Below are 72,089 nucleotides of genomic sequence, written 5' to 3'. Positions count from 1 at the left end.
AGCCTCTTACCTCGCGGCAAACCTAGAGGCCGAGATTGCCATCTTCGAGTACGCGAGGCAAAACCTCAACTCGAAAGCGGATGCTAAGCGCCGCTTCTGTCTGGACACGACGCGCCGCAGCATGCTTTCGGCTTGGCATCCACTAGTGGCGACGATTCTGAAGACCTACGGCCGTGACGGCGAGGTTAGGCGCATGTACGGTGCGCTGCGTCGCGTATTCGCTAAGAGCGAGGGCGGTGGCTTATTCACCTGGCTGGATGCGAAAGTACGCATCGCGCTGATGAAGCGGCTCGAGGAAGTTGCGGTGACGGTGATAGGCAGTGAGGGGGAGTCCAAGCGCTCTGCCATGAACTACGCCGACTTCACTCCCGCCATGGCCGAGACGAAGGACTTCGTCGATGCATACTTGAGCACGCTGAGGCAGACACAGAGGTTGCAGTCCGCGGCACCTCCGTCTCGTTGGCAGGTGGTGTACGCGGACATGGGGCTCGTCGGTACCGTCGTTTATGATCGCAGACTGCGCGCCATCGTTGTGCCTCCCATCCTGATGACGGAGCCGTACTTCTATGACGGCGCGCTGCCGTTGCACTTTGACTACGGCACTGTTGGCGCCCTGATTGCTGTCAGGATTGCCCAGATATTCGGTGCGGGAGTTTCACAAGCTGGCAGCAAAACAACGAGAGCCCTGGGTTCGTCTTGTTTATTCATCCACATAGGATTTTATATAGACAACTAAGTTATTTATTCACTTATTTACTTTTCGCCCTAAAATTTGACGCACGTATACAATCTACGGAATGACAGCACGTATTCCGTTTTATGACGCCTTGTTTCCTTCTCAGCTGTATTGAAAAGTTCATCATTGTCGCTTCTGCCCCACCCACACCCTCCCTTCGCAGACGCCCTCTTCTTCTCTTTTGCTTAGAGTCGCGGAAAGCGTACGAAGCCTGTAAACACTAGCGCTGAGAAAATGCACTCTAGCATTAAGAAAAACATGTCCACTTGTCGAAACGTCGGCTGGGGCACACAACTCCTGCTTGCGAGTTTTTTTCAACCTGAGCCTCCATCTCACCCTTTCTGTCGCTTTTGGGCTTTTCGGCTGTTGTAATGACCTCAGAAGTTCTTATTTTATTTATCCTGTAGCACCATAGATCACGAAATTCTTCAAGCAGTACACACAAATCGTAATGTATTAACACAACTATAGACTGACAAAAAAGATAGTGCTCACTCAGACTCGGTCATAAAATATATTTGTCTTTTAGGAATCACCTATGCCCATTTTACACAGGCCACCTAAACCGTGGCAATGCAAACAGCGGTTACGTTAACCGCGGTTCACTGATGTTACATAGCACTCATTAGGCAGATAAAGAGAATGGCGGCACCCACCACAGATAAGCGCTCGCCGGCGAGCTTGCGTGAGAAACGGACGAACTGGACGGCACGAACCACGGAAAGCCTGATAAAGTCGTGGAAATATACATTTGCGTGATCTGTGGAGCACATCACGCAATAAAAATGTGTAGGCAGCAATTACAGCTGAGTTTAAAGTCTAATGTTATATGTGTGTTAGAGGCACATCCCGAATTGTTTTTTAACTAGTGGTATATCTTTCTCAAAGAGGGACTTATTGCGTTGTTGCAGGTCGTCAGGGCGACCTACCGGCCACGAAGGATTCCGACATCTTCAACCGCAGTATCCAGTGCATCCAGAAACTGCGTAGACAGCTAAACCCTGCTGCTGCCTCAGACTCTGTGCGAGAGGACGTGTTGCTCACCTGGATGCAGGCAAGTATACTGCGTTGTAATGTTTCGCAAGTGGCCTAGATAGTATTCACCCAAGTTAGCGAGGTAAGCGGGGATGAAGGGCGAAATACACTGAAAATGCGATTGCTCACTTTTCGTAACATGGTATTGCAGCCTTACTGACAAGTGCTTCTACGAAGTGACAAGTCTTAACGCGCAATAGAAGGCATTTGAGAACGGCCCTAAACGCACCTGATCCCGAGTCGCCCGAGTAACTACGGCAACTTGATATTTAAATAGAATTTTCTTCAGACACTACCTTTCGTCAGAAAACGAACATCTTGTCTGTGATGACTTCAGCTATCAAGTGCAAATTTTTGTTACTTTTTTTGAATAGCATGCACCTATTCGGAAGCAAAATAACCACAATAGTTCTGTCTTTACAAAAACATTTTGCCCGAGAAAGAAATTCATAAAATCTTAGTCATAAAACATCTATTTTTTAAACTAAAAATCGGTCATGCTTACACATATTATTTTAGTTCAGAAGGATACCCAAGGCACAAGTAATAATCAGAAAAGTTTTGATTATTTTACATGCAGAATGTTTTTCACAAATGTTCCTTCAAAATATAAAATTATTTAAAATATGTTTTTATACTATTTTTAGAATAGCTTGGAATTTTCTTCTCAAATTACATATAGCGAGATCTTCATTCAATCTACCTAAATATTTGTGGAGTTTGCTTTGAAAATAAACGAGTGCTGAGCAGTGAGAGTCGCACACCTGTATTTGCTGTAATTTTCCCTTAAAGGGGCCCTGTGACACTTCTGGGACAGCCTTATTTGGTACTGGAAGGCGTGTAGTGATGGTTACTGAGACGAATGCAACAGCAGGTATGGAAATTGGTGCACGGAAAGTGAAGTTATCAGTCCTCAAAGTTAAAACCTTGAGCAGACGATGACGAGAGAAGTTCTATCACATTTCACTCGCCTGCTGACGTCGAAGACCTCTTCCAATCACCGTGCGCGTCTCATAAGAAAATATTGGAAATATCACCTGATGATGGCCTTCTCACAATACCTCGCTACCACTATTTCTGAGGGCATCATTAGCATGGTTACTAGGAATCACGTGCGTCGGGTAGGAGACGCTCCCACAGTCCAACTGTACACATACGCTTCGGACGGGGTCACTTCTCGGCTTGCGTGCAAGACGCGTTCAACTACAGTAGACACTGTAGTTCAATGGCAACGCCGGCGCTCACCGCCTGTCACATTTTTGGCTCGCTAAAAACGTGGCACGCATTTCCACGTTTAGTTGCTGGCATACCATAGCCTCGTTCGCACGCTAAGTCTTCGTTGTTCTCTAAATACACCAGTTAGAAACAGGAATGATTTCTTTTCTAGAAAGGGCAAAAAATCTCACTGTTTTTAGGGGTCAAGATCCTCTTAGTATAACCTTGTCATGCGTCATGCGTAACTGAGAGAAGACACGAAAAGAAAAGAAGGCAGTATCTCCCGCACAGTATAAAATACGACGCTATCGTGTAGACAAATCCCACCGGACTTACGTCACGAAAATGCGGTGGCGCTTTCTTGGTAGGCAAAAGACGCTCTGCCTACCGCAGTTTCTGCTGCATTTTCAATGATGCATGTGGTGTTCTCAGTCAAGCAACGAGAAAAAAAAAACGGTATGCCGACGAGCTGCGTCACGGTTGGATGCGATTCGCGTCTCACAACTTAGTTCTGTTTGTTGGCGCTCATCGCAGCCCTCGGCGCTTATGGCGGCAGTTACGTGCGGACATCGCTATAATATTACCCATAATGTCAAAATCGGCCTACCTGTGTTAACAAACATGGAATGGGTCTATAAAAGAACATACAAACTGCAGTTCAGTGAGAATATTTTAGATTGCGCTATACCCTTACTCTCCGATTGGCTGCGGCGCGGGCTCTGCCTGGGTAGTGCATCTCTGTCTCCTGGATGATGTAAGGTCCCTAGATGAAACATTCATCTAGGGACCTTAGGATAGTCGCGTACGTGGCAGATTGTTGGTGGTGTGTGGACGAAGCAGATCGGCGGGCGCGTTGAAGACGCGCTCGGCTTCCATGGCTGGCGTCTCGTCGGTGTACCCGCGCGCCGTCTGCATTCTCGAATGCCATCGGACGCATGAACGCATGCACAGACGAATGGACACATCAACGGACGCTTCTCCTCACTCATCGTCATTCACTCCATGGCTATGCTTTGATTTTTCAGCATCCACTCGTACGGGCTAGCTACCACCATATGAATATTTCACGCTATTTGTCACGTCAAGCTCATTAAATTGAGCGTTATCTTCACGCCACAGAACATGACGTCACTTCCCATAACAGAAATAGGCGATGTGAGTCTGTAATCAAGGTTTTTTTGTCCTGTGAAATGAAATGATAACGGCGTGTATTTCGGCATTCCCATTTGCGTAACAATATCGGCATGTTCCACAGCATCAGAAGAACCGATGAAAAATGCATGCTGAAATAGCATCGCAGGGCCCCTTTAAGGGTACTTCTGCTAAGTAGCAATGTGAAAAAATGTGTTTAAATAAAAGCAAGCATACATAAATATACTTTAAACGTCGCTTAATTTTTTGTGATAGCAATTATAGAGACAACCTCGGCTGATTTTTGCTGTCACAAGAATAATGAAAAGAAAACATTGGCAGATCCCACTTACAGTAGGGATCGATGATATGCGAAGCACGACTGAGAAACGTTGATGTGTCACTTTAAAATTAGCGCCACATTACGAGGTGGAAGCAAATGATGCTCTACATGACTTCCTTGTCATGATTATCATGTTTGAATGTTTCGTTTACCTTCGTGATCTATTGACGTCACGTGATACCAAATTTAGTATATGTGCAGCTAGCAAAACGACCACGAGCGCGCTATGAGCGTGGTATGTTGCCATGTTCTTACATGACACGTGTGTCAGAATTATGTTTGCACCAGTAACATACTTTTGTCATACACTGACATTACGAAACACCAAATTTGGTACATGCTGAGCTAGCAAGACGGCTGCGAGCGCATCTTGAAGGGCCAATATAATGCAATGTAGCGTTGATGCGTGCGCTCGCTGGAGACAGCAACGCTATGTTAGCAAAACACGAGCACTCTATAGTCTGACGCCAGGCGCGACCGGTGCAACCAGCGTCCGTCGGCGCGGCCCGACGGCAACCGGCGCAAAACGCGACATGCTGCATTTCGCGCCGATGCGTTACCCAGACAACACTGCTTCTCCCTCTTTTCGAGACGGAGGGACGCAGGACGCGCTGAAACGCACAACGCGGCGCGCGCCATGGAGTATATGGCAGGACCGGTGCCTGGTGTGGCAATGCCGGCTTGACCCGATGAAATGAATGCCGGCGAGCACGCGCACCGCGTCGCTTCGAAATGTATTGGCGCCTTGACTGTGTCATTTAGTCATGTTCTCGCATGACACGCATAGCACGCACATGATTATCATTTTTTCACCAGTCACATACCTTCGTCATCTATTGAAGTCACGTAATGCCAAATTTGGCGCATGTAAAGCTAGCGAAACGGCCGCGAACTCATCATGTGTGTGGCATGTGGTCATGTTGTTACATGACACGCATGTCAAGATTATCATATTTGTATGTGTAATTTACCTATGTCGTGCGTTCGCTTCGCGTAATACTGAGTTTGGTACATGTGAACTTTTCGAAACGGCCGCGAGCGATTCATGAGTGTAGCATGTATTAATGTTGTTACACGACACGCATCTCATGTTTATCATGTTCGCATCAGTACCATACTTTCGTCATCCATTCACGTCCCATAATACCAAATTTGGTTTAAGTGAAGCTAACGAAACGGCCGCCAGCGCATCATGATCGCGGCATGTAGTCATGTTGTTACATGACAACACGCATCTTATCATTATCATGTTTGCAAAAGTCACACACCTTCGTCATCCATTCACGTATCGTAATACTAAATTTGGTATATGTGAAGCTAGCGACACGGCCGCGAGCGCATCATGAGTTCGGCATGTAGTCATGTTGTTACATGACACGCATATCATGATTTTCTAGTAAGGTTCTGTCGCTTGTGTTCACTCTGCAATCATGTCATACCATACCAGTTTTGCAGCATGCCATGTGACCGAAACCACCGCAAGAGCTGCAGGACTATGAAATTTAACTCATGACATTCATAAAATACAAATCATGATTTTCATGTTATGACAAGTAAAATATGTTTTTCATAGAGTCATGTTATGCCATACCAAGTTTGGTATCGATACCATTATTGAAACGGCCAGGAAAGCTAAAAGTCGTAGGCGGCTAGATAGATAGATAGATAGATAGATAGATAGATAGATAGATAGATAGATAGATAGATAGATAGATAGATAGATAGATAGATAGATAGATAGATTGATAGATTGATAGATAGATAGATAGATAGATAGATAGATAGATAGATAGATAGATAGATAGATAGATAGATAGATAGATAGATAGATAGATAGATAGATAGATAGATAGATAGATAGATAGATAGATAGATAGATAAAGCGCAAAGTCGCCGGAGTTCGCTAAGAAATGCTTCGCATTTAAAAATCAAAGGAACCTACCGAAGATTCCAACCAGTGAACCCTTGCTTCTCAGCGCACTGCATTAACGAACTGGGCCATTCTGCTCATTTTTTTTACTTTATTGCAGCGTGTAACATTCCAACAACAGCAAACACACTCTAACTAAGCTTCAAGCTCAATGTCATGGCTTCAAGGAAGATGGGTCATTTGCCGCACATACCTAAACTGGTTTCAAATGACATACTTCATCTATAACATTTTGCAGTTCGTCATTGTAGGAAATCCTTGCAAAAACTTCTCGCAACTCACACCTATGTTCAATAATTAAATACGTACTGGCCGCGAGTCTAAATCACAATGTCTGACTGCCATGCTGTTTCGCCATGTGCTGTGTAAGCCAAGGAGAAAGAACATATCCTATTTTAAAAGGCCAGCTTCTATTGCGGAAAATCGAATACCATGTGGAGTGAGAGGTAAATCTTCCTTAAGTGTTCTCTGTTGAATATCCCAAAACAAAATGCGTCCAAGCAATCGATTAAAACATGCTCGACTGACTCAGGCTTTCGGCACAGTAAGCAGTCGGATCCCCACGGGCAAACAGCGTCTTTTTGATCTAGCCACGTTTTAACCGGCAGCGTATTCGTGTGCAGCTTAAAAAAGAACGTTATAAGTTTAGTTCGTTCGACCATCTTTTAAAGTCCTTTCGAAACGTCTTATCGGTGGCTTCCACTTTACATAGAACAATAGAAAAGAACAGGAAAAACAGTTTTAATCAAATCTCTTGACAAAGGCTTCCGAGTGACATTAGATAGGTACTCTAAACTAAATCTAGCAATAAGAAATCGAAAAGCCGAAACATCTAGAAGAAAGCTACTGACACCATAACGAAATTCATCATTCGAAGTTACAACAAAGTTTGGCAATGCCGATGCCAGCCTGATGTGAAGAAACGTCCGTAAACACGGATCTTGTTGATCTCGTACAAAGAGAAACCTTTATACAAGCTGCCTCAAAAATAAGTGTGGCAAGGCTAAACCACCTCCTTTAGCCTTAAGAATATGTTGTGACTGTTCCGTTCATACTGGGATTGCCCCACGATAACAGCAAGAAGCCCATGAATCTTCTGGATATTGATCCTGGAACTCTACAGTATACTTACAAGTAAACCAGCCGTGGTACCAAGAAGACGCTACATATTGCCTTGCCAGCGAAGACGGACATATCAAGGGCTCCCCTTTTTTGTGTCAGAACAGATAGATTTTTGGTTCTTTCAGCCCACTGATCATTGTTGCTCCAATAATGGTCTAGTGGCACACCTTGGTATGTGTTAGACTTGTTTGGCCATTCAATTCTTTTATAGACCACTGGGAACTCTCTTCAATTTTCATGCCACAGCCCATCACACTTGTCTACGTTTGCAATGCTACTAGTGGCATCGGAAACCTTCATAGAATGCTCATGGAGGTGGGTGTGTGGGATTGGTACAAAATATTGCAACATCATCAGCATATGCCAATTTATTGACCTTACACGGTGTCACGAGTCCCGTTAATTAGGGAAGCGATCGCCGGGCTAATTCCAAGGGCCACAGTATCGGCCCCCCGAACGACACCACAAAAGCGTGGACAATTTAGAAGTGGTCCTTTTTGGCCTGCCAGCGGACGCCGGCTGTGGCCCAAAGAACAAGTCATAGCCGAGAGTTGATAAACAAAACAGAATTATATTCTCAATAATGGCAGATCAAAACAATACACAAGTATGCACACTCAACAATAGTTGAATACAATAGGTCACCCACCAAACAACGGACTGCACAGTACAATCAGCCACACTTGAAATAACGGACACAGACAACAATACGCACTACAATGCAGTCGCATGCAATGAACAACCAAGACACTTAAAGACTAAAGAGATAGAAAACCTATTCAGTCCAAAGTTCTTGGAACAAAAGTCTAGATGACACTCTTCCGAGAATCACTCACTCAGAGTCCAGCGTTGTTATTGTTCCGCTGCCCCCAAAGTTTCTCTTCCAGGAAACCTCGCGTCTTCAATTGGCCACTCTCCAAGCTTCAGCTTCTTCGCCGGAAACACGTCGGCTTCACACACGCAGCTGTTGCCACGCGTCTTCGCTCAATAGCGGTAAACACACACTCTTGCCTGTAGCTCGAGTCGTCACCCCTCAGGTAGAAATCATCTTCTTCTCTTGCCTTGTCTCTACGGACAAAACCTTCGCCGACTACACGGCGGAATCCCTACGCGCTTTGGCGCTAACTTCCGTCTTCTCCTGATCTCTCGTCTCGGTTGCTCGATTAAATACCTTCCGCGCGAGATTCCAGAAAGTTCTCATCATTTCGTCGGCGCGATGCGCAGCGAAGGCTGGGGAGAGGGCGAGAGGGTTCGAAGGCCGTCCGCGACGGATGACTCAACCCGGCGTCTCCCGCCCCTTTCCATCTAGAACATTCGAGTGCTTGCTCGGCCGCCGTTGTGGGGTGAGGAGGTTTGGCGGCGAGCCTACACTTCCGAGGGGAGAGGGAACGTGCCCGGGGAGCTTGTTTTCTTTTTTTTCTTTTTCTTTTGACCTCGCGGCGTCACTCCGGCGTTTCGTAGTGGGAATTTGGCGGCGCGCCCTTTTTGAGCGCTCGTTCTGTGACACACGGGTCTAAATAAAAACTTTGTATACTTGAATTTTTCGTAATGGCCACACACAAAGGTTAGAGGTACAAAGCAAATAATAAAGGTGAAGGTTGGCATCCTTGCTTTACACAAGAACGGCCATTAATTCTTTCACTTAACTCACAGTTCCCATTCAACTTGCTTGAGCAATTGTCGCAAGCCGTCTGGACACCCTGCTGTATCATAGAGCCCACGTCAACATGTTCTAGCAATTTAAACAAGATTCTATGACAAACTAGATCAACAGTTATCGCTAGATTGATTTGCAACTGCAACACTTCTGAAGTCAGCATCACAGCACTCCAATATGCTTCGTGCTACATGTATGTTTGTGAAAAACGGTCTTCCTCTTATTCCACACGTTTGGTACGGGCCAACCAATGTACATATTACTCCTTGCATCCGCATCGCCAGAACTTTCATTAGTACTTTGCAGTCTACATTCATCAATGTTATCGGCCTGTAGCGAGACACATTTCTGTTTTACAGAGTCTTTACTTATTATAATCGGAAAAACGAGTGCTTTCTTAAATGAAGGTGGTAGGCTACCCTTGAGTAAAGATTCAGAGAAAACCATTTGTAGAACAGCAGGCTATCTCTGCCTTAAAAGACTTGTAAAATACTGCCGTTATCCCGTCTGGGTCGTGAAATTTCCCGTTGTGAAATTGGTCTATAACTACTTCTATCTGCTACGCCACTCATAATGCCCAACTCGCTAACGGCGAACTATTTATATACACCATTTACCACTCGCTTACTGACAAAAGAAACACTCTTGAACAAAGCATGCACTTTGGACAAACCATGCCTGCTTTAACTAAACACTGACGAGTCTGATGGCATAATAAGTGGTAAGGTGGGTTCACTGAAGCATATAGAGTTGGATGAAAAGGGAATGTGAAAATGCCTTCGGCTTCACTTTCACTCGAAAGCGACAGGAAAAAATGCTCGCATCAAGTTCAGCACTATTCTGAAAGTTGCTGGTTCTCTCATGTTAGTGAACTCAGTTCCCATCAAAAATGCGCACTGCTACTATCACTTTAGATGAACAAGCTAAACTCGCTGCCCCAAAAGAGTTGTGCTGACGCTTGCTGGACGGTAACATCGCATAGCTTAGTCGTCATGACTGTGTATTGATTCTCACCGGAAGCCTCGCGGACTGACGTCATCAACTTTGTGTTCCACAAATTTCGTGTGGTGCGTTTAGAGGATGTGCCGGTAATATTCACTGGAGACTTCAACGTAAATTGATTTCGACGTCGAAAACCAGTGGCCTGTCGCGTTTCTCTATGCCGAACTTGCACTTCGCTTTCTGTTGGACGTCCCGCAGTCAACTATTAACAACACCCCCTGTTTAAATATTGTGGTTGCTGAATTATTGTCAACTCAAGCACAATACACCATGTTACACTACATTTCGTATGCTTCCTAAATCTCCTAGGATTACTTCACATAATAGCTTGACGTGTTCCTATCGAATTCGTTGGGTCGGCCTTGTGCCGAAACTGTGACGTTTAGCACAATTACCTGTCTGTATCCACACATTTGTAGTGTATGTTTACCAGTATTACTGCTAGTAAAAATGTCCTTTGACTACTATGTACGCATATGTAGAGAAAATCTATTTGAATACATCTTGTGCACGGGCAACCAGGCCCATTCAAGCTGCACTTTTACCGCTTTGCGCCTAGGGCGGCCCTGAACAACTTATGTTGGAAATAAACTGTCTTGGTTCTTCGCGCAAGAACGCATGACCACCAAAAATGAAAGTGCTGTTTCGAGTGGGTAAAGTATAGATGATGCTCACTGTCATGCACCAAACAACCCGACCACAGAGCAACATGCCTTGTTTTTCATGACTTCGTTTACATTGACGTGCATTTCAGGGCTTGCGTGCGGCATATGAAGCCCTCCTGGCCTGGTTCACCGAGGAGTCTGGTGACCCCGAAGTCTTTAATCGCTATTGGCCCACAGCGGAAGTGCTGTTCTTCGCGCGCTTCTGCCTGCTGTCCTGTGGTGGTACGCAGCGCCGCCACACGGGTGACTCGCACGTCCCACCTCGTGAACGCTGCCTCCTCCCACTGCACAACATGCCGCAGTTCACAGAGGTGTTCGAATGTGCTGGCAACAAAGATTTTGTGGCCGGCGAGTGTCAGCTCTGAGGGGGTTGTGCGTGTCTGGGCGTGTACAGAACTTTCTGCACCGCTGTGGGCACCTATGTGGTGAAACGTATGCAATGGCACCAAATGCTGCTTCGAAGCGTGAAGTGACGTGGCCGAGATTTAGTTCATGCACACTTCCTTCACGAGCGATGCCTTTGCTAGACTGCAGCTGCACACGGGGTGTTGCTTGGGTGCAATGTTGCTGTGCACTAAGACTGTTTTTTTACTTGCTTAGCCCAATTAGTGCGCGTATATATTGCCGGATGTTAAGCCATTGCATTATGCGTGAGTTTTTATACGTTTTATGCTGTGTTCGGAATATATTATATATGCTTGCATCTTTCGAACTTTTTTACTTCCTTTTTGCTACTTGATAGACTGTCTATTTTTTGTTGTGTATGTACTTGCTAGACACACTCGTATATACTACAGTGCTCTAACAACTCTATTCGGTCGTTTTCTTATTCACAAGGAGCAGTGATAAACTGTCGTCTGTTAGAGAGCCTACCTAGGCACATAAACTTATCAGTGGTTTTTGTTAGTTTTCTTGCATCATGTGACACACAAGAGCTAAGGATATAAAGATTTCGACCAATCATAGAGGGCCAGTGCAGAATACTGAATAGTGCTTTGTTATTACGACTCAGTTCTCGCTATTATTCTCCTGAGCGGAGTGAGATTCTTGGCATACAAAATGCTTTTACGTGTTCCTGCTGTACAGCCAGCCTTTGGAGTACCTTTGAATAAGAGTTGGCCCTCCTTTGAATAATGGACATATATTTATTCAGTCGTGCATGGTCAGCGTCCGGCTTTGTTGGGCACGCTCTATGCAGCTCAAGGTACTGTCAGTATTATACGAAAGCACAGGAGGATCACGAATTAATACACATATATGCAGTTCTCGGTAGAACAATGTGTTCCTATTTTGCGTGCATCATACTGATAGCCCTAACACACTGAATTTTGGCAGATTTCCACGCTGGTTTTGAGTGGCAATCTTTAGAAATGAAAGCTGGTTTGCAGCAAAATTGATAAGAGCGCGACAAAGCACGTTATTATAGGTCATCTGAACCGCGAAACTCAACCTCTGTCTTCAGATGCAACGAGGAAGCGCTAAAGTGTGGTGCGAGTTCAAATGTGTCTGTATATGGTGATATCTATTGTGAATGTTGTAGCAGCTTAAGCGATAAGAAAATCATTCCAGCAACCAGCTTGTCCCCACACCTGTTTCTTGTACACTGTAGTCAATCATGAAAGGGATCACGGAAGTGCGTGGCCGGCGCTCTGCGGCGGCCGCCTACAGCGCCGTCACCAACAGCTATAGAAAACATGTTCGATTTCGGCGTCACCTATCGGCGAACAAACACGGCCGGTCTTGAGGCTCGCGTTTGGCAGCTTGGGCTAGTTTGTATGGCATGACGATAGTTATAGCGCAAGAACAAAACGACTACAAAGAGACAAGAAGGATACGAAAGACACGAGCACTCGCAAGACTGACCGTGGCCAGCCGTGACTGGTTATCAGTCCCGCGTATCGTACGCACACCGTGGTTGATTTGTTCGTGGCAGATGACCGCCAGTTGCGCTATCGTAGCGAGAGCATAATTCAGCAGCGCTTGTCTTTCAGCCGTGACTGGTTATTCTGTTCGCCGATAGATGACGTTGAAATCGAGTGTGTTTTAATGTCCCTCTATCTACCTTAGTGTGTTTTCTTCCGGTGTCGGTTGATGGTGTTGTAGGCGACTGCCGCAGAACACCGGCGACGCGCTGCTGTGTTCGGTTTCATAAAGGACGACAGAAAACAGGTGCTGCTTTGTGATTTTTATGATGTCTAAGTTTCTCTGCTGCACATAATTCCGTACACTTATGTCAGTGCTCGTATTCCTATATGTTGACCCCTGCGTTGTCGGCTAGAACAGCTTCGCTCCAGCTACTCTTTTGTGAGAATGCCAAAAGCGTCATTATTGATGACTGCGCGCTCTCGGCATTTTCTTTCAAGTATAAGATGGAATATAAGATTTAAAATTAACTATTCACCGCGTTTCTTCAAACAATAAAAACAGGAGAATCCTAGACTGAGCATTTCACCCATTTATCCAGATTTCTTGAAAGCAATAACAACTTCGACTACTACAAGAGGTGAAATAGACAGGAAAGTAAAGAAAAAGGAAGGGAGCTACAAAACCATCACACTTTTCCGCCCCTTTTTTCTGACTCTTTATTACGTTCAGTGATTTCTGTGAATTAGCATTTAATGTGACTTTCCATATGGTTCTGTTCTAAGGTATAAAAAAAAAGCTCATTGGAGCTGTGTATGAAGCAAGTTTCAGACTAAAATGACGAGGCAGTGCTCTAATGCAGTTATTGCGTACATATGCATGAATTAACAACACAAATCTCGCTTGAACATTACAAATCATTTTCACAGTTTGACCATAACAAGAAAATGTTCTTCTTGTGCTCTTATGTAATGTTTTTTTTGTTTTATTGAACAACAAACCCCAAGGCTTGTACAGATATACTTAAAGAGAGGCGATTTTTATACTCGTAGCCGTTGGATAACAACAAGGGTGCGCCCTCGAAGACTGAAACACTAGGATGTAATCCAATAAATGGGAGTGTTCTAGCAAAGTGATTCCTTTAAAATATTCTGCATTCGCACACACGTGAATTATGACAGCCATGCCACAATTTTGATTGTTCTGCTGAATTTAGTATACCAATTCGCTCATCGCACGATAAGTGTGAAGGTGGCCAAAGAGAATTTGCACGTTCACTGACTGCTCCATCCGGCTATAATTTCTCGTGTACATTTATTATTTTGCAAGCTTATTACGCGGCAGATCCAGAACGATGGTCGACTATCATAGTTGTTGTGAGGTATTGAATGATGTGTTTTTTTTCGTCTCCCGAAGTGTAATAGAAGTAGGATATTACACTAGCAAGCCCTACTGCTACAATGCCAGATACGACTACTCGTACACATGGTTCAGCCATAAAAGTGAAGCTTAGCCTCTTTGAACAAACGTGTTTCCTGTGAATCACCTCACCTCAGACATTAAAAGGTGTCGATGCCAGGACGTCGGGAGGCAGAGCTATTTTTTTCTACTAGCGACTCTAAGAACGGGCGTGTTGACAGGACAACTTCAGGGAATGCCTGCCTGCCGAGCGCTTCAGCACTAAAGTGCAATTCCGTGTAGCTCCTTTGCAGGAACATTGTAGGGTAACATCAAGCCGTCACTCTTGAAAGCTCCCGCTTAGCCGTGAAAGTGGAAAAATCCTATGGGCCACACGGGATGATCGAGGCAAATTGAACTTCGACGTGAACCGTCACGTTGTCTCGTTCTGAAGCATACCGCGAAGCGTATATATTTTCAGTAAAATGAATTGGATATGATGTTTCATGACGTCATTCTACGATGAGAATAGACCGGAACGGTATCCGCAACACACACACACACACACACACACACACACGCACGCACGCACACGCACACGCACACGCACACACACACACACGCACACACACACACACACACACACACACACACAAAAAAACAACATTGAGAACTTTGCTTCTTCCAAAGTGTCTTTTCGGCCTCAAGACTCCGGAGCCTTTTTACAGCCTCTGTTTGTGGTGTTACACAGAAAGCAATAATTTATTGCAAACCAAACAAATACTACTTGACCTCAATGTGGGAACTCTCGCGGTGCGAGCAGCAAGTTGGGGACGTTGACGAATCGTACCACGCTCTTCCAGCTCTGCCAACTTGTGTACCTGTGGCACCCTTTTGTCATTATTCAGAACAACACAATGCCTGCATACTTTCTGCCGGCGAACGTGAAAAGACAGTGAGGTTCTCGCCTAATTTTCGCTACACACTACACGCATGAGTGAGCACTGCCAAACGTTTTGGGAAAAGAATTGGCTTCCATCCACCGTAATGGCTTCCGTGCCCTTGTCGAGGAGCCCGCCTAATTTGTGAACTGTTTATTTATAATTTGCTCATCGTCTCCCTTGGCTGAGCTACTGTCTTTTTTTTTTCTCGGGCAGTCTTTGTCAACGAGTTTCTTTTCTTCCTTTACTCTTGATTTCGAGGTAATTCTTTTTCTTATTGTTAGTTTGAACTGCAAAACAGAACTGATAGATGAGAGGCACATGTGCATTCCAAATTTCTAAGCAAAACGAGAAAACACTCAACGCATTGAGTACGACCTATAGAAGTTTCCGTGACCGCCATTGAAAAAAAATATTTCTCAAGCAGAAGTTTTCTTCAAGACAGTTGCTGCTTTGAAGTTGACAGACTGCTCGTCTAAGTGGTTGCTCCGTTGACAACTAAACTTTTGCCGAAAGCGCTATGGTTGTACAAGCCGTTCTTCCGTGACCGCGACAGCGGTGAATTGCATCTGCGAGATCACTTGCATGACGCTTGTGAAGTGTACTGTAAGAACGGGAAATACCGTAATGATACATATCAAGAGGCCACTATTGAAAGACAAGCAATATTTGATAATAATGGCCACCCCGTCTTTGTACGTTCCCATATCTGTTTATTTGCCGACGGCTGTGTAATCTATTGCACAATTACATTCCTGATCAAACTGTGTTCCAGAAGGACCTCAATCTTGTGCATGGTGCGAGCTTTGCTTATGAAAGCTGAAAGGGGCACTGCCACGCTTGTCAAAGTAGCCAGGGAATGGATTTAAGGAAAGGAAACCCATTCCCTGGCTACTTTGACAAGTGTGGCCCTATAGCCTCGCGAATAGACTGCTGCCTAAGTTTTTATAATACATCCGTGCGAGTGGAGTTAAAGATTTGTCGCATGCTGCAATCGCCTTCTCTCGTACCTACGAAAGTGCTGAAAGCTAGCGAGGAAGGGCCGGCATGAGGAAGAACGTACATCTCACGCACTTCATGAGCTTCTGAACTTTCTCTCTCGTTTTCTTCAAAAACGCAGTTTTCGGACGCGATTGCGTCAACACGCGCGGACACGCGTCGTGACCTCTAGAGGCGGTGCCAGTACCTCCCGAGCACATCACGCCTGAATAAGCAAATAGCTGATGCTTAGGCCCGCGAAGAAACATTTTTCGAGTATATAACATCATTTTGTCTAGAGAAGAGAAAGGATGTTTCAGCTGACTTCGAGAATTTATCGTAAATTTCAGGCCACGTGCTGCCCTGTGGCTCGCCCATTCTCGGGAGCCTCTGCTACCGATCAAAAGTGTTTTCAGATCACGCCCAAAAAGTGTTGCAGGACCCCTTTAATCCCGCTAAATTCAAACTCAATTCGTTTCCACACCAGCGTATCTCTTTATCATCTTCGAATTTCATATCTGATTTCAATGTTGATTGATTGATTGATTGATTGATTGCTTGATTGATATATAGAGTTTAACGACCCAAAATCACCATATGTTTATGAGAGACGCCGTAATGGAGGGCTCCGGAAATTTAGACCACCTGGGGTTCTTTATCATGCACCCAAATTTAGACACACGGGCCTACACCATTTTCTAATTTCAATGTTGAACAAGTTGAATCACATAAACATCTAGGCGTCACCTTATGATCTGACCTTTCCTGGAACGCACTCATCAATAACATGAGATCATTCTTGAACGAATCCCTCTATTTTATAAGGCGCTGTTTACGTCACGCCCCACTAGACATCTCGCTTAGCTTAGTAATCCCTCATCAGACCTCAACTAAAATGTGCAGCATCGACGTGGAGACCGCACCAGGTATACCTATTACACGAATTTGAATTTGTATAAAGTCTTGTCTCTACGCTCTTTCATTCTCCATATCTATCGACATAAGCATATCAACCCTATAACTTGAAAAATTTTTTGATAATATTTCTGCACGCTGCCTTGCTGCATTGCCAGCCTCAAGTTACTGCACAAATTTTTTCCACAGTTCCCACTATCAAGCATCTCACATCATCCCACCGACACACGTATCTTACCGGGCAACCCATCTTTTCTCAGTCACACCATAACGTGATCGCATTATTAGTTTGGCTGCCTCACATTTTTCTTTAAAAAGCAGTGGGCTGGAATGGCCTCCCCCATGACACTGCAGCCATTAAGTGCCCATCAACCTTTGTGGACGAAAGACTGCATTTTGTTCATCATGAAGAGTACTCTTTTTAACCCTCATTTGATAATACACCCGTCATTTAATATACCCTAACAGGGGGTTTGAGGTAATAAAGAGAAGGGAAGGGCAATAACAGCTCAATGTCAGGAAAAGCTGAACGCGGAGCCAATGAGCACAGGGGGGAAATGACGCTTAGATTAGTTAGACGGTGCGCTTTAAAGGGTTTCTAGAGTCGTTTCCGCTCCCAAGCCAAAACAAATTACACAATCACTGTAGAGTTCTGGCGGTCCGTACACATTACAGTTCCCGCTCGCTTCTACTTGAAGGTTTCTGCAGCCGGCCGATAAAAGTTTGTCCTCCTCGCTTCGCTGCATGTCCATCCCATTGACTATTCCTTCTGCTGACTGGTCGTAAACAGGGGCTTCGCCATAGCTAGAGCTTAAATAACAGGATTTAAAGGAGAAATTAAAGGGTACTCAACAGTGGTCTGAATAGCCGTTTTCGGGATCCGCGTACAACAGACTTTACAAAAGACGTCAGTCTAAAGTAAAGCAAGTGAAGCGTTCTGGCGTGTTTCACACAGAAAAAAGCCCTAACGTGCGCTTTACTTAATGCGATCCGCCTGGTAGGGCGCCGGAAATTCTGTACGCTAACGACCAGAAGGCACCATTGAAACAAATCATCAAATCTTGGTGACTTCGATTAGACCGGTTATTGCTAGTTCACCACAACTTTAACTTCCTTTCGAAGTCATACCAGAGCCCATCTCGAACTTCAATCAACATCAATAGATTAGGCAGGTGTAGTTAGGAAGCGAGCCAGTTAGGGAGATTACGTGATTTTTTTTTCTACACTATTTAAAAAAGGAACCGGATTTGATTCAAACCTGTGTGATTCACAAGGAACTTGTTTGAGCAGACTTCAGCAAAACAGACTGTCTGCTCTACATGATATAGACATTTTTCTCATTTATAGCAGCATAGGCGCTGCACATTTTCACTCACTCTCGCTTTTAGTCTCTTGTTCACCCTTCTTAATGTGTAGGGTAGGACGTAGTCTGGTTAACCTGCATTCCTTTAATATATTTCTTCTCTTTCTCCTATACCTTTGCTGAGCTCTCATGCAGCTGCCTTCTCACAACCGTGTCACGAACCGCCTGCAATTCTTGATATATAGAGATGGTTTCGGACATTTAAAGATTTACATTGATTTTTGAAAGTGGTTGCCCTTCACAGTCAGCTGATGTAGCACAAATTAAAAGACTACTGGGCAGAAGTGTCTTTTTCCTGGCATATTTAACATAGGTTTTTTAGTTCTAGGCATTTTTCAAGTTATGAGAAACTTTCATAAAACTCCTCTCGTAAGGTAATCCTTGATTCAATTATTTATGTTTCAACAACGTAAGGAGCCTTCGCAAAAGACTGTAAGATAATAGGAAGCGGAAGAACCGAAGTAAAAATACAATAAAAACTTTCAATTTTCATTAATTTTCACGCCAGTCTTTTTTGATGGAATGTAGTGATAGTGTAAATTGAAGACAATCCTATTTGACTCATGCGAAGAATTTTTAGACGACAAAAAAGCAAATATTACTCTCGGATGAGTTTCTTTGGAGATGTATGTCTAAAGGTGAAATATAAAAGCGTTGAAAGCTCTTGACGACTTTACGAGAGAAGCGGTACACTTAATTGTGAAGTAGCGTAGATGGAAACCTTTTTCGGGGGGTGGGTGGAGGGCGGGTTTGTTGATATTTGTTATATGTTTGTGCGTAGGTTTGTGTGGGAGCGCTGATATATGCGTATATGAAACTGAAAAAAATTGGCTCCGTATCTGCATTTTAATCGGCAAATGTTGTCGAAAGACAATAGTCATGCGTGTGGAGAGAGTGAACAAGACATTTATTTGATGTTGTGCGCAAGAATATCGGTGAATAGTATTCCGGAGGCGCTGCGTTAGAGTTACTCTAGCGTGAAGCGGAGGCGAAAGAGCGCATCAAGTCACGTCACACGTGAGACATGAGCGCCAGCTGGCAGTTAGAAAACAAAGCGCGTGGCTCTGAGGCGGGTGTGCGCGCCCATCTCAGAGGTTGTAAGGTGTAGAACGCAAGGCGATGGGTAGGTGCCTCCACCGTCTCGTCTTAGCGAAGCGTTAGAAACACTCGCCTTTCCGTGCAAGCATTGCTTGGTCAGCGCAGCGTGATAAGCGCTATGGTCCTTAAAATTACTCATATATGCCTTTTCTAGTAAAAGACGCACGTGCATAATATATACGTGTTGTTATGGTGCCCCAGGCATGCGCAATAATTGCTTTTAACTGACAATTGCACAAGCACGATCGCTCAACCTCGAGCAACATCGGTGGGCGCTGCGGATGGGGTCGGCCGTTTCAAGTACCCGATGCCATCAAAAGTGGACCAACAGACAGACAGACAGACAGACAGACAGACAGACAGACAGACAGACAGACTGACAGAGACAGACAGACAGACAGACAGACAGCCAGACAGACAGACAGACAAACTAAAATTTTTGCGTCGAAGGTCCCCAAGAAAGCCTATCGTCTAAAAATTACGGGGAGGGGGTGGGGTTGAATCGCCTGACTCCGACTTCTCCGATGATGCTTGTGTTGTCGACGTAGAAGGAGAAGCAGCTTACTTTTCGAAGTTTTGAGTGATTGGTGCTATTATAAGATCCACATAAAATTTGGCTGATAACGTTTTGTGCTTCGCTACAATGTGAAAACTTCATGATATCCTCTTTGCTTATATAGCTTTAAATACTTAATGCATATTTATTTTCAACAAACAGAAACAATTACAAAAGTGAGCGTTCTCCTCGCTTTGAGTTTCAGCATCACAGTTTTGAACGAAATGCTCGTGTTCAGTTTGTGAGCAGAGAGTGACAATACCGAGACGAACAATGTACCTTGTTATCTCCGCGAGAACAGCTGCACAAGTCTAATGGTTCATGATCCTTCCCTTTGATCTTTCCACCCAATCTGCGCCGATTGTTGAGTAAAACCGAAGCGCACACACGCTTATCGAAAGCGCTGTTGTTTTGTCTTACGTAAATGCGTAGTGTGTGCGCGTTGCCATGGTGACAATGCCATAGAATAACGAAACAAAGACAGTCACCTAGACGCGATGCGACTCAAGCTGAGGTAAATGTTAGGCGCTCCTCGTTACTGCCAGACTGCACCACCGCGAAAGAAGCGCCGGCAGATTCCTTTGGCTTAACTAAAGCATCTTTGCAAATAAGCTGCAACCTAACGAGCTTCATATGATCCTCAGTGAAATATATTCCTTTTGACTAGACGAAGTCTATACAACCTTCTGTCTGTCGTTCAATCCTTCTTTTCATCTCTCGACTGGTCACATGCATTGTTACCGCTGGTCCAGCAACAACCAATCAGAATGCCTGTTGGAAAATCTGCAGTGACAGTTCTCTTGTTTGCATGAGTCACGTTTCGAAACGTGGCTACGCCTCTTCTCTGTTTGCAACGACGCGCGAAGGCTTAGTCTGACACCTACATGTCACCTAAATGACACCTAAAAGCAGTTTGAGTAAGAGGCATCTTCTGCTCGTTTCTTCGTTACCTCAACCTGCCCAGCATCGCACCTACACATGCACATCAATACATGTTAGGCGCACATAACTGATGTACAACCACTACAAAACAATAATTGTCGTGGCGATTTGCTTCTTGTTTATGCCGTGTTTGTTAGCCAAGATGTGCTACTTAGGCCTAAGAAAAGTCAGGTGTGCCCTGCTAGAACAAAACGAACATAATCTTTTTGAATATTTTTTGACCAATTAAGAGCATTTTATTGCTTCTTTTTTTGTAAAGATCCCAGATGAATATATGACAACACCTGCTTCAGGAGGTTTAGTGAGGAAGTTACAGAAATCATCAAAGGTGGCAGCTTGGGCAAGTTGGTTATTGGTCGTAATTGGCTGTAGTGCGCCGCACAACAACGAAGTCGTATCAGGGTTGGTATTCTTACAGCGGTCTTTGCGCCACCCATCACGAACCCATTGAAAACTGACAAATATATTTTCTTTTTTGTTGGTTTTTCGTGAACCAGTAACTGGGTGCAGCTTTTATTTTCCCGGGCTGCGAAGAATGTACGCGACATTTTGTAAAGCACACCGTGACCTGGCACCTGCATTCGGCAACATTGGTGGTCTTGTGAGCTTGCTACGATAAAAAAAACAGCAAAAAAACATGTAACGCGAATGAGTTTAATGGGCAGTAAGACGTAATCATTATATGCAAAGAGAGTCTCATATTGCAAAAACCTAGTCGCTTAAATTGCAGTCTCAGGAGAGTAACATAGTTGTTACGCAGTCCATATTTCGGCAATTCAGTACACTCTATTTAGGCAAATGAAGGCAAAACCCAAGGACGGAAGACCTTTTCTGAGCGCCTCAAAATAAATGGTTTGAGTTTAAATACTGTAAGACAATTGAGCAATGATTACTAAGGATGCAAAATGATGTGCCGTAGTTGTGACCTGCACGACACGCGCCATTATTAGAGCTCGCAGTCTCTCTCACAACACATCACTCTTAAAAGCAGAGTCAGACTTGTCATCACTACATTTCATGGTGACGTTGCCACTCTTTCTTTAGTACATATTACTTTTCAGCTTATTGAACTACCTAGCTTACATCATACCGAGATCGTCACGCACGTCCCCGTGCACCAGCCATCAACTGCGAGTAACTCGTCCGCGAACACGAACCATAACATTTCAAGCCTAATTTTTTTACTCGAGCAGCCAAATATTAGAATGACCTGTCTCACCATTATGCTTCCATAAGAAGTCATACCGAATATCTGGTCATGTTACCAACATTCATTACGCCATAACACCTGCTTATATTGTACTATGATGTAAACAGCCCCTTATGTAACACCCTTAAAAACGGTCTTTATGGTAATAAAATCCAATTGAAAATGATCACTATGTGTTTAGCTAAAACGTCGGGAAAAGTAGCATATCTTGTGTGATTATCATAGATTGTCCATGGCCTATAGTAACTCGTTAGTGCACAAAAAATATAGGGAAGAAACACACGACACAGACACAACCTATCAGCTGAATATGACTACTTTCTCTCTGCTGAAACTTTTTGTGGTATTTTTGTCAAGCCCTTCTGTGGACTTCCCAGCGTCTCATGAGAAATAAATTTTACTCATTTGGTATTGTGTGAGCTCTGTTTCTACAAGACAGGGACACTAGAAAGTTTTTGTTGCGCCTGTGTTTACACTAAGGCATCAGTTCTAATCGATGCGCCCATCTTGAGACAGCGATTAGCTTGAAACGTGCGTTTCAAGCTAAATTCAAGTGCACATTGTTAACTGATTGATTGATATGTGGGGTTTAACGTCCAAATACAGCCAGATGATTACGAGAGAGGCTGCAGTGGAGAGCTCCGAAATTTTCGACCACCTGGGGTTCTTTACCGTGCACCCAAATCAGAGCACACGGGTTTACGAAGTGCACATGGTTAGAACACTGAAATATATAGGGAATTTCTCAATCAACAGTAACTCAGTGCATGATCCCGCATAAGTACGTGTTTTATAGTGACCCAATTGTTGTATTTAGAATTTTGAAGCTGGTTCTTTTCGCTAAGACTGACCCGACACTTCAAATCCCCTAAATAAACAAACAAATGTTTTGCTGTATTCTTAAAAAGCGGCGTTGAACCAGCCATTTAATTAGGGGCACATAGAGATGAGAGTTTTTTTTTTCAGCCAGGCACGACGTATCAGTGTTAGTGAGTGGACTTGATATGTTTCTTCCATTATCTAGCTGGACGCCAAGAGACTCAGACAGCAATGTTCAGACCTTCTTTGGAACAACATGGACTGCCAGCTTACTTGACTTCCCTTCCTTAAAGCGACTAGTATGCCTCGGCTTGCCTTCCCACTCAATTTACGTTTAAGCACTCTCTTCACAGATGTCCCAGCCATTGGCCCGTGTTAGATGGAGAGCCGAACGTTCAGACGAAAACAAGGGTAACACCGGACATGTCATTCGATAAATCTTTGCTTCAAACTAAAGCCAATGAAATGCGAGATGGAGGCTACCTAATCAAGCAACACTAACATGTCGCACAATCAACTATCTCGGGAGACGCTATAGAAAGAGTATCACGAAACCTCTTTAAAAAAATACACAGGCTTTTGTGATTAGCTCCCCTCAATGAGTGTTTTCATTTTATTTTCCTTTTTCTTCCTTACTTCATAATTACCAACTACTTGTTCGTGTTTTAGCCGAACAAGATGATATCCTTCAACATTATTTCCTCTATCTTTTTACTCACCTGACGTCCTTTGTTATGCATTTTTTGTTTTTTTGCGACTGTGGTTTTGTTCGTGCAGCTTACACTTGGTTACCTAAACGTTAAACTTGTCTTTGTGGATGTACTAACAAGCATACTAGACAAGTTGATTCCCAGGCGTAGTGAGTGCCTGTCCAGGCAGCCTTGTCTTTTCTGATGGGCCTGCATATACAAGCTCCACCGCGCAGCACAAATGCGTTTAGGGTTCGTTTCATACGCTTTGCGCGACGGTTGTGAGTGCTTAAGGTGACGCTATGTTGCTTCAGTATTTGCGTCTTTCATTCTTGCAGAGATTAGTGACTGCTATTGTAATCTTGCAAATGTTTTATTGAGACAATTATGTTTTTTTAGCAACAAAATTCTCTTAGAAGCGCGTTTGGTGTCAAAGCATCACCGAACTTCATGTGGACGGGAGCACATAACTTTGTGGTGAACCGGAAACAGGTTTTAGTGCATACTGTGGTGGGAGAAGAAAAGCAATATAGAAACTGTGGTTAATAAATGTATACATGTCTTTTTTAATACGAAACTGTTCTTGCGATACGACCATATGAAATTTAACTAATACAGCCTTGAGAACGCACCCGGACTTTGCATTATTAAATAAGCTTCCGTGATCATCTGCGGGACATGAGCTTTGTTTAACAGACAGTTTTCTGTTTATCTCCAGTATCCCGCTCGCCGGTGTTCAGGAGGTGTGCGACATGCAACTATTGGTTTGCTCAGGCACCTTTCTATTTACCAGATGAAATAAAGACAATCTCATATTCGATATATGATATCTCTGATAATTTGATTTTTTTCTATCATAATATTCAAATTTAGATGAAGTTCGGCTGTATGTCGGCTGTTAGTAACTACCATTAGCATCGCTCCTTCTGCTTTCTCATTTCCTCCACGATGAGCAGTTTTCTATCAGCCATAAAACGTGATCACGGGTCTTTGAAACAAATGATTCTGAGAGAGAAATATAGCTTATCAAGCTAAGCCACTCGAAGTGTGCGAGGGCAAATAGAGACCGAAAAGAGTGCAAAAAATAGAAGTAAATGTATCATTGTTAGCACAGAGAAGTACGTTTGAAGAATGTAGGAGGATTTTGAGAACTGAAGAAGCGGATCATGATCTATTGAATGAATAAAAATGCGCGCATAAATAAAAAAATACAATACGTCCAATAAATATGTGTCCTCGACTGTGGCCAGAGATATAGCGTTTTCCTTGAAATGTTTCGAGAGTGGTTTGAGATTTTAAAGGAGTATCCCATAAAGGCCTTGGGCCAATAGCCGTGGCTATAAGTGAAATGACCCACACAACCCGCCGAACTATGAATGAAGTGGCGGGCCACGAACGTCGTCAAATATAAATAAAGCTTCGCTTTCAGACGCACATTCTTGCTTCCATTCATCTACATTTCTGCAAAGAGAAGTGGATGCCAATAATGCTTGTTACCTCGATTTTTTTCGACGACAGTGCGTTCGGTGTGACCTTACGCTCGTAAAGTCCTGGGCAGGTATTTATGCGAGATTGTTTAAATAAGAATTGCTCGACGCTAATCAACAGTGCATTATGGTTGTTAGTATAATTTGTTCGAGGACGTTAAAATGAATAAGGGGTTTATTATGGGGCATAATTCAGCATGTAAAAATACTGATAGGGGGAAATACGTGAGTGTGTACTTCAATCACTGTTTACAAGGGGTTTCTCAGTTCGCTGTCGACGAGTAACGAAACGCACGCGTAACCGCGAATACCATTTTTGTTGACGTATTCATATAATACATATATATTTTTCGTTCATATTAGTGACGTAAAAAGGTGATAAATGCCCTTTTTGAGATAGATTAGACTCTCTGAGCATTTGGTAGCATTGGAAGCTGTGACTCACATGGTAGTGCACTATACTGCCCGTAAAGTTGTTTGTTGCGTATATCGCAAAAGCCCTCTAGCGTACACTGTCCAGCACAGAGTGCCTGTGTGTGGGTGAACTCATTTAAGAAGTACCTTCGCTGCGTTCGTGGAGAATAGTAGCACTTGCGATGTACCTACTGATTATAAGAACACCGCGTAATTGGGGCGCCAGTCTTCCCCTTCGGATAGCGTCACGTTCAACCGCGCTGGTGAGTGGCATCTGGTAAGAATTTCACTAACAAAACAGCACTAGAACAAGACGATGTCCAGTGGACACATACACAGCGCTGTTACTGGGTAGGCTGATTATGTTGCTTCCCGTATATGTTGAAGGTGAAAACACGACAAATTATGGTCGTTATTCAGTTCCCTCGTTGTGCCTTGCCTTTACCTTGCTATATCACTGCTTCGTCGTTTGAATTCCGAATGTACCAGCTATTTCTTTTCAGGATGGGAACTCTTTATGCGGTGAATGTGCTTGTGTTAACAGAAGATCTTAATTCGTCACCTTCTGGAGCAGGGAAGAACAATAGTTTTAGTTAATCAATTACGCGAGGACAACACACTTACACTGGTTTCATTTTGCGATATTATCTTTGTTTCCTTCAGGCCCTGCCACGTACTCAGAGCGAAAAACTATTCGGGTTTTCTTTGTCTTTGCTGCCATACTGAACATGCTGTTGTTCTGTAGGATGACAACTAGCGCCATAGGAAGAAAAACACTCGTCTATTTTTGAGAAGGAATATAGAAAAGAATGAACGTGGTGGTAGACCACAGAGAGGAAAGAATTCTCCGAGCAATCTGAGACAGCAAAACCCACCACAATTATCAGTCGATTCAGAACATTTAGGAAGACAGCCTCACATTTAAGGGCAAGAAGCCTGAAAGAAGTCGCAACTGGACATTGCTCTTCAATTTTATTTGTTTTTTGTTTTTTTTCTCCCTCACTTTCTTGTTTTTTTTTTGTTTTTTCCAGTACTTTCGTGTCTTTCGTCTTCCTTTTTATTTTTTTTATTTTTTCTCCTACATTTTATTTCTCTCTCTCTTTCAACTTGTCGCCTGCTTCCCCTAATTTTTAAAAATTTTCATACGTGCCTTCGTTCGCCTGCGCTCCTAAAATTATTCGCAATTATAGGGAGCTTTAGAATACCGTTTGCAAGCACTGCGTGCGTTGTGGGCGTAGCGAGTGCCATATAAGTTTTAGAATGGCGTTTGCCCTGCTGCAAACCACAAGGCACGATCGCAGCTGCACAGTAGCCTCGAAACCAGCTTTTGCGGGCTGCATGCGGGCCGCTATCGCCAGACGCTATTTCGGATTTACTGCGCGCGGGCCGCGAACGCGAACACCGATTCGCGTTACAACGCATGCGCAGTGGCAGCAACCGCACCGCAAGCGCTCGCGGTGCGCTATTCTAAAACTCCCTATTATTACCATCAAACCGCTCGCATAAAAAAAAAGGCAGCATATCCACGGGTTGAATGATGGAGAGTGGGGTGAAGCATCCGCCCGTTCGTGCGTTCTTGCTTCCGTCCGTTCATGCATCTGTCTGTGTGACCGTCCATGCGTCCATCCGCCCGTCCGTGCGTGCATCTGTTTGTGCGTCCACACCTCCACCCATGCGTCCATCCCTGCGTTCGTCCATGCATCCGCCCCTGCGTCCGTTCATGCGTCCATCCGTCCATGCAGCCAACCGTGCGTCCATCCATGCATCTGTCTGTGTGTCCGTTCATCCATCTAGTCAACACTCCAAGTACCACCATCTCGCATCTTTTCATCATATATTCCGCATATAGAAGCACCGCCATCCAGCGGACATTTCAAGGACTAAACGAGAGGTGGCACACGCACATTTTCTTACGGCTTGCTCTTTGTGACTACTTCCCACCATTAACCACCTCGAGTTCATACTAGTTCACTGTATTCTGTGTTCACTGTACTAGTTCACTGTATTCGTGGCATTGCGGCCCAACTCTCGCTAAACCTTTCTAAAACCAAGGAGGTTACGCCCAGCGAGTATAACGTAGCAACCCTTTCTTGTCAGATAGTGTTCAATGTAGATGCCAATGGCTGCTAATTACGAATGAGAGACAGGAGAATTCGGCTTTTAGTTAACGCGCACGCTGTGAATTTGTTATTGTTCAACGACGCACAGAAAAATCTCCCACTGGCACCACCTTGCAGGTCAAAGTGTAAAACATGTTACGCACTACTACGAGGGACAATTCGCCCCTAAAACCGTGACCCCCCCCCCCCCCTTTTTATTTCACGAGTGCTACAACAGATAGCTATGCTTCATGAGTTATCGCCAAAAAAACAAGAGCATACTTTCACAGTGTACGACAGCTTACGATCACCGGCCCTCTAAATTGATGTGCACTTCACACAAGTTTTATACCGCAAGTTGTAGAGATTTTTTCTCTTACCTGTATCTTTAGACGCAGTGTGCATATACTTTAAATGCGAAACATTTCTTAGCGAACTTCGGCGAATTTGGCCGTATCTATCAATCTATCTACCTAGCCGCCTACGTCTTCTAGCTCTTTTAGCCGTTTCGATAATGAGATTCAGACCGAAATTGGTATGGCAAAACATGACCGTATGCCGAGAACACATGACTAGTATTAACATGAAAAACATGACATGCATGCCATGAATCTCATGATTTATATGTCATGATCTTGCTGCTCTTGTGGTGGATTCGTTCACATGAAATATCGCAAAAATGGCATGGCATGACATGACTGCATGGCGAACTTTAGTGAGAGGCCTCATGTGGAAATCATGACATGTGTGTCATGTAAGAACATGAATGACCACATGCCACGCTCATGATGCGCTCGCGGCTGTTTCGCTAGCGTCACATATACCAAATTTGTTATTACGTGAAGTGAATGGATGATGAAGGTATATGACTGGTGCAAACATGATAGCTATCACATGCGTGTCATGCAAGAACATAACTACACGCCACGCTCACGATGCGTTCACGGTCATTTTGCTAGCGTTACATTTAACAAGTTCAAAATACGCGACGTGAATGGACGACGAGCACGAAAGTAATGCCATGGGCAAACCTAATAATCATGACATGAAAGTCATGTACGGCATAACAAATGCCCACCTCGTAACGTTGTGCTTATTTTATTGTGACGAATAAACCTTCATCATTCATGCTTTGCATATCATTGATTTCCTCTGTACGTGAAATCTACCAAATCTTTTTCCACTTTCGCGACTGAAATGTACGTTTTCAAGAGGAGTTTTTGATTTCGAAAAGCTTGTATGCACGAAAGTAGAAATAAATAAAAACATCCTTGTTCTAAACATTTCTTGATCGGTAGCAAATCCAAAAATGCATGTATATACAAAATCACGATAAAAAATTTTTTGTCGTATTTTCAAGTATATAAAACGCTCTTTCTTGTACTAAGGGCAGGAAAGAATTTAAACAGACGTGAGCTTTGCAAAATTCACGCATGCGTTCTCGTGTAAATAAAAAAAAACTTTGTATACATCTCTCTCTGTCTCAAAGCACCGCATTTTAGTTTTTGAGACGCAGGCGCGTACGTGACTAAGCAGAGTGTCCCGCCATATTTCTCCCGCCCTAGCCACCGTATCCAAGTGCAAGCGAGGGTGGAAACACAGGAACATCCTTTCTCCATACTACAAGACACGCAATATTTCCGGTATGATTTTAGAAAAGTCAGCTAAATCTGCTTCGAGAAACGCCGTTGACATATCATTTTTCAGGGGGGAGCTCCTTATAGCAACACCCGTTCGTCCCTTATAGCCGTTGTAGTGTGTAACAAGTATAAAATTTTGACTTCTAAGGTGGTGCCGGCGAGAGATTTATTCTGTGCGTTGTTGAACAATAAAAAATAGTGCTCAGTGTACATTCCAATGGCTGCTAATGGGGACTGGGAGACAGGAGCATTTGGCTTTTAGTGAACGTGTACGCTGCGATCCTCATTAGCAGCCATTGGCATGTACATTGAGCACTATCTGACAAGAAAGGGTTGCTACGTTATACTCGCTGGGTGTAACCTCCTTAGTTTTAGAAAGGTTTAGCGAGCGTTGAGCAGCAGTTCCATGAATACAATGGACTAGTATATACCATGAATGAACTCGAGGTGGTTAAAGGTGCAAAGTAGATACGAAGTGCAAGCCGTAAGAAAGTAAAAGCCGAATTCTCCTGTCTCTCATTTCCCATTTGGAGCCATTGGTATGTACATTGAGCACTATCTGACAGGAAAAGCTAGCTACGTTATACTCGCTGGGCGTAACCACCTTGGTTTTAGAAAGGCTTAGCGAGCGTTGGGCCGCAGTGCCATGAATACAGTGAACTAGTATATACCATGAACTCGAGGTGGTCAAAGGTGGGAAGTAGACCTGAAGCGCAAGCCGTAAAAAAGTGTGCGTGTGCCACCTCTCGTTTAGTCCTTGGAATGTCCGCCGGATGGCGGTGATTTTATATAGAGAATATATGATGAAAAGATGCGAGATGGTGGTACTTGGAGTGTTGAATAGATGGACGAACGGACACACAGACAGATGCATGTATGGACGCACGAACTGACGCAGGGGTGGATGCATGGACGAACGCAGGGACAGATGCACGAACAACTGCACGCATGGACGGGCGGATAGATGCATGGACGGTCACACAGACGGACGCATGAACGGACAGAACACAAGAACGAATGGACGGACGAATGCTTCGCCCCACTCTCCATCATCCACTCCGTGGATATGCTGCCAATTTTTTTTTTTTTGCGTTAGAAAGTGAAAGAACAAGGCGGATGAAGGAGTGTCCTCTTTGCTCTGTGAATACTCTATAGTCAAGTAGATTATTGGCAGATACTGTCCGCAATATACGAGTACGAGACCTGTACTACAACTATGTGATACTCAATTTAAACACTAGCTCAATTCACGACTGGCAAACGCTGACTAAAAAAAGTGACAGAAATATGAGAAAAATACAAAAAACACGAGCGATGCCACAAGGTGTCACAAAATATGATGAAACTCATACTTAAAATATAAATGCTCATTTTGTACGCTTGAAGTACTTAACGCGTGCAGAAACTGACAAATGCTTGTTACATTAACATGATCATGAAGTATTGTAGATTTACAGATGCCACTGTCAAAATGGTGCTTTTGCGCCCCTAGTAGAACGCAGGCACAAGAATATCTAGCGGCAAGGGAAATAAGATATAGGCAATTTTTTTCATGTTGTTGTGAAGCCTCAAAGATATGGCAGTTGGTGAGGACCAAGTCGCACAAAAAACTACAGTGAGGGAAAAAATTGGCGCAGCCGGCAATCGGTTCTGAAAGACGGGGCAAAGCAGAGCTAGTGGACAACTAAGTGGTTTCAGCTTAGCTAGACTTTTACCTTCTCACCCTTATCGTTCCCACTGCTTGTTATGTTAATGTACACAATGTTATGCTTGCTCCCCTTTTTTTCCTATCGTTCTTAGCATATGTTTGTTTTCATATTTTTCTCTATTTTTATGTTTTTGCCTATGTCTTTCTCTCTCTCCGTAGTCGTCCTCCAGCTTTCATTTTTTTCTTCAGCCTTCCCTTCCTATCTATTTCTTATTACCTTCTTTTCTGTCTATGTACTCGCCTTCTTTTTTGTCTCTTTTTCAACCGCTCTCACTCTTCCTTCCCTTTCTCATCGTCTTGTTATACTAACCTATGCTTTGCTATGCTCGGTAAGTCCGCCTGCAGACGAACGAGTGGTGACGGCACTCGTCTTCGAGTCGTGGGTACACGCGCGTTCGGATTTCGCCTCACAAAGAATTTCTCCCTTTCTATATTTCTGTACTCTCGTATCATTCTCTCTCTGTGTGCACTCTTCGTCTCACCAAAAAGAGTCATTGCACCCAACCCTGAATGAGTGGACACATGTGTCTTATAGGAGCGAAACAGAAGAGGGAGACGATGAAGAAGAGGACAAAGAGGGTGCGTGCCGGTTCATCATAATTATCATTTATTGTATTCTACACATAGCTAACGCCAAGCACATCATCTCTCCATTAAAGAACGATATTTTAAAATTATTCTCATTCACGACCTGAATACTCTATAAAACAAGTGCGGTGAAAAATTAGAGAGACTGAGTACCACCCAAAAAATGTTTAAACAAGCGTTAATAAAAAAAGCACTCATGTGATACAATGGCACAAAAAGCTGCCATTATGGTGGAGAAATAGAAAAAAAAAATTTCCGATTTTGCGTTGTTGGCGGCACTTTTTATTTGTATAGTGCTGCATATAACTGTCATGTTTTTATATAGTATATAATGAGATAGTTCTTACCCAAGAAAACTTCGCGAATATCGGCACAACATTTACTAATATTTTCTTTTTTTTCCCACACTAAACCCTGCACACCCGTTTCGGTGAGCATCCGCACTACCATTTTGTTTTCATGTTTGTGAAACTCTGGGATTGATGATTTTCATTGAAGCGTGTCATAAGAAAGTTATGTACGAAACATTACACCATTACGAAAAGAAGTTGCGTGTACCGCGTTAGCAGAGGCGTCAATCTCACTTACTGCTAACGACAGTACCCATTGAAGGCTCTAGCAACGGATCAGCATGCCTTAGTGACAAATAAAAAAAATGCAAAAAAGTAACCAGGGTCATTTTACAAAACCAGCACACATTCTCGCGTTTCCTGCAGCCACGTCAAAGGGCACGCTAGTTTTTAGAGATAAAACCCGTAGTGCTATGCTTGCGCATTCTGTGACTGCTTTATATATTTACTAGTTGTTAAGGCCTTTTCCTGAGCATCTCAGTATATCTCTTTCTTTTTTAGATATCTCTTTTTTATTTTTCTGCACAAAATATTGCTATAAATGACCTACTCGATCATCAGCTTGCGGGGGTGGTTGACGTATATCAGAGGAAAAAAGTGTTTCTCCGAAAATGCAGGGCTTGTTGCGAGAAATCTTTCCCGTCTAAATTGATGGATGAATATAAAGTGCCGCGTAAGATGTGGTGGAACCATAACACTAATATAAAGACTCGCAGGGATCCGTCGCTTGATTTCACGCCCACCGGATATCCTTGTTAGGGACTTTCCTAGAGTGACGGAACGGCGAAAATTCGCGAGATGACGGTGGCCGGGCGGAGTCACGAACAACGCCTACGAGATCTGACCTCAACCTAAACCCAAAAACTTGGTCGAATGCGCAATCTTAGAGAGCACGACTGGTCTTATATATATATATATATATATATATATATATATATATATATATATATATATATATATATATATATATATATATATATATATATATATATATATATATATATATATATATATATATATATATATATATATATATATATATATATATATATATATATATATATATATATATATATATATATATATATATATATATATATATATATATATATATATATATATATATATATATATATATATATTTCAGCCAATGAATGTCCGATTTTCCTTACTTGCCCACATGATTGATATGTTAGTTCATGTCTCTTTTTGGATGCACTTGCTCTTACATGATTGCATGCTGGTACAAAAATATACGCCTTTCAGTGCTGGATGTCAGCCCATTTTATCCAGCAGCGGAGAGACGACTGCCTTAACTAGACATGAACATTACGTTTTTCATAGGGTAGGGGTTTCAAAGATGCCCCTGCCCCCACCCCTCAAACTTGCGATGTTGCAGAAATTGACCGCAACAACTAATATATAAATACTATAAACTAATTTTAAATAAATCCCGACTGACGGTATTGCTTTCTCTAACGTGCCATACTTGTTCGCCGCGGTGTAGCAGTAGTTAAGATACTCAGCTGCTAGCTCGAAGGTCGTGGGATCGATCCCGGCGATGGAGGCCACATCTCGATGAAACCGAAATGCCAGAGGCCCGCGTGCTACGAGATGTCAGTGCACGTCAAAGAGAACCACATAGTAGAAATGTCCACATCCCTAAATTATGTCATCTCGCATAATCATATCTTGGTTTTGGAACGTAAAACCTCAAATAATATTGCTTTCCTTCATAACCCACTATACTTGAGGAAATGGCTTGAGAGAAAAAAACGGTTGAGGTAAAACTTATGTATGCAAAGTTACCTAGATACGACCGCATGTTTTTAGGAAGTGGTGAAGTAAAATTTATGTATGCAAAGTTACTCAGATGCATCATCATGTTTACATCTCAGTGGGCTTGCAAACGGGCAGTAAGAACAAATTGAGTGCTCACGGAGCGCAAGAAAAAAAAGCATACATAATAAAACAAACCTCCACCTCACCACGCTTATTTTTTCTGCGTACATAACATATATAAAGGGAAAATGAACGGAACTGACACGGCCACATATAGAAAAAAAGTCAACCAGCTCCACGTTCCTCGCACCTTTGTAAGGCCAGCGCATTTATATGTTATGCAAGGGTCCCAAATACGTTGTCGCACTACTCCTTAATATAAACACTCTTTGTTAAGCTTTGGGGTGGTCGAACCGGCACCATCTTTCATAACGACAGAGTATTCCTTGAAAGTGGTGTGAATATGATAACGCACATGCCACATATTGGAGAATAACTACCGGCTTCCTCATCTTCAGCGGGAGCTGTGCGTGTAGTGCGATTCACCTGATTTATGTGGCCCATACGCTTTAATGATCATGATAGTCCTCCGATAGGTCGTACATATTTCTGCGGCGCATGCAGCTTTGTTGGGCTACTCTCACTTATTTTGTTTTATTCAACAAGTGGCGAGTAGTGGGGCTTACCCAATGCGTGTGGTGCATACGCACTTACGATTACCACATGTGGTTGCCACGGATCCCGCGCATGAAAGGCTCGATCCAGAACAACTCCGCCGTAAAAACCCGGCAATATACCTGTAATTGTAGACTATTGATGAGGTTTACCAAAATGAGAGTTTACTTCCAGCAAGTACCGCTGATGCACCCACCAAACAACTCTTGGGAGAAAAAGAAAAACGAAGCAGGACCGAGAAGGCAAGAAAGCTATAAGGTTAGAAGGAACAATAGGCGCTGTTCCTGAAGTAAAATAGAATGCATTAGTCAGACGGGCGAAAAGTAAAGTAGTCGCTTAAGGTTCGTGGGCATTCAACTGGAAGAAAGAAATCGTAGAGACCTGTGCGCTTGAACAAAATCTCGCGAGCCTTGCTCCTCAGACTAGCCAAGTTAACAAATCAAGGCCCTATTCTGTAGCGTCGGTCCACTTGTGGATAGTTGAAGTTTGAGCATCTGCGTCTCAGCTCACATGTAAAGGTAAAAGCAGCTCCCCATGCTGGGAATCGTATGAACCATGCAAGCAACTACGAGAAAATGCCTGACTGAAAAAAATAAACAAAAGGTTATAACCCAAAGATAAGGCTGAAAAAAAAATGGCGGATCCCACGTACAGTGAGGATCGATGATATGCGAAGCATTAATTAGAATTGTTTATATGCGACTTTAAAATCAGCACAACGTTACGAGGTGGAGGTAAATGGTGCCATACACAACTTCCGTGCCATGATTATCATGCTTGAATGTGTCGTTTACCTTGGCCATCTATTCTCGTCACGTGACACCAAATTTAGTATAGTTGAAGCTAGCGAAACGGCCGTGAGCACGCTATGAGTGTGGTATGCTGTCATGTTCTTGCATGACACGCGTGTGAGGATTATCATGTTTGCACCAGTCATATAATTCGTCATCCATTGACGCCACGTAACACAAAATTTGGTATATGCGGAGCTAGCAATACGGCCGCGAGCGCATCATGAAGCGCCCAATATACCCCAATGTAGCTTGACGCGCGCGCACGCTGGACACAGCGACGCTACGTTAGCAAAAGGCGAGCACTCATAGTCTGACGCGAGGAGCGACCAGCGTCCGTCGGCGCAACCCGACGGCAGCCGTCGCAGAATGCGACATGCTGCATTTCGCGCTGATGACAATGGACAATTTTCAGTGACTCAAAGGCGGCACTGCAATCCCTTCTATCCCCTTTACGTCACGGCCCGTACGAACAGCTGGTATTTGAGATTGTAGAAAAGACTCACCAATTCATTGAGGAAGGACATGAAATAGCCTTTCAATGGCTGCCAAGTCATTGTGAAAAAATTGGCAATGAACGGGCCGCCCGAGCTGCCCGTTCTGCCCATACTGAAAGCGATGATATATCAATTCCGCTTTCCAGAACTGACGCTGCACGGAAACTCCGCATGTTTGCTTACAAGCGCACCACATCACAATGGAACGAGTAACATTTCTTCCATGCACGGTTAGGTACTTTAGACCCAACTCTCAGTCTTCGAATTCCTCCGGAATTACGCCGACAAGACGCTACTATGCTTTGCAGATTATGGTTGGGCGTCGCATTTACCAATGCGTACGCGTTCCGCATAGGAATGGCTGACACTGTTGCATGCGACCATTGCGGCAGTGACGATACAACTTGGCTCAATTGGTGTGAATGCCCACAATACTGCTCGCAGAGACAGTCACTCTGCAATGTGCTAGATGAACTGGACAACCAGACTCTTTCGGAAGAAAGACTCCTGCGCTGCCGACAGGACTTGTCGCAGAAGAAGGCTGTGAAGGCGCTCATGCGCTTCTTGCGTTCAACCGGCCTGTCCAAACGACTGTGATCGGAACTCCCTGAATGTGTGCGCATGTGTTTTTTCTAATTTATTTTATATCTCTCTATAGCTATCCTCTTTCCGACCCTTTTCCGCACCCCGTACAGGGTAGCAAACCAGTTCGTCTAGATTAACCTCCCTGTCTCTTCCTTTTAATTATTTCTCTCTCTCTCTCTCGCACTGATGCGTTACCAAGACAACACCGCGACTCTCTCATTTCGTGACGGAGGGACGCCGGACGCGCTGAAATGCGCATGCGTCCAATAGCTTCTGTCTATTTATCTATCGTCTATCTATCTTCGCCGAAGAAATGCTTCGCATTTAAAAAAGCGGATTGGGCGAGCAGCACAGCTTCTTTAGAACAGAACGTCGATTCACTATCTGATAGTTAATTGGTGAGCCCCTCTACACTCTCATGAAGCGCTAAGATATATAGACTAGCGAATACGGCAGCTGTCTCCCCACTAGAGTTTCGTGTATCGCAATAATAAAACAGAGATAATATGGAGAGAACGTCATGGAAACTTCTGACGTTATCTCAATCTTTTCTCTGCTGATGCCGAGCGGTTTTTGTTACTCATGTGACATTTCAATTTGCTACTACCGCATTCATTGTTTCACCCTTCTGGTAAAACTGTGACTATTTCTTGCAGTTTGCCGTCAGTAGCAGTAACGTAAATAGATCAATAACATTTTTTTAGTGATTATCCTTTTTATCGCCAAAAGAGGGAATGATCACCACACTTGCCACTTCATGTGTAGGGTGTTGTTAAAACTTGAATAGAAAATGAAGGATTGTACGTATTCCAATACAACCAGTGTGTTCAAAAGGCCACAAAATGACTCGAGTTATAGACCATTCATTTAACGTTGAAAGTCAAAAAAGTCGCTTGGAAGGTGGAAGTCGTGGAAGGCTCACGTCTTCGGATGACTTATGATGCTTTCAAGTCGTAACATCATTATACACAGTGTCAAACGCTGACAAATTGTAAGTCATTTCAGCCATGCACGATCGACTCCGAGGGCTCTCTCGTTTCAACAATTCAATATTGGGAAATTTGACATTGTGGAGGGTAGAACATCGCCTTGCTGTAGGCGAAGCAAAGTAGCATATAGTTAAATTTTCATTCGTTTCCTGAGCAGCCTGTTGTTTCTTGACATCGAAATTATTTTATGATCACATTATCCAGCCTACATACGCCACTAATTCCCCAAGGGCACGCGAGCACACACACACACACACACACACACACACACACACACACACACACACACACACACACACACACTAAGAAAGAAAGATAAAGCAAAAAGGAAGAAAGAAAATAGCTGGTAATCTTGTCGGGTTTCCCGCATTATTGAACATACAGCATTGCGAAGCACCAATAAAGAATGTTTGAAATAAACTAAAAAAAGCGCGTATTTAGTAGCGGGATAAGACTCGGAATATGCATTATTGCAAAGTGCACTTTGTGTTCCTTGAATGCAGTGCACGAAGAATATTAGTCCACTCCCTATACACAAAGAACTAACGGCTGGTTGCTTCAATTTCTTGCCTGGAATTCAATAAGTTCCATTCGTCGCGTAAACAACGTGTAGCATGCCATTATCGTAAAGCAAAGAATATAACGACGACGTGTTTCTTCTTGCCAGGCCCACGAAACAAAGTGAATAACTAAAAGCAAAACCATTTGCAAAGCTTTAGATATTCACGGCTGGGGCGTCCCTCCATTATTGGTTTTCGGCGAAAAATCTTTCTGCGCCTTTTTCTCTGAATCTGAAGCGGATTCGCCTATTCGCGCCAGCGCTTTTCGTTATTACCACAGGTCCGACCCACAACTTGCTCAGCTCTGGGCCCATGTGGGGCCTTCCGATGTAGATTTGCGAAATTGAAGGCTAACGTGTGCGCTCGTGTGAAGAGCCTGTACTTCGCTATTCGTTAGGTTTCTTTATATATGTTTATAAGCTTGATATGGCGCGCAAAATGTGTGTACAAGGAAGCAGGAAAACGAAATAAGCTTGTGATTTCTCTCGTTTTTAGCTTGCCATGAAAATGACATTGAATTTTTGAAGCATTAGAAAGAAACGCATTCTTTTACGCATCTGTAACACCTGGCACTGATCACCCGATGTTAGCTTTATCGAATTTGAATGAAAATAGATACACCGCCGTACGCTACAATGCCTCAAGAGACTTGAAAACCTGACGGACAGAATAAAATGCGTGAGAAGTCACGAATGAGAACAAAGTCACATGGACTAATCAAAGGTGTCCTGAAACTGTTTTTCAAGTAACCATGGAATGAATTCACTGGAAGAGCTTATTGCCTCATGAATTCCACGCCGCAAAACTCCGCAAAAATCCGCCCAGTACTAGCGGAGTTACAAAGATTGGTCACACGTTGCAATCGCATTCTCTCTTCTCTCGTCCCGACGAAAGCGCTGGAAGTTAAGCAGGGAGGGATGGCAGGGCCACAGAGAAACGTCACGCGCACCCCGTGATTGGGCACCTTTTTTTTTCTCCGAATGTGCGGCCTTTACAGTGCGATCACGCGCGCACGCGCGGACGAGTAGCGGCCTCCTGCGGCGATCTCTGTAACGAGGAAGCGTGCCATGCTCAAATCAGCGAACGGCTGTTAGATGGGCTAGCTACGAGTGATTTTTGGGCATATTGCGTGCTTTGTCGTGAGCAGAGAAAGGCGTGCTTGTCGTGACCAGAGAAAGCAATTTTCAGCTGAATGTGATAATTTATTGTGAACTCCGGGCTGCGTGCTGCGCTCTAATATTTCGCTCGCGTGTTGTCGGGAGCCTCTACTACCGATCGGCAGCGTTTTCTGACCATGCTCAAAAAGTGTTGCAGGGCCCCTTTAAAGACGCAAAGATGGACCTTGAAAATCTGAAAGTCGGCCTCGGTGGAACAGTAGCTACGGTGTTCAACCTCTTGCATAAAGGTCGCGGGTTCGGTCCCGGCTGATGTGGTCACACTTCAATGGAGGTGAAAACTGCTGCCAGTTCCGAACATGGTTTACAAAAGGCATAGCCAGTAATTTTGCTAGGGTGTAAGTGGGGGTGGATTTGCAGAAAACGCCCTTTGTCGAAATTCATATTGTTTATTTTCCATAAAACACCAGAGGTAGTAGTGCACTGTCCGATGTCGATGCGAACACAAGATAATCAAACTTTATGGAGCCTTGCGCAACGGCGTCTCTCATAATCATACCGTCGTTCTCGAACGTAAAACTCAGGAATACTTATCATTAGTAAAATTATTATTATCACAATTTGAAGGTGATGGAGTATAGAAGGCTACGGAGAGGCCTTGAAGTCCCATTCATGAAGCCCGCCTTACCAAACGTCCGCAGCGCATCCCCGCTTAGCACCAGCTGAACGTGCAGCTATTTCCGGCGTGTGATTTCCAAACCCGGCTGCGCATCAAGGCAAAGTCTAAATACTTCCACAGTCTTTTTCACCGTGAAAGTTCGCAAGGCTCATTCCGTTGGTTTTGTCGGAAAGCTATAGACAGTGAGCAGCTGTTGTTTACCCATATGCGAATCGCGATCGCTGTTGAAAAAAGACCGGGTGTCACTTTTGACATGTATACGTACACTCACTCCATTCTTGACGCACAATTGATGCATAGTATTTGCATACGAAGCTTTTTGCTGTGCTCTCTGTTTGAGCTTACAATGTACGCGTCAGCTTATAACGCGGGTAAACTTCAATTTTCGGCTGATAACGCTCTGAACATAACGTATATGCCAAAGGTGTATCATACCATGTTTTTCTAGGCAGTGTCATTTATGGAGTGAAGTGTAATTTTTGTTGTTTCTGTTCCATTTGACTGTGAAACAATATGGCGTACTGGGAGCGCACACTGCATGCTGGTTATCCTGTGCACATCGGGATAACGAACGTGCACAATTATACTGCAGCGAATAGACTACGTGCGGTTTCCTGTTTTTCAACGGAAAGTTTGGCGTAACATGCGCCACTTAGCATGGCCGAAAATATCTAAAATCAGCTATTGAAATCGTTCAGTGCCGCCCGCACTCCATAAGCATGCGCAGAGCATAGCTACTCGATTCCTTGATTGATCGGGAAACCAAGCTAGAAAAAAAAAGGTTATTTTCCCGCGTTACATCTCATTAACCTAATATTTGATTTCCTGATAAAATGAGATAAAGGATGCATAAGTCGCCGCCAGGCCAGTTCGGACACGACGCTGCAGGTTCCGATTGTTTTTGTTTACGGCACGTACATCAGACCTTTTTGGACTTGAAAACGCCACTCAAGGAATTCTGGCAAATATTGCCCACGCCTACCACCGACAAGCAACGCTTCCAATAATACTTCGTTATATACGGCGATATATTTACGGTGGGTCATCAAATGTGCAGAAAGCAGACGTAAGTCGTGTGGCAACGAACATATACGGCATATTTGTGTGAACGAGTACGTGTGCCACTGCTTCAGACTGGACTCGTAAGAGCCGCCGATTCGCGCTTATGTGTGAGGACGTGGTGCCGCGAATGTAACTAGGGCTTCGCGCAGGCAACAGAACCACGTGTATTTTAGTGCCAGCTATGTGCTCTCTAGCCTAAACTGGTATGTAAATAAATGGGATGCTCGCCCAACAGAATATAACGCCCGGAATACTTCCGGTACATGTATTTGGCAGTGGTATACAGTACTCGGATGACGAGGTAAAAATGGTGCTGGGGTTTTTCGAGTAGCTTTATGTAGAAGAGCGCAGCTGTACCAGATGTGCTGAAGAAAAAAAACTTTTGGGAAGTGAATGCCATAGATTTAATTTAGGCGTTGTGATTTGATAGCTTATTATCTTAATATCAAAGATATAGGGCGTTACCCATCGGAAGTCAAGTGGTCGTCGGTGAAGAGTGATGTGAATACTATCGCGGGTGTTACGGCACACAATCAAGATATGGTTGTTAGTCGAGTGTTCCAGTCGAGTGTTGCAGAAATTCTACCATCTGATGCTTTAACGTGCAGTGCAATCGCACATTACACGGGCCTGTAGCATTTTACCCGTAAGATTGTTTTGGAACTCCCGATCAGCTACATATGATACACATGACACTAAAGACGCCCCGCATCTTCACCCTGAGACAAAAACGTGGCTTATCGAAAAGGCTGGATAGTGCGCGCTTCTTTATTGAAAGTGTTCTGAAACACGGCAAATAAGAAGGCGAAGAAGCTTCAGCAAAGATATTCCAACTTACAGTCACCCTCGTCCCCCCCCCCCACCCTTTTTTTTTCTTTGCCTCAATGATCCTTAATGTGGCTGCTGCCTCTCGTTGTGCCCAGCTTCCGGGAAGGCCCTTGTTCTGTAATCTGCTTCTGGAAGCGCGCCACATCATAAGACGCAATGTCTTGCTTCGTGCTTTTTCCGTGTTTGGCAAAAAAAAAACAACAACTCAGTTTCAAGACGGGAAGGAAGTGTTCGTCTTTTCACGATGAACTTGACTTCAACTCCGCACAAGAGGCCTACCGATCATACTTCACGATCGTTGCCGAACGAAAAAAAGAAATGTTCTTACTTTGTAACCTCGATGGAAATGCCATTCGAAAAATATATATATATATATCTGCCGGATCTGATTTTTCACCACGTTAGAGGTAGTAGTATATACGGCTTAGTCCCTTTGTCTGTATCCGAATATAACATAAAGCAGGCTACAATGCCTGTTCTATTTATTCTGGTTGTCCAATGGTATTTAGGACATTACCTTGAGAACCCGCGCGTAATTATACCGCACCAGCAATAACCCGTGAATGGCTTTTTTTTTAACCAACAGGAACGATTGTTTTTTGGTGTCCAATAACGCCCTTTAACCGAGATATCAGACCACTTCAAGACATGCAGATGACCTAAACAGGAGTTCCCAGTAGTGCTAACGAAATGAAAAGTATCTTTTTTTTTTATCAGTATAACGACTGCTGTAATCAGTTTTTTTTACCATAACCGCGAGATATCACTGTAAATCTGGTCGATAAAAGTAATGTTGGCTTGAATCCAAGTATTGGAGTCAATATCGCACCAATATGGCAAACTGTAGACGCTGGAATGAAAAGTATATGCAGGACGAGCCCCATGTTTTTAACGTAAGGCGGCGCCTTTCTATATACATCACGGAGCGACAGAAGGACAAACCGCATGTTGTTGTTTTTTTTTAACGTGAGGTAGCGCCTTTCTAGATGCATTACGGAGCGATGCGTAGATGCAAGGGATGCCATGCACGCGCAGACCTTGGCTGTATTTTTCCACAGGCGCGCCACGCCGACGAGCGGCAACTGGTTCGGCACCCTGAATTCTTTTGTGGGCACCTGTACGTAGTCTTTCATGAGAGCCATTTCCACCTATGCTTGATATTACTCATGTAATGAAATACAAAACACTCTACAGAGACACATTTCATAGAGTAAAGCTTAGGTTCTAGTCATTGAATCTACAACGTATATATGAGTGCTGTTACATGTAGTGCAGAGAAACTTGTTCACGATGGGTAGCGACTGAGAAAAGATAGCGTGTCCGACTATACTTCTCTGCATTATTTATATTGTATCGCCTGTAGAATAACCCATAATATAAGACGTTTACGTCATTGAAAATAGTGTTGAAATGTGGCAAGTACTAAAAATTATTATGGCAATCATCATCATTCAGCTCGGAATCACTGGTACGCCAGAATGTCAGCTAGGCCTTATTTGGTTTTGACATATTTAGCTCACGTATGCTTAGCTAAGTGAGTATCACTTTGTTACGCTATGCATAATTAGTTCTGGCTTTCCTTAACTTGGCTTAACTAGGCATCATTATGCTTCGTTTGGCTTGACATGGCGGTGCCATCATGATGATGATATTTTTTTGCTTACATTGCAAACCGGACAAATGGCGGGCATAACAGCACTCCTGTAAAAAGTACCTCTACATGAGGCTTTCCACTCTTCAGTGCCAAACGGCGAATGTCTAGATTTTCTCTTGATGTCATGAGATAAGCTCTTTGTGTCATGCGTGTATATTTTTGCGATGGGTTTCTTTATGCATAATTTGCCGTATTACAGTGCAGCATAACAATTGGATTTATATAACAAAAGAGCTGGGGTGCGAAGAATTAGAGAACAGCTGAGGTAGTGGCGTTCTCCTCCTTCTTTCCTTGTTCCCCTCCCGCACTTCTCTCTACCATCACCTTGGTGTACCATACTATAGTCGAGTACAACTTTAGAAGACAGGAGAGGCTCCACCTAGACGACCAAAGCGCAGCAGCCAATTCACTTTACGACTAAAGAAATAGTCCTGGACTGCTTCTAAAACTCATGCTTGTCAGCATAAATACGACTTGTGTATCGTGTCGAGCGCTTAACTAAAACTGTAATGATTTAAACGCTACAGCACAAGCCGGATCGCACATGCCGATAATCAACGTTTCTCACACATCATGCTAGATTAGAGAAGTGGCATGGAAACACATTTTAATGCTGGCATATCTGAATTGAAACAATATTGTTCCTCGATGATCGTTGGCGAGCTCGAAATTGTCATTCGGGCAGCTAGACGCTCAGCTATCTTACCACACTGCTGCCAATGAGCAGTCGTTTGCGCGCTGAGCGGAAAACAACGAAGGCAGCATGTTCTTCGTTGGCAGGGTCACCGGCCGTCCGTCTCATGACACCACCTGAAGTACGCGTCTATTGGTAGAAGCTCGTGTGCATCCGCCTTTGAGGGGAAAATACCGCTGCCTTATAACGTTGTATCACACAATACACGTGCGTATGCAGTGTTTTACCATCTTATTCTGTCTGTCGTCCCACTTTCATGATGACACGTCTTCGTCACTTGCCTTTCCAATACGACACATTGTTGAGCGATGGTAGGAGGTGCTTGGCATACTTACGCTTTCCATGCCCCATATCCGCTGAGTTTTCTGTTTGCGCCACATGGACATATATCTAGAATATGGAATGACGCTATAAAAAAACAAAATTACGGGGCTCAGAAGAATGGAAATGTTGTTCTGCCTGTGAGCCGATGGGTAAGTCGGCATCAGCAGATTCAGAAGGAGAGTCGAAAGCAAGTTGAAGAGAGCACAAGTGAAAAACGCTTGGTTCGAAAGAAGAACCTGTTGGTGTTCTGGAGTAGGCAGCCACACTATTACATCGGCCTGCGACAATTGCATGACATTTTGTCGCTGCACCGAGAGCAACACACGCAAGGAAGACTTGAACACGGTGACATGGGCAGCCCGTGTCGTCGTTTTTGTATCTGTTTCGTGTGTTCTTTTGGCTAGCGGCAAACTGTCCTACAACAGGCGATACCAACAAAACCAAGAAGTACCCCCGCGACGACAGTTCAGCACTTTTAAATGAAACCTTAGAAACAGCACCTTTTAATTTATCGCCTAATTAAGCAGTATACACGGTTCAGTTCAAGACGTTTCGTTAACCATAAACACAAAGATGTTGCTCTTGACGAAATGGTTCACTCCCACTATGCGCTTCTTTCATTTCTTAGCGAAAAAGCCATACGTTTTAAAGCAAGAATATCAGAGAGAAATTAGTTAAACAAAAGTCAATCTATGAAGATTGAGTACATTTTTCAGCTCGCATTATTTGTCCATTTGGTCTACTTGGCGGTAAGATCAAGCTTCGAATCGAGGAGTGGAAACTTCGCAGTCGTTACCACAACTAGAATTCACTCCTGCACAAAAACAAAAGAATAAAAACAAGCATTGCTGTTTATAGAGACGTCAATGGTAGGTTCTTCCGGCATGAACCAACTTCCGGTGCGGTAGTCGAAGGGTAACGTATGTTTTCACGTTCATTTTCTTACGCGACCTTCCTTGCTGCTCGCACTTTTTTAATCAGTCGCCACTAGTTCTGCTCACCACCTTGCTTTTACTTCTTCTATCGCAATTTCTCAGCACCACGAGGTTGTAATATGTAGTAAGGATCGGAGAAAAAAAAACAGAACAAGTAGTGAAACATGCCAAGTAATGAATAAAAAAATACGCTGATATTCGGGATCATTTGTTACAGAAATGATCCCAAACTTTCTTTCAGCCAAAGCGGCGAGATAGCACCCGACTTCATTGTAAGGGCACATAAAAAATGTGTATGAACTTTGAACGGTAGCATCTTCAGTGAGAAAAAAGAAAGCAACGCGGAACAAACACTTGCACCCTGTCAAAATCAGAGAAAGATACAAAAAATAGACAGAAAATACAAGGACACGTACCTCTGCGCAACATTTGTATAAATTTCATCTTATATAGTTTACGAGCGTCAATTTTACCTGCTTATCGACAATGAAAGGAGATTCAAACGCCCTATAGTAACGTCGGTGCTTAACGGTTTTTCTGTTGAGGGAGCCGAGGTCATCACATATGAACTTCATAGGCAGCCTCAAGCATTCTAGTTTATAAAAGCGATGGTCCTATACGTCGAATATGCTACAAGGAGGAGGAGGAGAAGAAATGGAAGAAACGAAAAGAAGGGAGGTCCACCAGACTCATGTCCGGTTTGCTACCCTGTACTGGGGGAAAGAGTGATGGAGTTAAAGAAACAAAATGCTACAAGGTTGCTATTCTGTAAGCGCCATAAATGTTTTGTGTACGTTCATCAACCTTTTTTTATGCACATTCTGAGAAAAGTCCGCCAAAAAAGCTCCAAAAAAAATGTTGCACCAATGTTGGAATCAAATCGCAGTCTTCAGAGCAGCAACTTAACGATCCAACCAATAACTGACTGTTGCCGCGCATGCGTCACTTGACCCGCAAGTTCTCTTTGAAAATACCTGACCTTTCAGTCCTGGGCCTGTTCCTTAGAGTTTTCCTTTGTAATACCTCGAGTTTTACTTCTGAAAACTACAATATGAATATGGGGGATGCCAGGCTGGAGAGATCCGGAAATTTACATCATCTGGCTGTTTTTAAAGTTCAGTTACATCTCACAATACCCTGCCCTCTACCATTTTGCCTCCATCGATATGCAACCGCTGCGGCTGGAATTGAACCCATGATCATCGGGTCTGCAGCTGGGCACCTTAACGGCTGTGCCATCACTATGGTCCTTACAATCTTCGTTCGTGACGGATATGATTGGCCTGAGAGAGAGAGAGAGAGAGAAAGAGAAATAAACGTTTATTCCGAAACAGTGTTTCGAGCGATGCCGGGTATTACCCTAAGGTGGGAGGGTTCCCTAGTCCGGGAGCCATCTTTCTTCGACTGCCTTGGGCATGGCGACCAGTTGTCACCTGACATAATTTTTTTATAACTGTTTTATGAGCGTGGCTAGATATGATGGTTTCCATTTTGTTTTCATATAAAATACCTTATTTCGAACTTCAATGTAAATGCATATAAACACAATTCTTTGCTCTCTACTGACCACGAAGCCCTCCGTTATGTGCACCTGCCGACTCAGGCCTTGCCGGTGCGTCTTTCATACGAAGCTAAATACTAGGCTCAATCGGCTTGATTGAGGAGAGCCCTTTGAGTCGTCAGGTGAATTCCGGGGAGGACGGCCTCTCCAGGTTCTCCCAGGATGAGAAAGCCCAGAAAAGCCTCAGTTAAAATGTACGCCTGGGGTCTGAAGCGCCGAGACAGAAGCGTAAACTGGCACCCAAAGCCCTGCCTTAGTCGAAAGAGGCACCACCGATTTGCCATGTCGAAAGAGGCACCACCAATTTGCCATGTCGAAAAAGGCACCACCAATTTGCCATGTCGAAAAAGGCACCACCTATTTGCCATTTCGAAAGAGGCACAACCAATTCGCCATGGTGAAAGAGGCACCGCCAATTTCCAAAAATAGGGAAGAGCAAACTAGGTTCAAGACAACAGAAAAATTGTTCTCAGTAGAGGAAAAATATTTATATATGACGAATTATGATGATAAATCACGTGTTGTCAAAAAAACAAATGCCAGGCCTGCGCGGAAGGCGCAGCACAGTCAGAGCGGAAGCTAGAAGAGCGGTCTTTCAGAGCCTTTTCAAATCACTCATTGGGTAAATACTGCATGCCCACTTGCTCTATGCCCGCTAGAGCATTAATAATAAACTTTTGGGTGGTAGGCTGGCATTTGCTATGCCACTTTTTGCCATTCTTCTGAGAAGCGCGGTATCCGCTAAACATTCGCAAGAAATTTTGAGCCAATTGTTCATATAGTGGTTGACGACGATGAGGAATTATGGCTGAAGTGGGTATGCGCCAAAGTTTATAGGGGAACAAGAACAAGCTTTTGTAATGTGTTGGAGCATTGAACGGCCCACTCGTTACGCTATTCGCATTGTGCGATGACTGGTTGTTCTTTCGCTGTTTTGAAACGCTTTATAAGTCGTATTAACACGATTGCTTTCCCGACACTAAGCCTGCCTAAGGCAAGTTTGCCAACAAGTCACAAGCACATAGCAGTCCACCATGCCAACATCAATACACTGCCCATTCGTGAATATTTCCACCAAAAGATCACAAAGTTTATTGCAGAGTGTAAAACTAAAGACCCAATTCTAGAGTGGCTCGAACATCTTTAGCCACCCTTTCGTATAAAGCAAATCTAGCCATTACGTAAGCACTCCGTTTGTTACCGCTGTATGTATTGTTTATGCACTGTATTATTATTGTATGATGTGCGAAAGTAAATAATAAAGAAAAAAATTGGCACCATATCCACGGAGTGAATGATAGAGAGTGGGGCGAAGCATCCGTCCGTTCATTCGTTCTTGCTTCCGTCGGTCCATGCGTCCGCCTGTGTGACCGTCCATCCGCCCGTCCGTGCGTGAGTCTGTTCGTGCGTCCGTCCCTGCGTTCGTCCATGCATCCTCCCCTGCGTCCGGTCATGCGTTCATCCATGCATCTGTCTATGTGTCCGTTCGTCCATCTATTAAACACTCCAAGTACCACCATCTCGCATCTTTTCATCATATATTCACCATATAAAAGCACCGCCATCCAGTGGACATTCCAAGGACTAAACGAGAGGTGGCACACGTACACTTTCTTATGGCTTGCGCTTCGAGTCTACTTCCCACTTTTAACCGCCTCGAGTTCATGGTATATACTAGTTCAGTGTATTCATGGCACTGCGGCCCAACGCTTGATAAATCTTTCTAAAACCAAGGAGGTTACGCCCAGCGAGTATAACGTAGCAACCTTTTCCTGTCAGATAGTACTAAATGTAAATGCCAATGGCTGCTAATGGGAAATGAGAGACAGCAGAATTCGGCTTTTACTTTCTTACGGCTTGCGCTTCGTATCTACTTCCCACCTTTAACCACCTCAAGTTCATTCATGGTATATACTAGTTAATTGTATTCATGGCACTGCGGCTCAACGCTCGCTAAACCTTTCTAAAACTAAGGAGGTTACACCCAGCGAGTAAAACGTAGAAACCCTTTCTTGCGAGATAGTGCTCAATGTACATGTCGATGGCTGCTAATGGGAATCGCCGCGTGCACTTTAACTAAAAGCCGAATGCTCCTGTCTCTCCTTCCCCATTAGCAGCCGTTAGCATGTACATTGAGCACTATTTTTCATTGTTCAACAACGCACAGAAGAAATCTCTCACCGGCACCACCTTGGAGGTCAAAATGTTATACTTCTTACATATACAACGGCTACGAGGGCCGAGCGGGTGCCGTTATAAAGAATTTCGCCCCCCAAAAAACCCAACGTAGCTCAGATGTAGAATACTGGGCTGGCACCCAGTGGACCCAGGCTAGAGCCCCACTGTGCCTTTGGTGTTAGGTTTTTTTTTGTCTAAATTTTGCGCGATGTGGTAACGTACACCGGCGAAGGCGGACAACTGCGCGTGACTTTATTTGTGATCTCATAACAGCTTTCAATGTTAAAAACAAATGAACGAAACTGCATAAAAGAGCAAAGCATCGAAATGCAGTTTGTTTTTTGGGCCATAACGAAGAAGTGATCGACGGCATGAAGGTTTGCGAACTTATAGCCTACAGTTATCGCAGGAACTATACTGATGCATTAACCCGTTTCAATGAATCATCATGGTGCTGCGCATCACTGAGTCACAAGACTTAAGAAGACGTGCAGTAGACGAGGGTGGGAAATGCAATTTTGAGTCAGAGCTAATGGTTTTTGGGAAGCATTCTCGCAACTGGAATTGCTGGAAGAGAATAAATGTAGAAAACTCCAAGAAAGGGCGCTAGGTGAAAAGAATGATTACTCTTTTCAAGGATACTCAGCGCCATGCCTGCCGTGGTTCAGATTTGGTGTTCGCTTTCTGTGTGCTGATATATGAATAAAAAGATGTAAATATGAAAGCAGGGGTGTATTGTAGACCAAAGCAGACGTAGACGAGCACTAGGTGATTTTAATTTCTCCTGATGGCATGTACCCACTCATGTTATTTACACGCTAAAGAAAAGAATTAACGCCATATAAAGTTAACTACTAAACAATTTCTCCTCGATCGGTGATACTTCCTTTCTTTTTACAAAGATTGAGAAATGAATGGGCGAAAAGCTGATTATAAAAGGAGCTCGAAATGTAAGAGCTAACATCAGTGGATAACGGTGTGTCTTTTAGCGTGAAACGATAGCTACAAATATGTATATGAATACATGCATACATCTACTTTTAAGAAACTTGCACGGGAACAAAACTGGAAAGTGAACGCTACGAATCAAAACTGAAGAGAAGCCACAATTAAAAATTGGCAGATCCCACAAACAGTGGGAATCCATGATATGCGAAGAACAAATGAGAAATGTTATGTGCTTTAATATGAGCACAACGTTACGAGGCGGAGGTAAATGGTGCCGTACATGACTTCCGTGTCTTGATTATCATGTTTGGATGTGCCGCTAACCTTCGTCATAAAGTAACGCCACGTGATACCAAATTTAGTAGCTGTGGAGCTTGTGAAACGATCGCGAGCAAGCTATGAGCGAGGCATGTGGTCATGTTCTTACATGACACGCGTGTCAGGATTATCATGTTTGTACCAGTCATATATTTTGTCACCCATTGACCTTACGTAACATCAAGTTTTGTTTATGTGGAGCTAGCGAAACGGCCGTGAGCGCATCTTAAGGAAGGAAAATAGAGGGAAAAGAAAGGCAAGGAGGTTAACCAGCCTATAGGCAGCCGGTTTGCTACCCTGCGCATGGGAGAGGGATGGGGGAGATGAAAGAGAGCAGAGAGGGAAGATAGAAACAGCACATTCGGCAGCACATGCGCGCACAAACAGCACATTCGGCAGCACATGCGCGCACAAACAGCACATTCGGCAGCACATGCGCGCACACTCAGTCATAGTCCAGTCTTGTCTTTCGCGGTGTGTGACATTGCTGTTACAGTCGCTTGTTCAAGTCGGTGTCACGTAGGAATTTCAACAGAGCTTTCATCGCCTTCTGTTGCAGTGTCTTCTAGCGCATCTTAAAGGGCCCAATATACCCAATGTAGCGTTGACACGCGCGCACGCTGGGCACAGCGACGCTATGTTAGCAAAACGCAAAACGCGAACGCTCTATAAACTGACGCCAGGTGCGACCAGCGTCTGTCGGCGCGAAATGCGACATGCTGCATATCGCGCCGATGCGTTACCCAGACAACACTGCGCCTCCCTCTTTTCTTGACGGAGGGACACCGGACGCGCTGAAACGCGCATGCGTCAAAGCAACGCAGCGCGGTGCGCGCGTGCAAGTATATGGCAAGACTGGTGCCTACCGTGGCAACACCGGCATGCCGCGATGAAATGAACGCCGGCGAACACGCGCACCGCGTTACGTCGAAATGAATTGGCGCATTGACTGTGGCATGCAGTCATGTTCTCACATGACATACATCTCACGATTATCATGTTTGCACCAGTCACATACCTTCGTCATCCATTGGTGTCACGTAATACCAAATTTGGCCTATGTGAAGCTAGTGAAACGGCCGCGAGCACATCATCAGAGTGGCATATTTATTTATTTTTTATTTTATTTACAAAATACTGTCAACCCTCCTTGAGGGTTATTACAGGAGTGGAAAGGATACAAACATTATACAAGCAAGGCAATATAGTGGCAATACAAGAAGAGTACATAAGAAACGCGCGATCATGATAATAAGTAATGTATACATCATACAGGCATAGTTGCCTTGAACCAAATGATGAAGAAAATAAAATAAAATAAAATGTTAGAGTGTGGATGCTTTCTCCCGAACGCAATTAGGTTAACACCTGGAACTTGGGAGCACAGACATGAGTTTTTCAACGCTTTCTAAAAATTTTTGAAGTGTTGGCTGTGCTACAGTATCTGGATCAAGCGCATTCCATTCTCCTATTACGCGAGGAAAAAATGAAAACCTGAAGGTATTGTTACTGCAGAAATATTCTTTGAAGATGAGGTCGTGTTTTTGGCGCACTTTCCCTTTTTCTTTTATAGTAGTGAAGACGGAGGCATTAGTTTTAAAGTGGCCGTGCAACAGTTGATAAAAGAACTTCAACCGATGTATTTTTGCTCTATCGCGAAGCGTAGGTAGCTCTGCTCGGAGCAGAAGCTCGGAAGGGGAATCCGTTCGCCTATAGCGGTTAAAGATAAATCTTACCGCCTTGCGCTGTACGCTCTCGAGCAAAGCTATGTCAGTATTTGTTGAAGGAAACCACACTATATTCGCATATTCTAGCATAGGTCTTATAAAGGAAATGTAAGATAAGCGCTTGGTATCTGTGGTAGCGTAGCGTAGGGTCCGTTTTAGAAAAATCAACTTGTTTATTGCCTTTTTCGTCACCTGATGTATATGCGCAGTCCATTTGAGGTCAGATGATATTAGAAGCCCTAAATATTTATACTGAGTTGCTGTGCGAAGGGTGACACCATTAAGTGAGTATGGAAATAATAGTTTGTTTTTCTTTCTGCTTATGTTCATCACGACCGTTTTTTCGGAATTAATAACCATCTGCCAATCATGGCACCACTGGGCTACGTTGTTTAGGGAATCGTTAAGGGCAACCTGATCGTCAATGTGTTTGATTTCACTGTAAATCATGCAGTCATCTGCAAACAGTCTAATTTTAACGTTTACTGATTCAACAATGTCATCTATGAATAACAGGAACAAGAGCGGAGCGAGAACGGATCCCTGCGGAACGCCCGAAAGAACTTTAACAGTGTCAGAATTTTGTCCATTATAGTGCACAAACTGGTAGCGGTCTGAAAGGTAATCACTAATCCATTCAACTATTGGACCATTGCCTAGTTTGTCTATGAGTTTAGTGATGAGTTTAGAGTGGGACACGCGGTCGAAGGCCTTAGAGAAATCTAAAAAAATTACATCGATTTGTGATTGTTCATTTATTGCCAGCCCGAAGTCATGTATAGCCTCTGCAAGTTGAGTGACAGTAGATAGCCCACTTCTGAACCCATGCTGAGAAAGAGAGATGAGGTTGTTTTCTTCTACATGCTTGGTTAATAACTTTAAGATAATGTGCTCGAGAATTTTGCAACTAGTGCAAGTTAAAGAAATTGGCCGGTAGTTCGTTGGGATAGAAGTATCACCAGATTTGTGCACTGGCACAACTTTCGCGATTTTCCACTCCGCCGGAAGACGGCAATCGCTAATTGACTTTGTAAATATGAGATGGAGGTACTTGCTAATGGGTTCAGCATAGCGTTTAAGGAAGGCGTTTGGTATTTCGTCTGGGCCACTACTTTTCTTTTCATCAAGGTCTAATAGCAGTGAAAGAATGCCAGGTACTGTCATATTTAACGACGGAAGTGATCTGCCTTGGTCATCGTGACGGGAACCCGGTGTAATCTTTCGGAGGTTATCAGTGCTAAAAACAGAGTGAAAGTAAGAATTGAAATTATTCGCCTTTTTCTTACCCTCTTCAGCTGGAAACACCGATAATAGAGGATTTTAGTCTGTCCGGCGCACCGCTATACGGAAAAAAAGTTTGCGGATACCGGTTTACCGGGTCTGAACTGCGCATGCGCGTGCATTACGGGCGTTTACCGGACACGCTCAAACGCCCAAACGCCCGAGATGCTTCCAAGGTTGCCATTACCGGCTTCCCTTTCCTTTGAGCCGAGTCAAGTCGAGCCTGACAGAAACGTAAAAGAACAAGATGGCTACTTCGAGGCCTGCTACCAGGATGGCGCCGCGTACACGCTACTCGCATGCAGATGATAAAATAATACTCCAAGAAGTTCTTGCGTTGAACCCGTACGAAAATGCTTCTCGGTGGCACACTATCGCCGAGAGAGTGGCAATGCTGCTGCGGCGAACACTTAATTCACGAAGTGTTAAAGAGCGCGTCGACCTTCTCCTGGCCCACTTCATACGGAATGACGCGAAAAACAGAAAAAAGTAAGTAGACCATATATTTCACGTTATCTTCAAGCCACCACGTTGTGGCCAAACTTTGTAAACGTGATTGTTTGCTTGACTAGATCGGGAACAGAAGAAGAATACGCTGCAATCGGCGTACTTCTGCAGCACGTGGCTGATCTCGCCGCCGAATATTCGTATCGGCCACCACGGTCGGCTGTTCGGAAGCACCGTGCGAAAAACGCTCCAGCTTCCGCATCAGAGACCGCGTCAGAGTCTGCGTCGGGGTCCACTGCGAAGCGGGTCAGACCTGCCGCGCAGGCCAGTTGGGACGACCGCCACATCGCCGCGCTGGAGTGCTATGCTGCTGAATCAGCAGCGGAGACAAGCAATCATTCTGGTAAGAACCTCGCTACAATACCCCCACCCCCCACCCTTTTTTTCTTTTTCTTGTTTCATAAGGCGTGGAGAAGGAAGCTCTGAAACATTGGCACTCATCTGCATTGTTCAATCAAATTAACTTGCACAATTCGAGGCCAAATATACTCTGTATTGGTTGACCCATATGATACATTTATGTTATCATTATTATTCACACTTAAATCTGTCAATGTGCGACTTTCTGAAAGTTTTCATTTCCAGTTGATATGCACGAGATAATTGCTATTTTCACCTGATAAAGTTTTTGGAGTGAATTCCACGATGACACTGTTATTGCGGTCGCTACGAATGCTCCTCAATTATCTGATAATCCGTCTTCTTAACTACCTCAAAGGGAACAACAACCTATTGTTATGGCACCTATTTTTTAGCACAATGAAAAGCTTAATAGCCAGAGTGTCTAATCACAGAATAGTAACAAGTAAAATGCTGTGAAACATTTGTAATAATTTGTTTCTATCACCAGTGAATTTGCGGTTGGAGATGCACGTGACAACACATGCCTCAAACAGTGAGCGCAATAGTGGTTCGTGTCCGAGCAAGGCAGTACACTGTGCATGTGCACACTGTATGCGCTTACGCAGCAGCTTAACAAGGTGTACTGGCTGCTCAAAAGGCAGCACCGCTTCTCACCGTGCAACTCCTTTTACCTAGTAAATAAAACACAGAATAGAGCAGGCTTTGTTATACGCGCTGTAATTTTGACGATGGCATGCATGACAGCATGGGAATATGCAACTGCATACAGCAGCAATAGACTCGGGAATCTAGCTGCGAGGGGCTTCTTCTGGGCTGTTGGACATACCTGTTTTTGGTTGCTTTTAAAAAAATATTCAAAATATAAGTCCTACTTACAATGCGAAAAGGCTGCTGTAATCTGTCACTATTTTCATGTTTGTTTTTTATTTCTGCTTGGATGTAGTCACATTCCTACTGGTTGTCGGTCCCATCAAGTAACTGCATTCACAAATTTACAAATGATGTGCTGCAACAATGCTTTCTAGCGTTTAGGGTCACTCGTGTTGTTCAGCCTGATTGAAAGCAAATATGCACCTATTTTAGGGTGAAATGTTAGGGAACTTGTGTAACTAACATCACTAAAGAGGCACTGGTTTTTGATTTCATGTGTTTTAATATTTTTCATCTGTACAAGGTGACGCAGTGACCCCAGCGGCTTCACTGCTGCGTAGCATGTATGCAAGGGAGGAGGAAGGTACAGCAAATGATGTGGACGATCGAGACACCCGCTGCCATTTTGACTGGCCCTTATCAGCTGAGGCACAATGTATGTAAAAATATTCGAGTTTTAACATAATTCACTATAACAAAGAATTGGTGAGGCACTTATATACATTTTTGCCAGCATACTCTTGAAAACCTGTGAAAGCCGTTGTTAGATAAAACTGCCTTCACTTATTTTGCACAGCAGTGTTCCTGAGCATGTGGACAGCGTGATAATCTGCCACATCTTCTGCATTGTTCTTATCATCTATATAGCTTACCGCATAACACTGTTTTGTATTCGCTGTTGTTGATTGAGCATATGCAGCCATACCATCTCATAACACTGAATGGATATATTTAATGAATAAATGTCCTCGCTCTCTGTTGTGATAACTTCCCCAGACACCAGTGGCAACCGCTAGAATGGTGAATATTTTTTCCTACGTTGTTTAATTAATACTTCAGCAATCCGACTGGTGCAGGTGTTTTGTTGCTTCGTGTCACCCTGCTTAATGCAATGAGCCACTAAAGGTTTACTTGAAATTATGTCATTACTTTGAAGAATCACATGTGTGCCCATAATGGGGTCAATTTTTCTAGCTCCCAACATGAGCGCAGCTGGCATGGCTGATGAGCGGACCCACACGCCAGCAACAACTGTTGATGGGCCCTCAACAGAAGTTCGTGGCAGCCATACACCATCACCAGGTATATTATTATTGTTGTTTCCTTGTTATGTTTTTAATAGCAATTATTAGTGGGTTTTCATGTGCCACGTAAAATTTACCGATTTTTTTTTTTGTTGTGAGCACAGCTGATAGCATGATGAATACTTGGGCAAGTATACTGGTGTAAATGTGTTGCTTTTCGTAATGTTGCCTAGTGTAACAAGCCAATTAAAGGCTTACTTAAAATTATGTCATCACTTTGAAGAGTCCCGTATGTGACAATGATGGGGTCAATTTTTTCAGAGCCTCAGCTAACACCTGGCACGGCCAATCAGGCAAGCCACACGCCAGCAACAAGTGCGGATGGGCCTTCCCAAGCCACTCATAACCGCACACCATTGCGAGGTACATCATTTTGTTAACTTTATATCCCTGTTTATGTTTTAAATAGCTACAATTTGTGGGATTTCGCTTGCAAAACCCACAACATGAGTATGAGGTGTGTTGTAATGTATGTACTCGGCATTAATCTTTACGACTTTCAGTTCTTTTATGTCAACCTCAGTTAAGTGCACGAATGCCATTGCATTTCGCACACACTGAAATGAAGCCACAGCGGCCGAGAATTCAACCTACAACCTTGGATTAGGCAGTTCAACAACTAAGCTTGTTTTATGTTTTGTTTTTTCTCTTATAAAGAAAACAGGCAGTATTTGCAATGAGCATGCCACTGCTGCCAGTATGATTATCAGCATTTAATGATTCATAATACAATTCATGAAACATGACTGCCTGTTGACATATGGATACTTTTTGTCAGCTTGTGCAGAAATTATATTCGATGTGCCATAATGTGAGGCCATACAGAGACACAAATATTTGATGCCATTTGGACATATTTTACAGGAATCTTTTAGACACTTCCATTATTATCAGATGTCCAGTGATGGAAGTGCATTTTTACTTTTTGGAGCATACTTTAGAGCAGAAAAAAATGGTAGTTCAGAGCAGCTATCGGTGTTTTAGAAGATATTAAATTTGCCATACATTAGTACGAGTTCGGAGCATTGTCGAATAAGCTCGAAAGTATTATTTCTGATTAAACATATTTAACAGACAACAGTCATTATAAATTAAATGTATCATACAATAGCAGATTGTCCAAAATATGCTGTGCAATAAGCTGCAATATAAAATACTACCATGTGTGGCAGATATGATATCAAACTGGAAAAGCTGAGCACCACATTTTAGAAGTAACCACAGTCCCATATAACTGTTGCCAAATAAGCAGTAGATAATCGGCATCAGATAAAAGCAGTCCTGCTTATTTTCAAATTTCACCATAGTAGCCTGCATGTCTAGCTGAGAAAAAAAAAAACCTAGGAGCTGTATGCTTCATATGCCAATTCTTGTCGCACTTTTGAGATCAGAGCCAATAATGCTGCACACTAGTAACACACTGGGATGGTAGTAGGCAGATTCTTTTTAGTTTCTTTAAGACTTGTGTGTCGGTCAAACAGTAAAAATTCAGCATTCTCATACTCAGTGTCATCTCAGAGCAGGTTTCAAGCAATTTGTAACAAAGAATACACTTCGGAGCAGCATTTCTCTGTTGGAGCAGTTTGGAGCAATTGAAGCAGCACTTCCAACACTACGTGTCATCAAGCAAGCTGTGATTTATGCAATGAGCAATACTGGACTCCCCAAACATAGGCTGATTTTGTGGTTACAATTAAAATTCACGTGACAAATCAATTTCAGTTAGTGTCTGAAGCGCACATTTTCAGCGGCAGTAGACATAAAGCAATAAACGTGACAATCTTGTGCATTTTCAGAGCTTTCAACAAATGTGCCACAGCCACTGCCTAGAGGCAGTGCACGAGCACAACTGGCTTCATCAGCAGAACAGACCCCTCGACGACGCACACCACTAAGAGGTACATAACAAAGTTTTTGCTCTATCCAAATGAACCTAGAGCTTAAAGGGCTCATTTGCCATGATTTCACCCAGTAAAGAATTCATTTCATCACAGCAAAGTAATATGTGCCATTGTGCAATCACAGCACCAACTTTGACTTTACTACAGTGTGGTTTTGAGCTCAAGTACAAATATGGATGCAACAGTCAATCTTTGAAGTCCAGAGTAATATTTCATATCTTATGGGCATATTATTCAGCAGCATAAAGCAGCCTTAGCTTATTAAGTAGATCATGTATAACTTATTCACTATAGAAGTCGCAAGGCTGTCCAGAGAGTTAATGTTTGGTGCACTTTCTGTCGCATAGCTTGTTGCTGAGACATAAAGCCTTGCCACTTTCTAAGGGATTGTAGAGCTGGTTAAAGTTACGGAATTTCAATCTGCCACTGCCAGCATAGTAGAACACAAAAATGTATTGAACTGATTTCAGAAATATAATGAGAATTTCAGTAATAAAGCTCGTTCAGCTGAAATTTTTGCTATTCAGGTATGTTCAAACGAAACATTTTTGCACAAAACAGATAGAAAAACAAATGGGGTTTCCTAAAAGCATAATTCTTAGATGTTTGCAAAAATTTTGTTTCTAAATCCGAGCGTTTACTGTATATGGTACTGAGACCCCAGCAAGAGTGCTCGTTTTCTTCAGCTGATGCTAGATTGTCGATACTTGTCAGGGGGCTACTTGGTTTGCAAGCACTGTAACGAAAAAACAGTGCAAGAAAACAGGGACACACTGGGCACACAGATGAGCGCTGACTCACACCCGATCTTTATTTTTTATTTGCTGCAGTGCATAAATTTATATACCATACACATGAAAATAAAAAGCTGTTCAACTCTTGCTTTCGTCCGCTCATAGTGAACACTTATTCACACAAACAATACAAATCTAGAAATTCCATTTTTTTCTTTAATGACACCATGCTAACACAAGCACCTTCCTTTTTTTTTTGTGTGTGTAGCTTCGATGATTAATGTAGTCACTTTGTCTGACGCGCAGCTAAGCACTGTCGTATCTTCCAAGTGAGGAATGCTTCACAATCTCGGCAATGCAACCAGGGTGTATGCAGAATTTTATTTCAGTATGTGTCTGTTGGGGGGCGGGGGTGAGTCTCCACCTAAATCTGAAGGGCTGACCAGGCAGGCAAAGTTTTTGCCTAATGAGGGTTGTATCAATTGATTTCAGGAGCCAATCTTTCTGTTTGCTTGAAAATTACAGTGGCAAAAATTTTATTCAGTATCCCCTTAGATACTTCAGTATGTCAAGTCCAATGTTTCTTGTTTACATATTTTTGCAGCAGGGAGAAGCCAAAATGAGGCAACACTGGCGTTTTTGGAGGCCAGGTATAATCAAGACTTGGAAATGCGCCTCCTCAGCTACCAGATTGACAAAAGAAAGCTGGACCTCAAAATTCGCCAGCACGACGACAAGATGAAGCTGCTACACCAGCAGCATGCCGACAACGTCAGATTAAGAGAAGCTGAAATGGAAATGAGAAGAATGGAAATGGCGGCAGTGCTTGAAGAGAGGCGGGCTAACGCAGCTTACCAAGCATCTCAACTTCAGTTGATCAAAGAAATCGTTCAGGGAAAAAAAGAATAAACTATAATATCAATAGTTTGATTTCTAAAAACGAGTCAGTATGCATTTTTTTAAAGTTGCTATGTATTGAAGAAGTCCCTCCAACGACACTTCCAAAACCTGCAACCAATAGAAGTCACTGTCAGGGACAGAAAGTGGTTACGACTACCTTATGTTAATATGATATGTGTAGTTTAACGTCCGAAAACCACCACATGATTATGAGAGACGCTGTAGTACAAGGCTCTAAAAATTTCGATCACCTGCGGTTCTTTAAAGTGCACCCATATCTCGACACGGGCCTACAGCATTTTCGTCTTCATCGAAAGTGCAGCCCCTGCAGCCAGGATTCGATCCGCGACCTGCGGGGCAGCAGCTGAGTACCTTAGCCACTAGACCACCACGGCAGGGTACGACTACCTCATGTATATTGTGTGTCATGTCTCCTATCTTTCTCTGAGCTCCATAAATATTATAATACATTGTGCACTATAATTCATGAATTGTTGGTGCTGCTGTGTGTAATGGTATGCGTTCAAGCTATTTCATGTTGTCACAGGAATCGTCATTAGTAAAGTTGCAACGTGCACCTCTGAAACTCTCTCTTTGGTAGCCATACAAACTAAAACAAACACAATAGCTCTAGGTCTGTTCGATTTACCTGCACCACTTGAAATCGGTTCACGACTGTGCATGCAAAGTTCAGAAATTGTGCAGTGCGAGTTCAGCAGTGCTGGCACAGCGCAACACCGGAAACGAATGACGAGGTGCCGACAAGTTGCAGGCTTTATTTCTGTTTGCTAAATTCACATCGTTCAGCTAACACTGAACGATGGCGAACTGCACATGAGGACGTGCTTACACGATGACTTCTAAAACATAACATTCCATTAATGAAAATAAAATGTTATAGTTTTTGAACTGACACATAGAAAAAAAAGCCTCTCTGTAAGCTGGCTGTGCAATCCAATTTTATTGTGATAGTTGAAAAAATGCACATATCTTGAAATGGTTGTACACGTTGGGCAGTATTTCATATATAAAAGGTTCGAAAAAAAAAAGAACGAGACTAAGTGTGAACCTGGAAAAGAGTGGAATTCAAAAGAACTGTTTTACTGACATCATCCCACACACACCCTCTATCCATGCGGCCAGTTTGGGCTTAACACCGATCACACCAGTTGTGAATGCAGTGCCATAAGTGAACACATACAACTGTGCTCTGAAAAAAAAAAAAAGTGTAACGTAAAAACTGTACTGAGGCTCAACATCAAGTTTCTTGTGAAACTTAAAAAATCTTCTATGAAAACATGTCGAATAGTAAGTGAGGATTATAGAGATGAAACGTCTCATGCATGTGTTTGAATGGCGTAAGTGGCTTTCAGGGGAAAGTAAGTGTGGAAGATGATGAACATTCTGTGGGCCTAAGGTCAGCGATTACAGATCCAAACATTTCCAATGTTTCCGGGTGATCTGTGGTGACCGGAGATTAAGTGTTCATGCAGTAGTTGCTACAGGAAAAGCTGTTCAATGCATTTTAAAGGAGCAGTGCCACCCAATGTCAAACTTGAGATGCGGCGTTCATTCGATTCTATTCCTATTTTGAGCGCAAAGAGCGTCCAAAGGCTCAATGGCGCAATCAAGGCCACGAGACATCGACAGTATTTTGTAGTGTTCAGCAAGCTCGTAGGCCATGCCTCAGGCACTGAGCGACTTCCAGCGAGCAGCGATGACATCATGCCTGGCAACGGCTTCACGTGCTTTGTTTTGCTCTGTCCACAGCGCGTTCGTGTGAATTCTGCGTTTTTGTGATGCTGCTTCGGGTGATTTATCATGGAGCTGTGAGCGTCGACTTGGTAATTTCAAGCTACGATCTTAGCGAGGTAATAATCACGCAGCGTTCGTATGTCTTACCAGCCAGAGTAGCCCAAACATGCGTTGCCAGCTGCCTCATCACTGCTCAGTCCAGCGTTGCATGCAGAATTACAGCTCAGGACAGAACTGAGAATGATTTGCTATGCCACGATTCCATATTCCTCAATTTTTCTATCGTTGCTAGTGAATGTTGATGATGGAGGTGAGAACAATGGGGGTGGAAAAGGCATGCCCATACATGTGCATGCTGAGCAGAAAAAACGTCAACGGAAACTGGCGCCCACTCACGTCCACCCATCCACTGATGCCGTCTTATTATTGCCTTTTTTAGCCACTAGGTTTTGGGTTCTGGCACTGCAGTGCTGCCGTCACACGGTACAGCTCTATGCCAATGAGAACTGTCCATGATCTATGATTAAACAAAGCATTTTGGTACCTATATATATGTTAATGGCAAGAGCACAATCAGAAATAAGTGCAATAGCCAGAAGAGCATCACACCCACTTTATTCGCTTAATTTTGCTTGATGTTTTTATTTTTATTTGTGAAAATTAAATATTGCTGAAAGAGAACCTATCATTGGCTCAGTTGAAGAGATTCAGTCAAAATAAAGAATCTCCTGAGGGGCCTCCCAAAAACCTCATCGCAAAACTAACACCAGCCATAATAGGACTGTATGGAGAAGTGTGTGAATGCTGAAGGGGACTACTTTGAAGGTGATAATGTTAAAGAAGACTGTTTTTGCAAGTACAAGAAATTATTGTGCGCTCTCATGTTATTCTTTTTTTCAGACTTTGTAGCCTCTTTATCTTTAAATCATGACATGAGCATCAAAGCTACTACAGTCGAACCCCGCTACAACGAAACTGACAGGACATGGAAAAAATTTCGTTGTAGTAAAATAAAAAAAAAATATAGCTGATCTGAACTAGTAAAACAAAGAAATGTTTATTTTCAATATTTAAAAAAAAAATGCCCGCTGCTTCCTATTTTTTCCCAGCAGCGACACGACGTGTTTTTCACCCATGTATAGCGAGGCCATGGTCAAAAGCACACTGAAACAACACCTGAAATCCCCTTAGTGAACGAACCAAGCAGTTGCATTAACTCATTAACACCAGCAGCTGTCCGTCATCAAAAGTATCCGACAACGCTGAGATAGAGGCAGGGTATCGTGGAGCGGCGCCTTTTGCAGCTTCAGCTTCGGATTGTCTGCAGCTCAAAAGCAAACCAGTTGCAAAAGCAGGGCTAGAGTGTACTATCAGGGCAGTCTCATTACCACTGCTATCGAGCAATGGCGGCGCCCATGCTTGCTGAACAGCCCCGGTCCTTGTGGTGCCAACATGTGTTTTAGACTTCGTTGACGCATTTTCAGGTTCTGAATATGCATCGAAATGTTAAAGATTGGGTTTACTGATTACCAATAAGTATCTGAGCCTCGAATTGCATCGTAAAATTTCATTGAAGCGGTACGATCAAAGAAAAAGTGGTTGTAGTGGCGACAATATTTATGCCTTGACTCCTATGGACTGCTGACGAGGAATAGTGAATTTTTCGTTGAAGCGGCGTTCGTTCTAGCGGAGTTTGACTGTACAAGATATTGTCATGATAATAGAATGAAAGTCAATTAAGTCCCGGTTATCAACAAGCCAGTTAAAATAGAGCCGAACGTCTTGGTTCTCTTCTACTAGCTGCAAAAAACAAAACTCGGCTACGCACAAATAGCAAACTGCCTTGCACAACACACAAGGATCCATTGTATGCTCATGTCAGTATGCTATGCTGGTATCTCAAATGGCACAAGGTATTCTCTGAGGGTGGGCGGAGTAACATCAAAATATGTAGACACTTGGCTGCCATACATGCAAGTACGGCAGTTTAAGAACAATGTTGCAACTTTGTACATCCGACCCACCCTCTGCCGAGTCATCTTCTGGCTTTTATAAAAATCAACGAAGGCAAAGTCTGCAACGACTCTGCCGAAGCCCCACTCAACGGCCTGCCGCACTGAGCTCATGCGCTTATTGAAGTTAACCTCATGGGGACGCAAAGAAGCACCTCCAAAAGGCTTGTAGAGCAGTGGCCGAAGTGGGTAGGCGGGGTCTCCATATATTACATATGTGCGGCCTTGAGTAACTGTCTCCAAGTTGCGGTAGAGGGCAGTCTCCTTTAGGATACCTGCAGAAAAAAAAAAAAACTGCTTAACAATACTGAACATTATATGGGATAATCAGTCATGGTATCCTGCTACAGAAACAGTAGACTTGAGCTTGCAGAGAAGAATGAGTGGTTCAACAGTGTTATTAAACTAGTCCCACCAAACATAGTGTAGTAAAGAGAACTTGCTGAACTGCCAGTTTCAGATTTACTCCCCTAGCTGTGGAGCTATCTTTGGACTGTACCAGCTGCTTGACCGCACACCTGTGCTCCATCATGGTGGTGTGTCCAGTTAACGCTTACATACACAGGACAGTGAAGAGCATGGCAAGGTGAAAAAGAAAAAAACTGTGACCATGAGACAAAGAGGGAAGCAGCATATATCCTGCTGTGTTCTCAAGATATGACTGAATATGTGAAATTGAAAAGGGTAGAGGGCTGTTGACCTCTAAGTGATTTTTCATGGCAGTTTGACGTTACTGGAAGACAGCAACTAGTCACTTGCTAGTAGCAGATCCGTATTTTAAAAAAAAATAAATGTATATAAGGAGAGGTTGATGCCAATGCGTGGCGCCGGCTACTCCTCTTGCACAAAAGTCGACATCGCACATTTAGTAGCAAACACAAGGCTATACAGATAGCCTTGTGCTAAGGCTATACATATAGCCATAGCACAACTTACACGATGAGTGCACATTTTTCAACACTGAGTGTCCACACCACAGTGTGAAAGAATAAGCCAATAAAAGATGAAAAATTTTGACAGCTTTAAGCCTAGTGAGGAAGTTACATTTCTAGTTGAACGTTTGTCTTTGCAAGGTTGGTAATAACTAGGGGCGTGCATAGTGAAATGTAGAATTGAACAAATACACATTGAATAGTGATGATACCTAATTCATGCCTAATTGAATAGAGCACTATTCAAATAGCAGTTGAACAGAAAGGCACCCATTTCGAAGACAACTGTAGAGTGCCGCAACACATAATTCCAAGCAAATATCCACACGTTAATGAATTAACATCGTCATAATATTTGACCACTAAAATATACCATTATGTGAACTGAGTGTTTACATACAGCAGTATACAGCCTTTGAAGTATTTTTTTTCATTTGTATGATGAACATAGAAGTTACATAAATATTAAAGGAGGTACTTTGCCACCAGCTCTTGTATAACATTCCTTATGATGAATCTTGTGGTAATGAATTGAGGTTACACTTTCTTCAGCAACGCTGGAGTTCAAAGCAAAAATTTGTTATTGCGGTGATGACTGAAGTCTTTGTAGTCCCGTAAAAGTGTGAAATTAGTGTATCTTCCCAATTCAATCTTTTAAATAAGAGTTTTGGTCTTTTGCTCTTCTAAAGCTTTGTTGCTTTGACATTTTGCCATTGGTTATGTGCAATTATTGTAGTTTGAATAAACTCCAAATATTCATTCAATTAAAACACCAAATCAAACAAAACACTGTTTAGTTCTTCATTTAGAATTTTTAAATAGTCAAACACCCTTAAATAAAAAATAAGGGCAGACACAAATGGACAAACGGGTACATATGTGCCGTCTGAAGTAAAGGTGTCTGTTGGAGCTGGTACATCATAATTTCATGATGAATTGACTTGCCAAAACAGAAGTGTTAAGCATCAAGTGGGTATAATTATACGGAGTAGCATGCTTTTGAAATTAGCCTACATGAATTTTCTATCATAGAGGTGCATGCTACCTTGCCAGGACATGCCAATGTGTTTGAAGCGAAATGTTTCATTAACAACATAGTATTCCGTAGGGCATTTCAGTTAGTCTGGTACCTTTGCAGGAGAAACTGGAGGAAAGTTCACATACCAGCGTCATGACGACGGCCTGGAAATGGGCCATCCAACTGACAGGTTATGCCATTTGCGCACATCAATGCCTGAAACTTCAAAGCATGATAGCGTTTGTGCCCAGAAAAATAGTCTTCTTGTCTAGCTGATGGTCGACAAATTCGTCTAGCTGTTCCGTCAATAAATCCCCAGCAATTCTTCAATGGAGCACCTTTCCTGTGCACAGCCTGAAAAATGAAATGGCAGCTGCAGAAAGCAACACATAGCACGAAGTTCCAAGACCAAAATATAGCACGACGTTCCAAGATCAAAATAAGTATAAGCTAAACTTTTCGCAGTAAACGAAGCTGCTTAAGGTGTAGTAGCTCTACCTGACAGGACGTGTGTTTGGCACTAACTCGATGTTTAGCATCACTGCAACAGGAATTCAGATCTCTCTCCCACAGAAGAAACATTCAATGACACATACATGAATTTCGCTTATCACATTTTCAATGATAAGTGGTTCATGTGAATTTGTCATAATTATTCATTGATAGTAAATACTAACACCTTTTATGCTGGTAGTTGGCATCAGGTACTGCGTCTGTTGAAGTAATGGAGTAAACTGCATGCAAAAGTAGGTTGCTGACACAGAACAGCCAGTTATATAGAGCAATGGTGCTAACCTTGGAAGGCAGGCTGCTCATCGACACAACACTGATATTTTTTTAGTATGAATGGAATTCATTTTTCTGTGAACACTGATTAAACAAAGCTGCAAATAAAATTTGAAATTGTCTCGTTGGGCAGAAAAGTCTGAGAAATATGTCAAATGGCATTGGTACAGCAAGAAAGAAAACTGATCTATAAGGCATTGTTACAGTACAGTTGTGACACTGACTACATCATGAGGTTTTTCTTGGGGCAGAAATGATAATGAGGAGGCAAAATAATGAAGGAGTAGGTGTCTGGTTCACAGAAATAACTGCTTTACAGTGTTGGGAATAAAAGGGATGTCGCCTGTGCTTTTTTTTTTTGAAGCACGCTAGAAAATATTAATAAAATCGACAACACATTCACGTATTAAATTGATGCGGCAAATTATTACTTAGAAGATGATGTTGCTACGTCATTGGTGGGGTTGAGGGGCGATTTAATGTGCCTGGTGTGCTATGAATATAGAAAGCCAGAGCCTTATTTTCCCTTCATAATGACGACTTGGATTTGATTGATTTAATGTCCCAAAACCACGATATGATTATGAGAGACGCTGTAGTGGAGGGCTCCGGAAATTTCGACCACCTGGGGTTCTTTAACGTGCACCCCAATCTGAGCACACGGGCCTACAACATTTCCGCCTCTATCGGAAATGCAGCCGCCGCAGCCGGGATTCGATCCCGTGACCTGCGTGCGGGTCAGCAGCTTAGTACCTTAGCCACTAGACCACCACGTAGTGCAGCGAAGCATAAACATAGCGCTAAAGGCAGTCATGCAGTGCAACAGCATGCCTTCTTACCTGAGAGAACAGCTCCAGTGATTGCAGATTGAGCCACTTGTGCACTGTAAGGTCCGCAAGGAGGTGCCCGAAGTAGTAATCTATGTGGGCTAACACTTTAGACACCACACTTGATATTACCGAGCTGTGGCGCCTAAAGAAGAGCTCCAGCTCACAGAGACGATTAGGGTAGGCTAGACGCCGCAACGTCATGCACAGCGCCTCGCGACCAGACACTCGAACCCGTTGAGCGCTCATGACCTCTTCGGGAATCAGCAAGGCTTCCATCAAATCTTCCAGGTCTCCTTTATGGAACCTGAACGAGCGGTAGAATGTAGTAAAGTCCATTCCGTCCAAATCAAGAAGTCCGTTTATCTGGAGGTCACGGCGCGGTGCAGTTCGGAGCAAATACATATTTTCGATTTCGTTCCATAGCAAAGTTCGCAGGAGCAGTCGGTCGTGAAATACGCTGTACGGCATCGTTGATGCAGACACGACAACAGCAAATCACCGACACTTCAACGGGATCAATGGATCGCTGCGACCGATGCCACAAAAGAGCCGTTGTCAGATGGAGCACACGAAAAGTAGGCATGAGTCTCATGACGCTTGTGTCAGCAACTCATGATGCCGATTCTGATGCCGATCACCGTGATGCTGATGTTTTCTTCATAGTTAGGTTTAAATCATAGCGCAATTGAAGAAAACAAACATAAAGTCCCGTTTTGTAACAAAAAAGTTTATTGGCATTGTCCAATGTTTTTTTTTTATTTTTAAACTTAGTAATTGCGAAGACTTTCTACTTTGTGCATACGCACATGCGGCGGCCACAGCCGCGAAGGCGTCGCGGGCGTTTTTTGGGCGTATTTTGGGCGGCACGGGCTAAAAGTGCAAAAGGCTCGTTTCAACGCTATCCGGCTTTACGCCCTCCGGCAACCCGGTATACGCAAAAACGTACCGGAGTGCCGGACAGACTAAAATCCTCTAATGTCGACCGTTTTACGCTTATGTAGCGCCAGAATTTATCGGGTGCGCTTTTAATAAACTTTTGTAGGGTGTGTCCATAAAAATGCCGTTTTGCGTCTCGTATCTTTCCTTTTAAGGTCGATGTCAGCGTTGCTATTTGTGAGCTAGCACTTCCTAGCGTTTTTTTTGCCTTCCTTACACGCTTGATTTTGCGCTTAAGGTGAATTATGTCGCGGGTAACCCATGGGTTGTGCTTTCTTGTAACCAGTTTTCGTTTGGGAATAAAGTTAGAAATACAATGCATGATATGATGCTTAAACTGTGCCCACACTTCATCTATGCTCGTGTTATCTGCACATAGCTCAGAAAACTCGGGATACTCGTGCGACAGGTAACTCATTATCGCCGCATCATTAGCTTTATTGATTAGCATATAGTCGTGTTGTTACATCACATGCATGTCAGCATGTCATAATTATTATGTTTGGATATGCCATTTACCTATGTCGTCCGTTCACGTCACGTAATACCAAATTTGGTATAAGTGAAGCTAGCGAAACGGTCCCAGTGCATCATGAGCATGACATGTAGTCATGTTCTTACATGAGACGCTTGTCATGCACATACCTTTGTAATTCATTCACGTACAGTAATACCAAAATTGCTATATGTGAAATATTCTGGTGAATAATATTGTGAATATTCTGATTGGGCAACATAAACGTAGGAATTTCAACAACCATGGTCAAAATATACGTGTAAAAAGCTTTGGTGTAGTCTATCACTCAAAAACTTAACTTGCGGCAGGGTCTAGTGAGGAGAGTCGGGAAAGTAGTGAGACCTTCGTGCACTAACCATCTGGAAACGTCAGTTTGAAAACGTTTATGAAGATATCTTGTAAGTTACGAAATAATTGTGGTACAGCGCGTCTGCAGGCAGGCGTTGAAAGCGCGTGATGCAAAGGAAAAGCCAACTGACAAAGAGCTTTGAGCCATCTTTAATCTGTAACAGCGCCTTACGCAATTAACAAGTGAGCCAGCCATGTGTTGAGCAACAAGCGCAAATTGAATTTGTGAATAGGGTAGATTTCGTAGCCGTCTGCGTTTTGTTTTCTCATGAGTGCTCTCACAAAAAGTAGATGCACTTGAGAAGATGAAAGGGGAGGCAGCATACGCACGTAAAGTACATTTCAGAACCACGGAACAACGTTGTAAACGATATTTTATGGCTGCCTATAGTTTTGAAAGGTTGAGACGTGTGAGGAAATGTTGACAGATCAGCTGCAATTATTTACATGCTAGTCAGGGGCTACTTTATAGGTAAACTACGAAATTCGGTGACATGCTTTCAGTAACGTTAACTCAGTTACGTTGCTGGTTGGTTGGCTCGATTTTTCACCATGAATTGAAAAAAAGTAGATATTTTGCCAGCACAGATGTGGTGTACTTGCGAATTTCGCTGCATGCTATCAGTGCTGAAATGAAGCCCAGGGCTGTACAAAGTGTGCAGAATGATTTTTTTAAAGAGGATAATCTAATTAAGTCTCCGAATACTTTTTAAGTACAATCATTACATTGAATAGTAATAACGTTGAATTTACTGCGCAGATCTAGTATCATTGATGCATTATCACATAAAGCTTACGCTTACTGTACATAAGCCATACCACCCGGCTTGTATCATTAGGTCAATGTCACACATGTCCCGTTTATTAGGGAGGTGATCGCCGGGCTAATTCCAAGAGCCAAAGTATCGGCCCCCCCCGAACCGCACCACGAAAGCGTGGACAATTTAGAAGTGGTCCTTATTGGCGCGTCAGCAGACGCCGGCTGTGGCCCAAAGAACAAGTCAGAGCCGAGAGTTGATAAACAAACAAAATTATATTCTCAATAATGGCAGATCGAAAACAATACACGAGTATGCACACCCCACAGTAGTTGAGTACAATATGTCACCAATCAACCAACGTACTACACAGTACAATCAGTCACACTCAAAACAACGGACACAGACAACAATTCACACTACAATGCAGTCGCATGCATTTAACAACCAAGACACTTAAAGACTAAAGAAATAGAAAACCTATTCAGTCCAAAGTCCTTGGAACAAAAGTCTGAATGATACTCTTCCGAGAATCACTCACTCAAAGTCCAGCGTTGTTGTCGTTCCGCTGCCCCCCGAAGTTTCTCTTCCAGGAAACCTCGCGTCTTCAATTAGCCACTCTTCAAGCTTCAACTTCTTCGCCGGAAACACGTCGGCTTCACACACGCAGCTGTTGCCACGAGTCTTCGCTCGATAGCGGTAAACACATGCTCTTGCCTGTAGCTCAAGCCTTCCCCCCTCAGGTGGAAATCCTCTTCTTCTCCTGCTTTGTCCCTACGGACAAAACCTTCGCCGAGTACACGGCGGTATACCCTACGCGCTCTGGCACTAACTTCCGTCTTCTCCTGCTCTCTCGTCTCGGCTGCTCGATTAAATACCTTCCGCGCGAGATTCCAGAAGGTTCTCGTCATTTCGTCGGCGTGATACGCAGCGAAGGCTGGGGAGAGGGCGAGACGGTTGGAATGCCCTCCGCGATGGATGACTCAACCCGGCGTGACCACGCCTCTGTCGTTCTAGAAATTTCGCGGGCTTGCTCGGCCGCCGATGTGGGGTGAGGAGGTTCGTCGGCGAAGCCACGCTTCCGAGGGGAGAGCGCGCGCCCAGGGAGCCTTGGATGTTTGTTTTCTTCTTTTTTTTGACCTTCCGGCGTCTCTCCCGCGCGTTATCGCAAGAATTTGGTGGCGCGCCCATTTTTAGCGCTCGTTCTGTGACAGTCAATGAATTTACTATATATCGCAGGCAGTCAAGAAGTAGCAGCAGGAGCGAGTGCAGCAACAATTTTAGGGCAAGGGTAAAAACTTTCGTAGGACTTCTGCAATGCCACAGTTTCGCAACATCTCCCATCGCCTGAAAAAGATTCCGGGTCGTGATGGGGTGCAAGTGTTTTTACGGCACACCGTGAGTTGTTCTTCGAAATGTGAAAAAAAAATTGAGTGGAACAAGTGCTTTCACAACTAACCACAGTAACAAGTTCGTGGATTGTGTTGTACATGATAGAAGAAGTGATGTACATGATAGAACGCGCACTTGGGCAGAAATACGTAGGCCAGAGGGGAAGTGCTTAAATAAAAGACTCTGGGAGCGCAACAACGATGTTCATAAATCCGCGCAAGGCCACCTCGGCTGGCATTCTCGAGATGGCGGATGCCAGAGAAAGTTCCGCGAAAACAAGGTTGCCGCTGGGCACAACAATCACGCCATATCATTGAGGCGTCCGACATTATTCGCTTGGGGAATGACAGGGTCACTATAGCTTCCATGGGACTAACGCAGAAAGAAATAATTTATTGGAATTGGTAACACAGAATGTGTGATAGATGCATGTTCCCTCGGCATGAGTGGCTATCGGTATTGCACTGTTGATGGCTGTGTTCCAATTCTTATGCAGTATGTAGGCAGTCTACGAAGGCTTCTAAGAAGACGGCACCGAGCCCATGCTGTCCTAAAATTGGAACACGTCTGGACGGCTTTTACGCGACAATGCGCCACCTCTTGTCGAGAAGAAAAAAATTAAAATAAACAAACGTAACAGTGGTAGTTTTTGGCTGATTTCGTGTTGAAATCTAAGATAAATAAACGTTACTCACATTGAGCGTCCGGGGAAGTGTCTGCTTGTGTCCATACAACCATTCCGTCGAGATTGATCAATCTGAGCGATTCGCTGAGCCACCATCTTGTTTAGACAGCAAGGTAGCCTGCATCGCATTTGTCTACGATGCGGTCTTCTTGGAGCTGTCTATTTTGCCGGCTACGTTGAAATTCGAATGGGACTTAAGATGGCCGTCGTACATTTAGCTGTTTATTTAGCCGTCTATGGTGAGTATTGGAACATACCCGATATTTTTAGTGGCGAAGCTCCTCAGCGTGTAGGCTAGTCCCGCGTCGGTGCAGTAGTCAACGCTAGTACTCAGAAAAATCACTAGATGGAGCCGTGGCGCTCACACCGCTAGTACTCTGATTGCTCACTAGATAATGCTGCGGCGCTCACTCCTCTCCGATGCGTGCTTTCCTGTGATAGGAGACCGCGTTCGCTCTTGCTTTAAAATCTTGGCGCGCTTCCTCTTTCACCGGCAGTCTGTGTGCTTCGAGTACGAGCGAAAAAGACAAGGCGGCTGAGCGGAGGGCTCGAAGAATGGTTGCAGCGCGTGCTCACCATCTTTACATGCTGATCGACTGGGCAAGATTTACGAAGGATTCACAGCTTTTAGATGTACCTCCGGAGCTTCACCCACTCATCATCATTCACTCCGTGGATATGCC

General features: G+C 43.6%; 2 protein-coding genes across 3 annotated transcripts; one reads left to right on the top strand and one right to left on the bottom strand.

The window, feature by feature from the left end:
• The first annotated feature begins 53,135 nt into the window (after positions 1-53,135).
• LOC119178192 (uncharacterized) lies at positions 53,136-59,918 on the top strand. Of its 2 annotated transcripts, XM_075875958.1 has the most exons (7): positions 53,136-53,566; positions 53,650-53,927; positions 55,122-55,253; positions 55,793-55,900; positions 56,164-56,265; positions 57,699-57,800; positions 59,142-59,918. In XM_075875958.1, the coding sequence occupies exons 1-7, from the start codon at positions 53,325-53,327 to the stop codon at positions 59,444-59,446; spliced, it is 1,269 nt and encodes a 422-aa protein (XP_075732073.1). In that variant the 5' UTR covers positions 53,136-53,324; the 3' UTR covers positions 59,447-59,918. The 2 variants fall into 2 exon arrangements, with proteins under 2 accessions (XP_075732073.1, XP_075732076.1); XM_075875961.1 differs by lacking the exon at positions 55,122-55,253.
• Positions 59,919-61,408: 1,490 nt separating this feature from the next.
• LOC119178191 (uncharacterized) lies at positions 61,409-67,309 on the bottom strand. The gene is made up of 3 exons (XM_037429381.2): positions 66,780-67,309; positions 65,301-65,508; positions 61,409-63,479 (listed from the first exon to the last, which is right to left on the bottom strand). Exons 1-3 carry the CDS (start codon positions 67,236-67,238, stop codon positions 63,079-63,081), a joined length of 1,068 nt encoding a protein of 355 aa, XP_037285278.2. The 5' UTR covers positions 67,239-67,309; the 3' UTR covers positions 61,409-63,078.
• Between the last annotated feature and the right edge of the window lie 4,780 nt (positions 67,310-72,089).

The sequence above is a fragment of the Rhipicephalus microplus genome, chromosome 2 (assembly GCF_043290135.1).
Source record: "Rhipicephalus microplus isolate Deutch F79 chromosome 2, USDA_Rmic, whole genome shotgun sequence".
Classification (NCBI taxonomy): Eukaryota; Metazoa; Arthropoda; class Arachnida; order Ixodida; family Ixodidae; genus Rhipicephalus; species Rhipicephalus microplus.
Note: the sequence above shows the minus strand (reverse complement) of the source record. Positions and strands in the feature narration are given on the sequence as shown.

Coding starts and splice junctions, on each gene's coding strand:
- LOC119178192 (XM_075875958.1), top strand. CDS start 53,325: ATGGCTACTTCGAGGCCTGCTACCAGGATGGCGCCGCGTACACGCTAC. Junction 55,254..55,792: donor CTTATCAGCTGAGGCACAAT/GTATGTAAAAAT, acceptor CAATTTTTCTAG/CTCCCAACATGAGCGCAGCT. Junction 57,801..59,141: donor ACGACGCACACCACTAAGAG/GTACATAACAAA, acceptor ATATTTTTGCAG/CAGGGAGAAGCCAAAATGAG.
- LOC119178191 (XM_037429381.2), bottom strand. CDS start 67,238: ATGCCGTACAGCGTATTTCACGACCGACTGCTCCTGCGAACTTTGCTA. Junction 65,509..66,779: donor CACTGGAGCTGTTCTCTCAG/GTAAGAAGGCAT, acceptor TTCATTTTTCAG/GCTGTGCACAGGAAAGGTGC. Junction 63,480..65,300: donor AGGCCGTCGTCATGACGCTG/GTATGTGAACTT, acceptor TTTTTTCTGCAG/GTATCCTAAAGGAGACTGCC.